Source organism: Myotis nattereri, assembly GCF_964212035.1.
Source record: "Myotis nattereri genome assembly, chromosome: 5".
NCBI lineage: Eukaryota > Metazoa > Chordata > Mammalia > Chiroptera > Vespertilionidae > Myotis > Myotis nattereri.
This window is the reverse complement of record NC_138080.1, coordinates 49,487,330-49,559,418: the sequence shown is the minus strand read 5'-3', so window position 1 is coordinate 49,559,418 and position 72,089 is coordinate 49,487,330. Positions and strand designations below refer to the sequence as shown.

The 72,089-nt window shown below is 38.6% G+C and overlaps 1 protein-coding gene across 1 annotated transcript; it reads right to left on the bottom strand.

The window, feature by feature from the left end:
• Positions 1-53,673: 53,673 nt before the first annotated feature.
• Positions 53,674-61,601, bottom strand: NPY5R (neuropeptide Y receptor Y5). The gene is made up of 2 exons (XM_081093210.1): positions 61,587-61,601; positions 53,674-55,337 (listed from the first exon to the last, which is right to left on the bottom strand). Exon 2 carries the CDS (start codon positions 55,326-55,328, stop codon positions 53,988-53,990), a length of 1,341 nt encoding a protein of 446 aa, XP_080949336.1. The 5' UTR covers positions 55,329-55,337; positions 61,587-61,601; the 3' UTR covers positions 53,674-53,987.
• Positions 61,602-72,089: the final 10,488 nt, after the last annotated feature.

The window sequence follows — 72,089 nt, the reverse complement described above, 5'->3', positions numbered from 1 at the left end:
TTTATTCCCCATGTCCCAAAGTACAGTTCTTTGCATAAAATAATTATTCTGTGAATGCTGATGCATCTATATATTTTGTTTTGTTTTGTTCAACTTTGAGAATCAAACAGGAAGAGTCTTTCACTTCTGAAAGATATTTTTCTCTGAACAGTGCAAGTCTCAGCACAGTAAAGCGCATCTTTCAAGGCCCTGCAATTTGTCATCATGACGCAAATGAGCTCCTCAGTGCCCTCAGACTTGCCAGACCTCTAACATAACGACAATGCTTAACCTTGAGGTCTTATGACAGCTCAAGTGCCTTAAATGTTCTCTCTCAAATACTCAATTATCTTACCTAAATTGCTTCATCTTTTCTAAATATATTGCTTATATGTCATTAAATGGTTTGGACAACATTATAAACATAATTGTTTTGTAATTTTTCTAGCTCAAACCATTTTTACAGTTATATTTTACTTTATTCTCCCTTCTAATGTACTATTTTACCCACATGAGGGGATCTGTAAAGGATATGTAGTTTAAGAACATAGTTATTAGAGGGACAGCTGTGAATCTGTCAGAGCATTGACATCTCACATTCATCCTCCCCTACTTGACTCCTCTGCCTTTTGTTCAGATTAAAGATTTTGTGTTTTTCATTCCCCAGCTTTTTTTCTTAACTTTTTATTTGGAAATAATTTAAATTACATAAAAGTTGCAAGGATAGTGCAAAGAACACCACTTAAATACACACACACACACACACACACACACACGCGAGAGAGAGAGAGAGAGAATATATATAAAATAAACGCATAATATGCTAATTAGACCAAATGTCCTTCCAGACGACCTTCTGGATGAAGCTAGGGCAGCGAGGGAAGCCCAGGTCCCAGGTGTCTGCTGGCGGCCGGAGGGAAACCCAGATCCCGGGTGCCAGGGGGAAGCCAGTGCCGGCAGCCGGGGGAAGGAAGGCCTACTCTTGCACAAATTTCGTGCATCCGGCCTCTAAAATATATATATACATTTCTCAGAATTTTTAAGAGTAATTTTCAGATATCATTGCCTTCCTTTACCTCAAAATGTTTCAGTGTGATTTGCTACAAATAAGATATTTTCTTACACAACCACAGGACAGTTTCCAACTTCGGTAAAGTTAATATTTACATAATACTATTATTTAATTTTCCATCCATATGCTCAAATCTTTATTTTGATTTGTGATTCTGTATATGTGTTATTAACATATATATATGACTATAGTAAATAAAATAATATATAATACAAGGTTTTAATTATTTTTCTATCATTTCCTACTAGTTTAGTGATTCCAAAATTGTTCCATGTATATTTGAAATTCTTCATAATTGGCAAAAAAAAACCAAAACAATGTGAGTTAATGGAAGGGACACAAGTCTGAGAGTCAAGAGAGTCAGTGGCAATCACTCAACTTTAAGAACTTCTTCAAAATCATTTGATTTCTTGATTTTGAGTCTGCTCTGTGAAATGAGGCATATCATGAAACCTCTTTGGTCTCTAGTTTCCTCTTAAGAACTTCTTTTGTAAGCCATAGTTTTGTGGGTGCTCTCCTGGCACTGTATGTCCAGCAATCCTCTAACTTAATTCTTTCCCACATACGGCAGATGAAGAAACAGGGTCAAAGAAGTCTGTTTGCATTCCAGAAGTCATACTGCCAAGAAATGTCAGAGCAAGCATCTGAACTCAGATTTGATTGCAAAATAATTGTTTTTAACTGCATATCAGTTCTAAACCATCCATGTCATTTTAGCACCAAAGTACTTCATCATCTGGTCCCACCATGACTATTAATTCCAACCCCAATTGTCTCCACTGATTCTCTCACTGCTCCCTTCAGTCTTCTCATCTTCCTACAACTACAGAGTTCTTTCCTACCACAGTAAGTTTACTCATGTTTTCCTGTCCTCACCTCTTTATCTACATCCACATCTCCATCTCATCTGCCTTCATGACCCATCTCTTGCTCTCCTGAATCCCATTCACATCTACAACCTTCAGCATCATTTTAGTACTTTATTATAGTTTAAAATGTCTCCATTAAAAAAATGTCCCCATTATTTCCAATGCATTGGGCATAACTTAATGGCAAGAATTATACTTTATAAGTCTTTTTTACCGTACTTTAATGCTGACCATAAAATAAAAGCTTAATTCCTACTGATTAAATTTCTTTTTTGAAATTGATATGCAAATTATTTGAAAACTTGGAAACATGACACAAATATGTCAATATAATTTCTGAATTTCAGTTCTCCCTTCTCTTTATCCAATAGGATTTTATGCAATGATTTGTTATTTTTCAGTTATCTTTCTAAAAGCATGGTTTTTATTGTTGACTGTAGACCAACAGTGAGTCAACATGTCTATAGGCTTTCAGGATAAGCTTCTCTCAATAGTAATGACCAATACTGCCCATTAAATACCTATAATAGGCTAGACATTATTACAGTTTAATTCTATAAAGCTTCAAAGAAATGAAAATTACTTCACTATTTTATATACTTCATCTAAAATCCCCAAACAACTTATCAGGACAGCTACTACTTATAGAAACAGAAGCCAAAAATCAAGGATACCAATGATTTGTGCAAGTCTACTCCAGGAAAGACAGATGTTATTATTGCAAGCCAGTAAAATCTTATTTCAAAGTCTCTGATATTTCATCCATGCCATATTTCCTCATCTTATTATGCAATGTAAAAACGATATTAGACAATATATAGCCAATGGGTGTGTTTTAGTGTATATAATCCTATATAATAAAAGCTTAATATGCTAAGTGTCTGACCGTTCATTCGACCATCTGACCAGTCTCTATGATGCACACTGACCACCAGGGGGCAGACCCTCCAACTGGTAGGTTAGCTTGCTGCTGGGGTCTGGCTGATCAGGACTGGGAGAGATGGCCTGGACATGCCCTCTCGCAATCCGGGACCCCTCGGGGGATGTTGGAGAGCCAGTTTTGGCCCCATCCTCAGAGGCCAGGCTGAGGGAACCTCTAGTATACATACAAAGTATAGAGAAAATCAGTATTTTACATTAAATATTTTTCTTCTTTTGCTGTATTTTCTATATTATTTCTATTAAAGATTTTTATGATATTTTAAATTGATGGTGGGAAATGGCTAGGTAGGAAAGAATGTAATCTAAACACATTCAAAGTCATACTCTCAGTAAAAGGCACCAGAGCCAACAAACTGCAGATAGATTTACTAATAATTATTTCTTGGAAACTTTCCAGTAATAACTCATCGTGGATCATGCTTGTGAGATAGGCACTGATTAAATTAACAAACCAGGAAGCCACATATCCTGGAAACTGAAGAAGATCAAGTATCATCTTAGAAACCATAATCTGTTCATGAGATACTGTTGTACTAACACATATGTCACTAACTGATAAGGAATTTGAAAAAGGCAGTGTGGAAAGTGGATATTAGTGTGTGACCAGGGAGAGGTGCCCTGGTTCTAGACTTATTCTAACTGGAAAATAGAGAAAATCAATTTATGAAAGTACCAAAGCTTGTCAAATGTGCCTTAGGAGCACCTTATCTTATGGGTTATAAAGTAAGTTCAATGGGCAACATTTTTCTATAAAACTTACTTTCCAGATTCACCAGGGAAAAACTAGTCTTTTCAGAAAATTGAATCATTATTAGGCTAGGATAATATTAGTTTCTTCTCCATTCGAAATTAATAAATTTAAGTAATGCTGTGGTCAGAAGATCTGAACATAGTAATGTGAGTCAGAAGGTTTGAGTAGGCACTTAAAATAGGTTTTGGAAAATGGGAGTATGGAGACCAGATCCTGACCCCTGGTGGTCACCTGGAGCAGGTTCTACTCTCACCCTCACACCAGAGATTAGACCCAAGTAAAGAACTGAGTAAAAAACAGTGGGGTTTTGAGTACATTTATCGTGTCTGTGAGCTAGAAAATGGTCTGACTCTAAAGGAAAAATCATATATATCTTTACATCTCTTCCCTTTATGTGAAAGACTAGAAAGCAGAGTCCTAAAAGTATATCTATATAATAAAAGCCTAAGCGACCGTTACTGCAGAACAACCAGAATGACCAGTTGCTATGATGCACACTGACCACCAGGGGGCAGACACTCAATGCGGGAGCTGCCCCCTGGTGGTCAGTGTGCTGGGGGAGTGCTGCTCAGCTAGAAGCCGGGTTCACTGCTGGTGAGTGCAGCTGCCATGGCGGGAGCCTCTCTTAACTCCATGGCAGCACTACCAAGAGGCAGCAGCAGGCACAGCAGGCCGGGATGAGTGCAAGCGGTGCGGGACCTGGCCCTGATTCAGGCTTCTCCCTGGCCGCTTGCCACTTGGTGCACTGCTACATCCCCTAAGGGATCCCGGACCGCGAGAGGGATGTCCAACTGCCGTCTTAGGCCCGATCCTGGTGCCATTCTCTGTAGAAGGCAGTCAGTCTGAACAACTCAGTGACTCAGGGAAGTGCAGGGAACTCAGGGTGAGCCTGCCTCCATGCTTGACTCACTCACTGGATGGTGTTCGCAGGACAGACCATGGTGGCCCAGCCCGTGCACGTGCACCAGCTGCTGAAGCTCAAGCAGCAGGCTGTGCAGCAGCAGAAGGCCATCCAGCCACAAGCCAGCAGGTGGACATCACCCGAGGGGTCCTGGACTGCGAAAGGGCTCAGGCTGAACTGAGGGACTCACCCCCAAGTGCCCAAATTTTGTGCACTGGGCCTCTAGTAGTTTTACAACTGAAGAAAGAGAAACGAAAGTTCTATGTTGATTTTGATGAAATGTTCTCTAAAAGCATTTGTTATCCTTGTTTAAATCAGATATGTACAGGATAGTTATACAATATATATTCATAAAATATTTCTTAAATTGTGATTAACAGATTTTCAAAAGAGTCTCCACTGACAAAGGAATTCTTTAACGGTGCCAATTCTTAATCTTCTCTGATGGATGGTTTGCTTCAGTTACTCACATACATCACTTTCATCTACAGATATCATAAAAATCCAGCTACATGTAGCTAACAGACTTTGGGTTTTAATTATGTTGAGACATATTTGGCTCATGACATTAGGGCTAAAACCTGATGGTTTCATAATGTTGTTACTCTGGGGGTAAACGAACATAAAAGATAATGTTCTCCTCAGCCAAACATAGATGAAGATAGAAATCTGCTTGCCAGTTATAATAGTTATAACTCATCAAAAATAAACCATTTGATTATGGAGTCTCCTGTTTAGGGGACTTTCTGAGAGGTTGTTTATAGATTTCCTGTGCTTTCCCTTTATTTATAGTTATGCTTGCTGCCTCCTTTAGTTCCTTATTTTACCTTGACAATTTATGTAATTCAATTTTATCTGGATTCTAGTTTAGGAAACCCTGGAAATTCAGATTTATACTAGAGTATGATAGATTCAAATCCGCTAACATTGACTCTCTAATACACCTAACCTCAAGAAAAATGCTAGAATAGTTTTACACTAAGTCAAATTCAGAACCAGATTTCTCAACTCTATTAAAAATGAATGGGATCCTCCTGATTCACGTTTTTAAAATATATTTTTATTGATTTCAGAGAGGAAGGGAGAGGGAGAGAGAGAGAGAACATCAATGATGAGAGAAAATAATTGATCGGCTGCCCCATACTGGAGGATCAAGTCCACAACCCAGGCATGTGCCCCGATTGGGAATTGAACTGTGACCTCCTGGTTCATAGGTCGACACTCAACCACTGAGCCATGCCATTTTGTTTTTAAGAGAAGAATGTGGAATGAAGACAAGACCACAATTTTGTCAGCGGTCACAGCTCTTTATAATTGCCATTTGATTTTAAAATCAGATGGACATTTGCTGTGTTATTAGAAGCAGTACCCATCTAATAACCACAGAATAAATTAATATTTTGAGAAAAGATCTTGCCAGAGATAAATGGCTCAAATCTTTTAGAAAAAAATTCCTCTGAAGAAATTCTTAGTTTCCCCTTTGATATTCTCATCACAATAAAGATGTAGTCTGCTAGAAAAGAACTTCACTGGTGGGGAAATAATCCTACTTAATAACACAAGCATTTTCTAATCACAATTTTTTTTAACTGATAAAAGATGTTAGTCCCATTTTTTTCATTTTCTGGATGGAGAATGAGAAAACCAGAAAGACAGAACAACTTTCTCCAGATTGCATAGTTTCTTCATGATAAAATCAGGATTACACATGCTGCAAAGAGCTGACTTTTTGCATACTAATAAATTTATTACAATAGAAGATGATAACTGTACTGCTTCCAGTGATCCGAATACTCTAATCCAATATCTATAATACCCAATTTTTAGCATTAACTTATCTGACACATGAAATAAGATATGAGAAATTTGAGCAAAATGATATAAATAATCCTACCTGATTACATCTGGAAAGTTGTTCTTACTCCTCCTTAGAGAATACTTTTCTAAAAATGATTTGAATATTCATGTCTGTCCAATAAGAGTGTCTGTTATCTGCATATTTCCCAATAAACATAGACAAGTATTTATTCAATTGTTCTCATTTTCACTATTTCTTGTTAACCAAAAAAATGTCATTACAAAATATCCTGTTTATGAAATGTTACAAGTTCCAGGACTACAGCATTTTGTACATTAGCCATATTTTTGGTGGATGTTTATTCATCACTTTACTGTTCTAAGTAAAAATGCCTCCAAATCATAATGTAAGATGATTCACTTACTCCCTGCCCATTGGGCATTGATTCATGTGCACTTTAGTTTCATATAATTGTCCTTTCTTGTCTCAAAATGTATCTGACCTATTAGTAATGAAGAACTTTATTGATGTACTTATGTGTGATTTGTTATTAACCAGTATTTGTCATGATCCAGTTAAAATTGGAGCAATGCATCCGATCTTGGAAGCATAAGGATGAATGTAGAGCTATGTTTCCTACCTATTTCAAAGGACACCCTCTCTCTTTATACTTTGTATTGCAGTTGACATACAGTATTATATTAGTTTAGGTTATAAAAGGATACCATTTCTCAGAGTAAATATGTGGTTAAATAAATGTCACTGAACTTTAAATTGTTAAAGGTAATTTTTTCTTAAAAAGACTCATGCATAAAATACTATATTTTACAAAGCAAGTAGGGGAGGTAGGTAGTGTATAAATATAGTTGAAACTCTAAAATTTGATAAGTGATAAACATACAGTTCACACTAAATAACATGAAGGCAAAAGGACTGAGAAACTAATTTTTTCATTGGGAAAATAAATGGGAATGTTAGAATGAGCAATCAAGTTCTGAGGAGAATTGCATTTTGTTTAAAGAGCTGTTGCATTAAAAGTTTCAATATAAAGTCCAGTAGAATTGTCCTTTAAACACTTGGAATTAGGTTATAAAACCCAGGTTAGAATTAGAGGTTAAAGATAAAGTTTCAAACCATAAAAACAAACATGGATGTGACAGCAGATGTGGTTTCCACTGAGGATATAGAAGAACCAAAGGTATTACTTTACAATTTTAACATTTTGAAAGATATTATTTTTTGGTTTTGAAGACAATCTTTCCATTATTTTAAAAAAATATATGTTCTTCTATGCTGGATTTAGAAGAGATGTTTTACAAAGCTAAGGACTTAAGGGTCCACTCTGACTTCGCAATATAGAGTTCTTTCAGTATTTTTTTGGGACATGAAGTTGTCTCTGAAGCAATAACACACAAATAACTGGCCAAATGATTGTGTTGAGTATTCTTCTCTCTGTGCTGGTAATAGTGGGGAACTAAAAGCACAAAAATTGAAGTCAAAGCCTGAGTCCAAATCCTGACTCCAGCAACTTAGGTTCTTAAAGCTTTGGATAAGTTATTTCACTCCCTGTGAGCCTTAGCTTTCATTGTAACAGGTGGATAATAACATCAACCTCAAAGCTGGTGTGAAGATTAAATTTATATTGTGGTAAGAAATTACTATTATGACAATTGTGCTTAACATGATCATTATCACTATTATTACCAAGTGACAAATTTGCTCATTTGGAATTGGGAGTAATGGTGTTAATTGAGCATTATAAAATACAATTAAGGTAATCAAATATAGGCCACTTGCCACATTTTTAAAAATATTTTTTATTAATTTCAGAGAAGAAGGGAGAAAGAGAGAGATAGAAACATCAGTGACAAGAGAGAATCATTGATTGGCTGCCTCCTGCACACCTCCCACCGGGGATCGAGCCCGAAGTCCAGACATGTGCCCTGGCAGGTATCGAACCCTGACCTCCTGGTTCATAGGTCCATGCTCAACCACTGAGTAACACCATCTGGGTGCCCGTTGCTACATTTTGACTGATCCATGTTAGTAAGAAAATAGAGAACTCCAAATAATGACAACACCCCTAAACTTCAAGAAAATGTCTGGATACAGTTTAAATAATCAATGTTTAAATTCCCAAAGCCCTTGCCCTAACTGGTTTGGCTCAGTGGATAGAGCATCAGCCTGCAGACTGAATGGTCCCAGGTTCGATTCTGGTTAAGGGCATGTACCTTGGTTGTGGGCACATCCCCAGTAGGGGGTGTGGAGGAGGCAGCTGATTGATGTTTCTCTCTCATCGATGTTTCTAACTCTCTATCCCTCTCCCTTCCTCTCTGTAAAAAATCAATAAAATATATTAAAATAAATAAATAAATAAATTCCCAAAGCCCTTAATTTAGGCATTTGTCAAATTAGTTTATGCTAAACAAAAGACACAAGTATAAAACACACTTTTTGTTATCTCTAATTTTTATGTAAGACCAAGTAATTTATAAAGATGCATCATTTCCTTTTTTGTAGCTTATAATTTAAGCTTCTAATTTCATCTCAATTTATGATTATGACTATATGAGACACACTTGCACATTTATCTCATACCAAGTCTGAGGTCAAAATTAGTTAGGCCTAGACTAGACTCTAGTTAGTATATGGTTCCTGAAGTTTGTAAAGTTTTCACATAATTTGGTGGTTTTTTTTTTTTAAATGTGAAGGAAAAGAATTCATAGTTTTGTATAAATCAAATTCTCAGAAAGTTCATGACTCATAAATTGTTAAGAACCATCACCATAGCCTGTGGTCGGCAAATTGCGGCTTGCGAGTCACATGCGACTCTTTGGCCCCTTGAGTGTGTCTCTTCCTAAGCCTTAGGAGTACCCTAATTAAGTTAATAACAATGTACCTACCTATATAGTTTAAGTTTAAAAAATTTGGCTCTCAAAAGAAATTTCAGTCATTGTACTGTTGATATTTGGCTCTGTTGACTAGTAGGCAGTCTGTATCCCAATAACTCTAGGGCAAAGCTGCAGTAACAAATAGACCCATAAAACTCAGTGGTTTAAACAACAAGAAGATGATGTCTTCCTTTTATAACAGCTCAAAGCAGGTATTAAAGTCAGCGTAGTGGCATTCCTTCATGTATTTACTCATTAACCAGGCTAACAGCTTCTGCCATTTTTGATAGGTTACATTCAAGGTCAGTTTGGGCATTGCCAGCCTAATCATTCAGAAGGGGAAAGAAGCATGGAGAATCATGCTTAAGGAGACTTAATTAGTCATCTTTGAATGTGACACATGCGACCTCCAATGATATACTATTGGGAAGAAGCCAGCTTATACAGACAAACCTGACTATAGGGAAATTGAGTCTTATTCTACGCCAAGAAAGCAGAGGACAATGGATTTCAAAGAACCTCTAGCAGCCTTTGCCACATTTTAAAATGGCAAAGCCAACACTTAGTTGAAATGGTTTCTGTATTCACAGGTTACTTTTGGGATATTTGTCAGAGGCATACAATTTGCTGTGCTTCAATTTCTGGACGTATCACCTCCTGATAAAAAACTGAGACACTATATCTTAAGACCTGATGTACTACCATTGGTAAATGTTGACAAGAATATAAGGGACAAAAAGGAACATATGTCTATTGTTTGAAAATTGAACCTAAGTGAAACCATTAACCCATGGCAATTTCATGTTCTCTTAGGTCACCATGGCAATGGAAATAAATCAGTTTTTCATGGGACAAAATATGTACTTCAAAAATATAATTTATATAGGGAATAATTTGTTTTTCATTTTCATGTTCATTTTTACAAAATGAATGCCCTCCTGATTTTAACCCCTTTTCTGCAGTGTTGCTACTCTTTTCAGTGAACGATATTGCAATTATATGCAATAAGTAGTGAGTGGGTCAAGTCATTTTACTGTTTACCCTTATGTTTGGTGAAAATTCATACAAAAGATCTCCATCCTTTTTTACTTGGTTAAATTTATATAGAGAAGCAAAATAAATTGATACATGAAAGAAAAATATGAATCCATTTAGGACAGAATTTTCTAGCTAATTCAGTGGCTATGGAGTTTGAACCTTGAATGTCACAGAAAATGGCCGTGGTTTTCCATTTTCAGGCGACGTTTCATATAAAAGCTCTGATAGCTTGTCACTCACTTTGCTTTTTTGCTACTCTCTAAACTCTGCCTGAGACTATACATTATTCTAAATCAGTTTTGCATGTTTAGTATCCACGGAACCTAGCAACTATCTGACATTTATTGAGAACCTAATAAGTATAATATATATTAGAAGTAGGTACTTTATGGGATACAAATAAGTACAAAATAAAACAGGATTCCTATTCTGAAGAAACCATCTACCATGAAGTCTAAACCACAAAAAGCTAATTAAAAATAAATTACAGGCCTGGCTATTGTGGCTCTATGGTTTGAGCATTGGCTTGTCACAGCAGGGTCACAAGTTGGAATCCTGGTCAAGGGCACATACCTGGGTTACAGGTTCATTCCCCAGCCCCTGTCAGTTGGGGAGAGGGCAGGAGGTAACCAATCGATGTCTCTCTCTCTCTGTCTAAAAAAGTAGATATTGTTTTAAGAAAGAAAAGATCACTGAGATGTGTAATAAAATGAAAAGATTTAGACTTTACATTGTTGATGTCACCCTTGCTAAGGGCATGTAAAGTGCAGTTTTGTTACGTACTAGTATATCCTGTTACTTATTAAATAATTCAATTTGATCACCACCATGTGTAAGTATTTAGTTAAATGCTGTGTAACAATGAATAAGACATAGTTCCTGACCCCAGGAAGCTTATAGCCTAGAAAGGTGACAAACAATAAGTTACATTCATGACCATCATAGTTTCAGAAATCTTTTTCTTATGATGAGGTCTTTTAAGATTTACTCCCTTAGCAACTTTCAAACATATGACACAGTATTATTAACTATAACCATTATACTGTACATGATACTCCCTAGACTTAATTTATTTATTTACTTTTAGATTCCACATATATAAGTGAGGTCATATGGTATTTGTCTTTGTCTGACTTATTCTACTTATCACAATGCCCTCAAGGTCCTTCCATGTTGTTGAGAAAGGCAAGATTTCTTTCTTTCTTTTTTTTGTTAGCTGAATAATATTCGTGTGTGTGTGTGTGTGTGTGTGTGTGTGTGTATCACATTTTCTTTATTCATTCATCCATTGATGGACACTTAAGTTGTTTCCATATCTTGACTATTGCAAATAATTCTGTAATGTACATGGGAGTTCACATATCTTTTTGAGTTAGTGCTTTTGTTTTTCTTTGGATAACTACCCAGAAGTAGAATTGCTAGGTCATATAGTAATTCTATTTTTAATTTATTGAGAAAACTTTATAGTGTTTTTCATAGTGGCTGCACCAATTTACATTCCCACTAACAGAACACAAGGGTTTCCTTTTCTCCACATCCTCACCAACACTAGTTATCTCTTGTCTTTTTTATGATAGACAAGAAATAGATTATTTCAAATTCATATTTTATTATTCATTTAATATATTGTATATTTTTATTAAACTTATTGGTTAATAAAATTATATAGGCCTCAGGTGTATATCTATAGTAATAAAAGCATAGTATGCTAATTAGACCAGACATCCTTCTGGACGACCTTCCGGATGAAGCCGGGGCTGCGAGGGAAGCCAGTGCCGGCAGATGGGGGAAGGAAGGCCTACCCTTGCATGAATATCGTGCATCAGGCCTCTAGTAATTCTATAATACACCATCTGCATATTGTATTGTGTGTTTGCCATCCCAAGTCAAGTCTCTTTCCATCACCATTTATCCCCCCTTTGTCCTTTTCTACCTTCTCTCATTCCCTTTCACTCTGGCAATCACCATCCCTGTTGTCTGTGTCTATGAGGGTGTTTTTAATTGCCTAATCCCTTTACTTTTTTCACCCAGTCCCCCAGCTCCCCTCCCCTCTGACGGCTGTCAATCTGTTCTCTGTATCTATGAGTTGTTTGTATTTTGTTTGTTAGTTTATTAGATTCCTTTAATCATGTTAGAATTTTCTTTTTAACTGTCAGTTGATTTCTTAAATGCTAGAGGATGTAAGCCATGTACATTCTGGCTCATGCCCAAAAACATGAAGCATTGTCCTAAGTAATTAAAATGGCAGTCCAGGTATCTAACCATAAGCCCAGTGTTTAGTGTGATAAAGACGTTAGTGCTCAGCTATATCTTGTTCTCTCCTTCTCTAGCACATGAGAGGAAACCATTTCCCAGTCTCTTTCACTATTTAGGCCATATCACTAATTCTGGCCAGTGAGATGTGAGAAAAACTAAAGTGAATTACTTTCAAGCTGAGCCTGTAAGTGTAGGTTTCTACCTTTAGCTTCTCTCTCCTTCAGCAGGGAGACCCCAGATGGCACGTGTTAAGATCCCAGAGTCATCATGAAATGGAAAGATACTAGATTCCTCAAACTCACTGCATAACATTGAAATAAGACCATTGGTTGTTTAAAGCTGCTGACATTTAAGACTTTTTAAAAATATTTTTTTATTGATTTCAGAGAGGATGGAGAAGGAGAGAGAGATAGAAACATCAGTGATGAGAGAGAAGCATTGATCGGCTGCCTCCTGCACACCCCCACACTTGGAATCAAGACTGCAACCTGGGCATATGCTCTGACCAGGAATTGAACTGTGACCTCCTGGGTCATGTCAATGTTCAACCTCTGAACCATGCCGTCTGGGCAAGATTTAAGATTTTTTGGCTACAGTAGCAGAGCCAAGCATGCATTATCTTGACTAATACATATTCAGTTGGTCCTCAGGTTAGGTCGGAGATCCGTTCCTATAGTGCCACGTAACACGATTTTCACCGTAATTTGGAACGCACCTACATAAGCACCTATGTCACTCACATGGAGCACATACACAGCAATAATGAAGTGAAACAGCAAAAGAAATTTAGAAGATAACAATTTCTGACTTTTACTTGTGGTAAATAAATAATAAAAAACATAAAGCACCTATTTACATACGTCGAAATGATGGAACTTTTTTTTCTTACAAATACTGTAAATGGGAGATGGTGACATAACCACAAAACAACATACATTGAGTCCGACATAACCTGAGGACTGCCTGTAGTCAGAAAATTAAACTCATCTATATATATATAAAAGCCTAAACAACTGAACGACCAGTTGATGGATTGCTATGACACTCATTGACCTTGAGGAGGCAGATTCTCAACACAGGAGCTGCCCCCTGGTGGTCAGTGTGCTCTCATAGCCAACCTTCTGCGTCTGACCAACTTCCCTCAATCCCTCCCTGCAGCTGGCCAACCTCCATGGTCCCTCCCTACTGGCTGGCCAGCCCCTCCATCATTCCCCTCCCCCTCCAGTTGGCCCCAATAGCTGGCCAGGCCGAGGGACCCCCCTCCCCTGTGCACGAATTCATGCACCAGGCCTCTAGCATGAAAATAATACCACATATTTACATTCCAGGGTAAAAAGTTGAATCAGGATTATTTCAACAACATTTGTTTTGTGCCTAATGTTAAACAGAACCTCCATGTACATAAAGATATATATCCACAGAGAACCAAGATGGCGGCATAGGTAAATGCCGGAGTTTGCTGCCTCGAACAACCACTTCAAAAATACAACTAAAAGACAGAAAGGACATCATCCAGAACCACAGGAAAACTGGCTGAGTGGAAGTTCTACAACTAGAAGGAAGGAGAAAAGCATACCGAGACTCAGAGGAAGCGCAGTGCGGAAAATACAAAGGTGGGGAGGTTCATGCAGAGCAGGCTGGTGGCTGAGGGCACGGTTGTCTTTTCCAATTGGGAGGGAGTCTCAGACTCTGAGCTCCAGGTCCCGGCAAATCTCTAGGGACCCAGACTCAAACGGGAGAAGCGGGACTGTCTGGCTTCGGTCGGAACTCGGAACTCGAAGGCAGCTTTCTCTCCGAGGTTTGCAGCGGTTGCTGGGACTCTGAGAGGCAGAGCCCCGGGGGACGGGACTGAGAGCAGCCGTAACTGCTCACTCCATCCGCCCTGTAGATCCCCTGGGACCCCCCCCAACCAAGCCCTGCACAGAGCCATTTGCCGGATAGCCTCAGGCAAAGGCTAGATTAGCACCTCCCTAGAGGACAGAAGTTCTCTCACTGCAGACACAGCTGATACTCACAGCCACTTGGCCTGGAGCTCAAATCTCCTCTAGTATTACCTACAACCATCAAGGCTTAACTACAACAAGACTGCGCACAAAGACCACTAGGGGGTGCACCAAGAAAACATAAAAAAATGTGGAGACAAAGAAACAGGATGAAAATGTCAGAAATGGAAGATACAGACCTCAAAACCACACTTTTAAGGTCTTTCAATAATTTTCTAGAAACTGCCGATAAATGTAGTGAGATCCTCAAGAAATCTAATGAGACCCTCGATGTTGTGATAAAGAACCAACTAGAAATTAAGCATACACTGACTGAAATAAAGAATATTATACAGACTCCCAACAGCAACCAGAGGAGCGCAAGAATCAAGTCAAAGATTTGAAATGCGAAGACGCAAAAAACACCCAACCGGAAAAGCAAAATGAAAAAAGAATCCGAAAATATGAAGATAGTGTAAGGAGCCTCTGGGACAGCTTCAAGCGTACCAACATCAGAATTATAGGGGTGCCAGAAGATGAGAGAGAGCAAGATATTGAAAACCTATTTGAAGAAATAATGACAGAAAACTTCTCCCACCTGGTGAAAGAAATAGACTTACAGGTCCAAGAAGCGCAGAGAACCCCAAACAAAAGGAATCCAAAGAGGACCACACCAAGACACATCATCATTAAAATGCCAAGAGCAAAAGACAAAGAGAGAATCTTAAAAGCAGCAAGAGAAACACAGTCAGTTACCTACAAGGGAATACCCATACGACTGTCAGCTGATTTCTCAACAGAAACCATGCAGGCCAGAAGGGAGTGGCAAGAAATATTCAAAGTGATGAATACCAAGAACCTACAACCACGATTACTTTATCCAGCAAAGCTATCATTCAGAATTGAAGGTCAGATAAAGAGCTTCACAGATAAGGAAAAGCTAAAGGAGTTCATCACCACAAAACCAGTATTATATGAAATGCTGAAAGGTATCCTTTAAGAAGAGGAAGAAGAAAAAGGTAAAGATACAAATTATGAACAACAAACATGCATCTATCAACAAGTGAATAAATAATCTGATGAACAGAATAAACTGGTGATTATAATAGAATCAGGGACATAGAAAGGGAATGGACTGACTATTCTTGAGGGGGAAAAGGGTGTGGGAGATGCGGGAAGAGACTGGACAAAACTCGTGCACCTATGGATGAGGACAGTGGGTGGGGAGTGAGGGCGGAGGGTGGGGTGGGAACTGGGAGGAGGGGAGTTATGGGGGGAAAAAAGAGGAACAAATGTAATAATCTGAACAATAAAGATTTAATTAAAAAAAAAGATATATATCCACAACAAACTTTAAGTTAGGTATTACTAATCCCATTTTTTATAGATGAGGAAACTATGATGTAGTGAGGTTCTGAATGGCTCATATTTATACAACTAAAAAGAGCCAGAATCGTACTTTGAAGCCAACCTCACTCTCTTCATTTACTCCACCTCGCCATCGTGTACTGAGCAAAGGCATCATACGTTCTATCTATCCCTTTTTACTTCTAAGAATTTTTTAGACAGGTAATTTGGTATCTGATTTCTTTTGCATAAGAGACTCTGAGCATATTGCTGTCATACCGTATATTATTTTTACAGGCTTAAAAATTTTCATCCTTCTGTATGAAGTAGTTATTCAACTCATTTTTTTGCATGCCACAATTTTTCATTTCATGCAATTCCAATATTTTGTGAAACTAAGTCCCCAAATTGCATCGCTCAACTTCTTCCAGCATGACAGTATATGTAGCACAGAGCTGCATGGTGCTCCCTTCATGGTGGTTCATCACTCACTGTACAGCAAGCATGTCAAACTCAAAGGCTAACACTGGCCAAATAAACAAGGTTTAAGTTTATGTGGGCTGCAAAAAAACAAAAGCTTCAATTTTCATAGAAATATAGGTTTATTTTGATAGAGACATGCTGAATACAAAGGGCTGAAATAAATGAGTAATCAATCATTTACATAAAATAATAGAACATTTTAATAAAAATTAATATTTTTTCTTGAACATTAACTTGTCAGACATTGAATAACTGCACAAATTAATAGGCATAACACAAATAAACCTATTTTTTTTTGTTCTCCGAAAGCAAAATATTTCCTGTTGTGCACTCCAAACAAGTCAGTGCAAAACTAATGATGTGGCCATCAGCTGCTAAAATATCCACTGCTAGTATTAGTGGAGAGAAATGTGCACCTGCGCGTAAGGCGCATAAGGGGAATGAATGCAACAAGATTATAGTAATCAGTCATTAGTGAGCATTGTAGATCGTTATTAATAATTGTGTATAACAGGATATTGTAAAAATTAAATTATGAAACTTTTATTAAAATGTTTCTTACATACCGTTATATTGGCTGGGCTGCAAAAATATTCATGGTGGGCTGCATGTGGCCCATGGGCTGTGGGTTTGACATGCTTGCTGTACATCCATCTCAGGAAGCAGACATTAGGGAATTAAAATCTGGGTGCTTATTGTGGGGCTCTTTCTTTGTAGGGCTGCTGCAGGTTGGTAGTGTTCCTCCACTAAAGGCTCCGCTTAGTAGGTAGTGCTGCTCACAACACACGCTCAATTTTCTGCTCCCTGTCCATGCACCTTCAAGCCTGGATGTGATAGCCGTTTTTGCTATTGCAAGCACTGGAACACTGCATTATCCCTAACTGATTTCTCTAAATTTTGTTCATGTCTTCATAAAAAAAAAAACAAAAAACATTTATTGAAATATCTTCTTTTTTAAAAAATATATTTTATTGATTTTTTTACAGAGAGGAAGGGCGAGGGGATAGAGAGTTAGAAAAATCAATGAGAGAGAAACATCGATCAGCTGCCTCTTGCACACCTCCTACTGGGGATGTGCCTGCAACCAAGGTACATGCCCTTGGCCGGAATCGAACCTGTGACCCTTCAGTCTGTAGGCCGATGCTCTACCCACTGAGCCAAACCGGTTAGGGCTGAAATATCTTCTTGTGCCTTGTGCTAATCCACCATCTTTTTCCTTCCAGGAATCTGACTGATTCAATAATGCAATAGTTATATAATTTAAATACCTATTAAAATGATTGAACATTATTGTAATACTTGACAAGCAGAATTCCAAATATTGCATTCTAGTTATTCCTAAACTATTTTCCTTGATGCTCTAAAGTTCCATAATCTACTAAATGTTGTTTTTAAAATGGGGAATGTCTTTTAAAGATACACCCATTAATATTTCACAGAAGGCTATTAGCATACCTAAAAAAAAGAATTTGCACAAAAAGTCTCTAAATAATTTTATAATGTTAGGTATAAAATATCTCTCCCTCTTTTGGTTAGTTTTGTAAGTTTGCTGGAGCATAGTTCTTTTTTTTTAAAAAAAAAAAAAAGAAGGAAAAGAATACCGTATTTAATAGAAAAATAAGGGCAACAAAACAATTAAATGTCAAGATTTTAACACTGACTATTAATATTAAATTAGTTTCCCAAGCTTTGTTGCTCAGGCTTCATTCTTTAAATAATTTAATTTAGAATGACATGATCAATAGCTGTTTTATTTTGTTTTAATCATTTATTAATAGTTATTAGATTAACTATTAATTGATATTAATAGTTAGTGGTCGACCTCCCAGTAGAACAACCACCCTAGGGGACAATTTGCATATTAGGCTTTTATTATATAGAATAGGTCTAAACTTAAGCTTCTCCGCTTCTATACTGGATATACCTGTCTCAGACAATGTATTTTTCCCCTCTTTCACTAAATTTGTTTAATCAATCAGTCTGATGCATCCTTTTTCTGGCCTATTTATGTTTACTTTATGGATCCTTCTTTTCTACTAAATTTTAAACAGAAGCCTAAATGTAACTCATTTCCAACTCTCCTTAATTAACTTCCAGCTGACCTTTCCACTTAGCAGATAAATTCAGTCTTGTCAGTGTAAAACATGTACTTATGCTAATTCAATATTCTTCTGAATTAGGCCAGATCCATCTTTAATGAAATTTGATGTTAAGACTATTTTGTGTGTAGAAGTATCACTGTGGTCTCCACACACATACCGTATATTAATTTTTAAACTCAGTAGCAAAGTTTGATATTACTTTGCCAGCTTCATTGCTTAAACTGAATTGAAGAGCTGGAATAAGCTCTTTGGAAATTGGCTGTGAATTTTAATTTCTAGCTTTCACCAAATCAGTATTTCCTTGGAAGTTTTTAATAAGCTTACTTTAAAAATTGCCCAACCTGATTTTTCTCTATTTTTTTCTTTTCTCTCTCTCTCTCTCTCTCTCTCTCTCTCTCTCTCTCTCTCTCTCTCTCGATCAGTGACTCTCTTCTCACCAGATTATTATTATATTGTCAAGGAATAAAAACTTAAAAAAAGGTCTTATTGTTGATTTTGTGATTATATAACTGTACTAGACTTAGGAGAGCAATTCACTTCAAGATTAATAATTTTATTAGAGAGTAGGTCCCATTAGAATTTTCTCAAGATTGTATTCAGAAATATAAATATGTCAAGAAAGGGTAGAATTAATTAGTATATCCTTTCCAGAAGTTAGGATAAAACTTATTTTTTCATTCAACATTATATTATGGTCCAGGCATTCGCCCTCCGCACCGCCCCCCGCCCCCCCAACTCACCCCAATGATTATAGAACCAGCTGTTTGGATCTGAAGTGCATGCTGTCACTTTTTTCCTTCCCAATCATTCACTTGAAACTTTTAAGTTCTGAAATCCAGAATGTGAAAAAAAATTAATGGGTAAAGGTAATTTTGATCTCACCACATTGGTAGACTTTTCACCTTTGTAATTACATTAACCTAGGATATCTCTTTCTTCTTACTATATTCTTAACTAATTTAAAAGTGAGACACTAATTGAAAAGTGCTGAACCTCATTTGCGAAGTTTCAGTCCTCGATTTGGGCCTCTCCTAAAATCAGACTGCCATCTACTTAGAGAGAATTCGTTTTAAAGGGGGTCACTCTGGTCTTGAACCTAATTATGTGCTTTCATGTGATGAAACCATCAGGAAATGTTATATCATCACGAAATAATATTCAGTAACAATAAACATTGTCAAACACGTTTTTGAAACTTCATCTCCTTCCACCTGTTTGTTGTAACTTGTGGGCATTCTCAAGGTTCATGGATATGCCTGTCATTACTAATAATTCGCAACGTAATATCTGATTCAAAAGTTCTTAGATTTGAGGCAGCGTCAATCTAAGAAAACCAGAAGGAGTAGCAGCTGTAGCTGGCTATTGTTGAATGCTGACACCTCAAATACAATGAGGGCATCAATAGATAAGACTGACTTTATTGCTTACTGCAAGAAACAACACCAGCCCTACAGAGCATTACCAGTGTCTTGGGCTGGGAAAAGTCTATTCGTTTGTAGGGTAACAGTGTCCCACAGGCTGAGAGGCTTAAACAATAGAAACTTATTATCTTGCAGTTCTGGAGACTGGATTCTGAGATCAAGGTGTCAGCAGGGTTGGTTCCCTCTGGAAGCTGTAGGGACAATCTGCTGCCTCCCTCCCCTAGTTTCTGCTGGTTTGCTGGTGCTCTGGGAGGAAGCACACCCATGTTGGACTAGAGCCCACCAGAATGAACTCATTCAAACTGATTGCCTCTGGGAAGTTCCTATCTCTAACTGTAGTTAAATTCTGAGGCCCTGGGGGTTCAAAATTCAACATATGAACTGGGGGTGGGGAGGTAGGGAGACACAATTCAATCCCTAACAAAAAATAAGGTCAAAATTTATCGATAATTTGGAAGTTTCACTTAAGGCTAGTGTTTCAATGTAGGAGACTAGATTGGTGTTGGGTAGGGTCATACAACAGTCTAGGATTGGAAGAAAGATCAAGGCATGCATATTGAGGTGTAATAATGACATTCTCCATTGAAGAGTTGATGGGTCCTAAAGGAAGTTCTTGTCAAGTACAATCAAACAGGTTGGTTGGACAGAACCTCCAGGGAAAATATAATGTCGATAAAGGCAGTGAAATAGCAAAGTCATGTTACTGTAGGTGTTTGTGGGACAGTAGTTTCAGTCCTCAGTGTCCACCAGTGATGATCTTGGTTCTCACTCTGAAGATTAAACTTTTAGGGAAACAACCACCTCACCAAAAAGGAAATTTATCTATTTGTTTATTTTTACTATTTTGCTTGTAAAAATGCTTACATAAGCAGTACATAGGATTCAAAAATAAATATAAAAATTAATTCTAGAACAAGATTATGTCTATTTTGCTCCCAAAGGATTAATATGAAATCCATTTCCATTAGAGTACAGACAATAAAAAATTCCAAAAAAAAATCACTTTTAGAGCTTCTACAGACTACTTTTTCTGAATGATTAACAGAGGATTCCAGCTGTGTTTGTTAATCCCTATTAACCAAAAACCTCGAATTGCCATGTTGCCATATGCTAAACTCTGAAGCAAACTGCTTTCATGTGTCTCTATTCTCTGCTCAAATGATTAAATGGAAAAGAGAAAATGTAAATTTTCAGTGCTGGACTTAAATCAGCACTTCCCAAAATATGTTTCACTACTATAGTCAGTTTGAATATTTTTTTCAAAAATCCTCAGTGACTCTTCACAGTTGGGAGTTCTGTTCTGTGGAACACTAGCATCATTAGGATATTAACAAGTAGTTGGTAAAGTGTTCTCAAAATTCAAATAAATTTAGAGAAAATTAGATCAAGCAAACAGACAAATTTCTTGACTGCAAGATATTTCATACATTTTAATATGCTACTGTTAATGTATTAACTTTTGCATTTATTGATTATTATTAATATTTAGCATAGTTTATTATTTAGAATATATTATTGTGAATTTTTAAAGCAGAATATAGTATACAGTCTCCATAACTTTTCCCTTCCTCCCCACTTTTTAAAATAGAACATCCTATATGGGTTGACATTTAAGAGAATGAACATGGTAGCTTAGTTTAATATGCCCACTAACCACTACTTTTCTACCCTGTTTTGAACTGAAATATGTAACCCCTTGTATTCCCAATGCATCCATTAATTCAATTCAAATCTTAGATTAAAAATTAGATTAACCAGTATTCTTCTGAAAGGGCACAAAGCCCATCTTTAATACCAAATGGAATAATTCGATACAAATTTCTCTTATCAGTCAGCCACATGCATCTTTTCAAATGTCCACTGATGAAATATTCATTACTTATTGTCCTGACTGTGCTCAAGACTCAAGTTTTATAAGGACTTGGGATCTTCTGAGACATTTTCTCTTGTTGGAAAATATAATTAAAAACAAAATCTCCTCTCCATCCAGAAAACCTTTGCATAATAAAGGTAGAAGAGAAAGAAAACAACCTTATTAGTGAATAAACATTAAACTAGAATGTAACACATATCACAGACAATCAGTTAAAGGACTACAAAGATAGAAAGAACTGTCACCCTTTTAAACAGCAGAGCAGATGCAACCCATTGCATACATATTCCCAAATAATAACTAGTCTTCAATTATCTGAAATTCACATGGTTAACTGTGGTGACCATCTGGGTCAGCTAATTGTCTTTATCCAACAAAAACTTTGGTTATGACAGGAGGTACTTGTGCAACTGGGAGCAAGGAGCCTGCTGAAGTGAGGATCCTTGATTACATTTTAAAGAGACGTTTGTTTTCTAGATCCTTAAGAAAGAGGTTTCTGGGTCATAGAGCTGACAAGAGGCTTTTTATCTTTAAAATGTTTTATTATACGAAAGTACAATACGATGACTGTCGTTAACAATGCTGTATGATATGTAAGAAAGTTGTTGAGAAAGTAGACCTTAACGGCTCTCCTCACAAGGAGAATTTGTTATTCTTTCTATTGTATCTATATGAGATGATGGACATTAACCAAACCGAATGTGGTAATCATTTCACAATAGATGTAAATCGAACCATCATGCTGTACACCTTAAACTTACACAGTGATGATGCCAATTATTTGTCAATAAAACTGAAATAAATAAATATTTACATTCATTTCAAAGGGACAGAGAAAGAACTCATAATTACAGGTTTTCTAAAGGAAATGCTTTAGGAGAGAGGGGAAATCCATTCCCATATTTTCAAAAGGTAGAATTAAGCCTCTTGTTTTAAATTTGAAACAAGATGTGGATGACCTCTATAATTATACACACACACACACACACACACTGAGTGGCCAGATTATTATGACTGGCCAGATTATTATGACCACCCCATCAGTACTTCGTTGGGCCACCTTTTGCCTTCAATACTGTGGCGATTCTTCTTGGCATTGACTCCACGAGATGTTGAAAGATGATGTGAGGAATCTGACACCATGCCTGATGAATAGCACTGTGAGATTTGATGGTTGTGGAACCAACTGCCTGATGGCTCTTTTAACTTTGTCCCACAAATGCTCAATTGGATTGAGATATGGTGATTGTGGGGGCCACCTAAGCAAGGTAAAGTCTCCCTCATGTTCTTGAAACCACTCCTGCACAATACGAGCACCGTGGCATGGCACATGGTCTTGTTGGAAGAAGCCATCTCCTTTGGGATACACCATCAACATGATAGGATGAACCTGATCAGCAACGATACTTAGGTATGTTGTGCTATTCAGACGTTTATAATGACCTGGCCCTCTAGCAACTTCAGCCCGAAATTATAGCTAATTTGCCTACAAACGTCAGGTGGTCATAATAATCTGGTCACTCAGTATATATATGGTCTTTTTTATTGGTTATTTTTTTGGTGTTATATAAAGAATATGGCTGCACACAATTTACAATGGCTAACATTTGGAAACAACCTAAGTGTCCATCAGCAGATGAGTGGATTAGAAAACTGTGGTACATCTACACAATGGAATTCTACGCTGCTACAGAAAAAGAAGGAATTCTAACCATTTGCAATAGCATGGATGGAACTAGAGAGCATTATGCTAAGCGAAATAAGCCAGTCAGAGAATGATAAATATAAGATCTCACTCATTTGTGGAATATAATAAACAACATAAACTGATGAACAAAAATAGAACCAGAGACATAGAAGCATCGAACAGACTGTACAACCTATGAGGGAAGGCAGCAGGGCAGGGGGGTGGGGTGAGGGGGGATGAGGGGGTAAGAGATCAACCAAAGGACTTGTATGCATGCATATGAGCAAAAACCAATGGACACAGACAGTAGGGGGATGAGAGCTTGTGCTTGGGGGAGGGGGTGGTGAGGAGGAAGTCAATGGGGGGAAAGGGAGATTCATGTAATACTTTAAACAATAAAGAATTTTTTAAAAAGAATATGGCTGCACATTCTTCTGAAGTATTTTTAAGTTTAGAAAGCAGCTTTTGTTGCTCTATAATGGAAGCACAATCATGACCTCAGTTTGTCTACTACCTTTACATTTTCAAAGCACTTTTATGCTGATTATTTTAAATAATCTTCCTATTACTGCTCAGAAACAGATTATAAAATACTTTTTTAAACCTTAGGGTTAAAAATAAAAATACAGAATACAATGATATAAATGGAACAGAGATCATAAAATATTGGTGACAGCACGACGCCTGGAAAGAGTGTGAGAGATGTGGGAGTAGCTTCAATGCCCAAAGAGAAACTCTGTATTGGCATTTGAAACTCATTTGATAGAAAAAAGAGGAACCCCTTGCATTTTGGGATTGTTTGAGAGGGAATAGGACTTAACCTAGTGGGAAGAGCATAGGCCTTAGAACGCAGTGAATCTGAGTTTTAATTCCACATTTACCCTTCCTGGCTCCTGCTTGCCTTGGAAAGCCTGGAACCTGCAGAGAATTATAACATGAAGACAAAGATACCTATCTCACAGGGTGATTGTGAGAACCAAATGAGATGTATGAACAAAGGGTCTGACAGCCCGACTCAGAGTAAGTCCTCAGTGAAGGCTATTCCTTTCATTCTTTTTAAGAATTCTAATTAGTGGCAAAAGCAGAACTAGACTTTGGATCTCCTCATTGCTCCTGTGCTCCAAGGTCCTTCATCTAGTCCAAGCTATTGTACTGTTGTTCATGTAGTATAACATATTATACTATAATATAAAAGGAGTTGCAAAATTTAATCAACCTAAACAAAGGTTTTAGTTACTTTTTTTTAACTTACTTTTTAATTGAACTTAGTTTTCACTTACAAAATTAGCAGCCTTATTCAGATACATATTTCCACCAAATTTTTGACAGATTTTTTCTTCCACTGCTGTTTAATAGTTTAATCTAAGATGTTTTCTAGTCTTTTTAAAAAAATATATTTTATTGATTTTTTTTCAACTATTTCATTAATTTAATTTCTAGTTAAATTATCATGGAAGGAAAAATAAGGGAGATGTACAGAATTTGTGCTGCTGTGAGGACATATTGACAAATGACTGAGCACATCACCCCGTGCCTCTCCAGGTCATGGCAATGGTCTCCGGGCTCTGTGTAGTTGGCAGTGCTAGGAAAAGGCCGGATGAAGTACTGGAGGGACACGTCCTCGTGGAGCAGGTCAAAGTGCACCATCTTGTGACTCACGATATTGCAGATGCCCCTTGTTTATATTTTATTGACTTTTTACAGAGAGTAAGGGAGAGAGATAGAGAGTTAGAAACATCGATGAGAGAGAAACATTGATCAGCTGCCTCCTGCACATCTCCTACTGGGGATGTGCCCACAACCCAGGTACATGCCCTTGACCGGAATCGAACCAGGGACCTTTCAGTCTGCAGGCCGACGCTCTATCCACTGAGCCAAACCGGTTTCGGCTAGTCTTCAGTTCTGAAGAATATAAGTGTTAAAGGATTATGTAATAAACAAAATGAACTAACAAGCAAAACAGAGACAGAATATAAATGTTAAAGGATTATATAGTGAACAAAATGAACTAACAAGCAAAACAGAGACAGACTCATAGATAGAGAACAGGCTGACAGCTGTGGAGTGGGGAGTTTGAAGGCTGGGTAGGGGGCATGGAAGGATTGAGCAAAGAAGGGGCAAAAAAGAAAAGAAAAGAAAAGAGAAAAAAACTCAGGGACACAGACAACAGTATAGTGATTGCTAGAAGGTGGAGTGAGCAAGGTGGAGGCGGGCATAAGGGGGATAAATGGTGATGGACAGAGACTTGACTTGGAGTGGTGAACACACAATACAGTGTACAGATGAGGTGTTGTGGAATTGTGCAACTGAAACCTATATGGTTTTTTTAAAATATATTTTATTGATTTTTACAGAGAGGAAGGGAGAGGGATAGAAAGTCAGAAAGATTGATGAGAGAGAAACATCGGTCAGCTGCCTCCTGCACACACCATATTGGGGATGTGCCCAAAACCAAGGTACATGCCCTTGACTGGAATCAAACCTGAGACCCTTCAGTCCCCAGGCCGATGCTCTATCCACTGAGCCAAACCAGTTAGGGCACCTATATAGTTTTATTAAACAGTGTCACCCCAATAAATTCAATAAAAAGGAAAAGTACAAATTATGTAAAGTAGAGCGCATTTATTTGGATTCATGTTTTATTGCTTATGATGTAGAGTAAGGATATCCTATCTGATAAAGAGGGAATATGCTAATTGACCCTCACACTGTCTTAAAGATGTCAGCACCCACAGCCAATAAGGAGGGAATATACTAATTGATTGCCCTCAATGATGGTGGTGCCCACAGCCAATAAGGAGGGAATATGCTAATTCACTGCCTCGCCCTCAAAGATGGTGGCACCCACAGCCAATAAGGCAGGAATATGCTAATTGACTGCCCCACCCTCAAAGATGGCAGTGCCCACAGCCAATAAGGAGGGAATATGCTAATTGACTGCCTTGCCCTCAAAGATAGTCGTGCCCACAGCCACAAGATGGCAGCGCCCAGTCCCGGAGTCCCACTCTGCGCATCTGCCTCCAGAGTTCCCCCAGTGCCCTCAGTCCCCCCAGCCACCTAGGGCCGCCCGAGGCTCAGGTAACCAGGGCTGGCCAAGGCTTGCGCTGCCAGCAGTGGCAACAGCAGAGGTGTGATGGGGACATCACCTTACCTGATCGCCAGGTCACCTCCTGCCCCTGAGGGCTTCTGGACTGTGAGAGGGGGCAAGCCAGGCTGAGGGACCCCCCCTCCAGTGCATGAATTTTCATGCACCGGGCCTCTAGTTTACTATAAAAAAGGATTTTACTCTATATTATATAAGAGTAAACCTGAGTGAGGTCTTGTGCCCTTTCCAGCTGCTGAATAGAAGGCTGATTTTATTATCTTTTCCCTGGTGATTCGGTGCTTTGCTGAACCGATACAGAATTTTTTATCCACTTACATAACCATCAACTGCCACAACTCATTTCCAGGCGTCTCAAACTAGAACTGAACCACAAAACTCATTAGTTAGATGTGAACTCTGTCATCAAATGGCAATTGGAAATTGTGTGGTATGTAATCTTTTTCAAGGCATACATCCAAATACACATTCAAAATCAAGCAAATAAATCTACTGTTTCAGTAAAACAGTAACCAGAGATACAAGTCTGAAAATGTCAGAAAAAGAATCATGTGAATATCTTTTAGCTGGAGAAAAGAAATACAGTTGCTTTTGCTTCATTTTACGAAGGGTAAACCAAAAAAAGTAAATGAAAGGACATTACAGTTTCTCTTTTTAAAATAAATTTTTAGAGAGAGAGGACGGGAGAGGGATAGAGAGATAGAAACATGAGAGAGGAACATCATTGATGTGCTGCCTCCTGGGTCCAATCAGAACTGAATATATATACTCAGGAGCTGAGGAATTGTTGGACACGTAATTTAAACTACATACATCTTTCCAAATTTCAGGCACTTTCTGTCATGTCTACCAAAATGATGAGATGGCCCAATGAAACTACCTTTGCAGAAGGGCTGAGAAACATTGTTCGTGCTTAGTCATTGAGGAGGAATATAAGTTCTGTGCTTGATGACTGGTACTTAAACCTTCTGGTCCAACCCCACATGCATTATGGGTCTTGTGAAGAGAGCAGGATAGAATATGAACAGGCAGTCTCTGTTTTGCACAGTAGTGTGGGACCATAAAGAAACCTTCAAGCTGAGACCAGGCAAAGAATTCTTAAAAATTAACGGTAGAAGTTATTCTGTGATCTTAAAAAAAAAATTGTTAAATGATTACAAAGAATTTTTTTCTATTGGTTATAAATGTGTAGGGAAATGACACATAGTAAAACAAATATTTATTTATTTACTTACACTCCACTGCAAAACATTAGACACACTGAGAGTAAACATGGCTTATTTCTTTGGAAAAACTTATTAAGGCTAGTCTGAAAAGTGCTTGCTGTCTTCTCGTTGTATAACTTCCTGTATAATGACACAAAGTAAGCATCTTTTCTATGCCTTTGCAAGTGTTTGTATCTTTTTTAAATTTAAATTTTATTTATCAGTTGCCGTTTACATTCAGTATTCTTTTGTATGGGTTCCAGGTGTACAGCGTAGTGGTTAGACACTCATATACTTTACCAAGTGTTCTCCCTGATATTCCCAGTATCCCCCGGCACCATACATAGTTATTATGATATTGTTGCTATATTCCCTGTGCTGTACTTCACATCCCTGTGCCTATCTTACTTCTTTCTAAATTTGGATCATCTCCCAACATGTTATCGTAGTGCTTTCCCCATCATGAAACACCTCTGAGAGATTCTTGAATGCGGAGTTTACTGTTGGTGTCATGTCCCCTGGGAATTTTCCTCACGACCACGCTCCTCATTTATGTTGATGAGTCCACCTTAGCAGGTCCCCCTGGCTACAGATCCAGAGTCTCTAAACAGCAGCAGTACCAGCATTCTCATTATTAGCTATTTCTTCTCCAACCCTATTTAGGTTTGATTTGAATTTCACTTCCAGCCTTATCATTTTTGTTTCTTTGCTGTTCTTGCATCTTTATTGGCCAATTTCCTCCTTCAAGTATCCACTTTCGTAAAGTGTTGGAGGGGTTTATCACCAGGAGACAAGGAGGCAATGCAGCCACAGGCGCTGCTGCCTGGGCACCAAGCGAATGGCAGGCTGTGGGAGCAGTGATGTGATTGATCACTAATGATGATGCACATCTGTTATTTACACAGTGATCCGTGGACTGAGGAGCCAGCAGTGAAGTCTGTATTTCATGCAATTATTCAAAGTTAATAAACCATGGTAATTAATTTGAGCTGTGCTGTTGGGGAACTAGGGTTATTTAACTAAACCATAACTGAAATTCATGAGTAACAGAACCACGAAAAGAGATCTTTGCTAGTACCGAAATAGCTGCTTAATTTGTATAATACATTGTGGCCCAAGCAACACTACTTTGGGACCTTTCTAACAAAGAGAAATGCAAAAAGAAAGAAGAAGGTTTTTCTTTGCATCTAGTTGTTAAGATCCAGCACCTCAAGTGCTCAAGGCCTCTAGCAGGGAGACTCACTATGGCCAGCAAAGCAGAGTTGCTGCGTGCGTGACTGGTCAGAATAAAAAGCTCTAGGGGAGCAGGAACCAGGCCAGTCTTATACTCTGTACCCTAGTCACCTGGCACAATGTGTTCCTCACAGACATTAAATAAATGTTTGTTGATAGAATGAATTCATTGATAAGTATCAGTATGGCTAAAATTTTAATAAAAAGACTGAAGCCTAACATTTTATATTTCATAAAATGATATAACATAGATTGGAAACATTTTTTAAAGCTTCAAGACAAAGATTTAAGGTTAAAATAAATGGTCAAGTAGCGTTCAAGAGTCCCTCTGACTCAAGAGGGAGGTTATCCATTCAGGATCGCATATTTAGAGCTTTATTGCAAGACGTACTGTTCTTTCCTTTCCACAGAACTCTCAGTCCCAGAGAAGAAAATGTACCGAGGCCACCATAACACCTCCTCTCTCTCTTTAAGTTGGGAATTTCCTTATCTCTTTTGAGAAATGTAAAAAAAGAAAAAAAGCAGATTATATACAGAAAGTAGGAGGCAGGCAAAATTGAGGAAAAGACATAGACCCTCAAGCGCGGCCAGCATGAAAGCATCATACCGATCTCAGCATTTTCACCATTCCCTTAGTGTGAGGAGCTCTAAACCAGTGTTAGCCCCACTCTATACTGTTTGATAGTCAATTGTGCCGAGTGAATTACACTTTATATCGCAATAGGGTTCTCATTCCATGAATACATAGATGGGGAGAAGTCCAAAGGGCTAGTGCAGCCAATACTGTGTGGTTTCAAATGGGCAGAGTACGAAAATATCACTTTTTGCAGAATGCTGCTTTAATAAGATTTCTTTCTGCCTGGAAAAATTAAACATCACATTACAAAGATTGGTGATATTGAAAAAAATTAATCTAAATTTGAAATCATGTTTGTTTTAAAACTCCCATATTCTGGTATTATTTTATGAAAAATGTTATGTTTGATTGTCATTAAATGTTCTCTGCTTCTGCTCATTAATGCTGTTGAGTGGAAAACATGTAACATTCTTTTTTTAAGAGAATATACATTTATTTCTTTTAATTAGCATTTCTTTATGACAAAATTAATAAGTTTTAGAAGTTTTGTCTATACAGTTACTTTCTCTATTATCTCTAAGAATAAGAATCATATAACATTTTGATTGAGAGAAATAATTACTATTGAAATAGAATGCATATAAGAATTTATAGTTTCTTGCAGAAAACTTATTCACACTTTTGACCAAAATTCCATTATGCAATTACAAATTATGTTTCCAAAAACAAATTACAAAGCAAAATACTTTTCTTTCTTTTTTTAAATTTTTTTATTGATTAAGTTATTACATATGTGTCCTTATCCCCACGTTACCCCCTACGCGCCCCACCCCCCCCCACCACCACCACCACCACTCATGCCCTCAACCCCCTGGTTTCTGTGTCCATTGGTTAGGCCTATATGCTTGCATATAAGTCCTTTGGTTTATCTCTCCCCCTTACCCCCACCCTCCCCTACCTTCCCTCTGAGGTTTGACAGTCTGATCAATGCTTCTCTGTCTCTGGATCTGTTTTTGATCATCAGTTTATGTTGTTCATTATATTCCATAAATGAGTGAGATCATGTGGTATTTATCTTTCTCTGACTGGTTTATTTCACTTAGCATAATGCTCTCCAGGTCCATCCATGCTGTTGCAAATGGTAAGAACTCCTTCTTTTTTACCGCAGCGTAGTATTCCATTGTGTAGATGTACCACAGTTTTCTAATCCACTCATCTGCTGATGGGCACTTAGGCTGTTTCCAAATCTTAGCTATGGTGAATTGTGCTGCTATGAACATACAGGTGCATATATCCTTTCTAATTGGTGTTTCTAGTTTCTTGGGATATATTCCTAGAAAATGGGATCACTGGGTCAAATGGGAGTTGCATTTTTATTTTTTTGAGGAAACTCCATACTGTTCTCCACAGTGGCTGCACCAGTCTGCATTCCCACCAGCAGTGCACAAAGGTTCCTTTTTCTCTACATCCTCACCAGCACTTGTTGTTTGTTGACTTGTTGATGATGGCCATTCTGACAGGTGTGAGATGGTACCACATTGTCATTTTGATTTGCATCTCTCAGATGATTAGTGACTTTGAGCATGTTTTCATATGTCTTTTGGCCTTTCTTCTGCCTTCTTTCGAAAAGTATCTATTTAGGTCCGTTGCCTATTTTTTGATTGGATTGTTTATCTTCCTTTTGTTAAGTTGTATGAGTTCCCTGTAAATGTTGGAGATTAAACCCTTATTGGTGATAACATTTGCAAATATGTTCTCCAATGCAGTGGGCTTTCTTGTTGTTTTGTTGATGGTTTCCTTAGCTGTGCAGAAGCTTTTTATTTTGATGTAGTCCCATTTGTTTATTTTCTCTTTAGTTTCCATTGCCCTTGGAGCAGTATCAGTGAAGAAATTCCTTCGGCATATGTCTGAGATTTTGCTGCCTGTGGATTCCTCTAGTATTTTTATGGTTTTCTGTCTTATGTTTAAGCCCTTTATCCATTTGAGTTTATTTTTGTGTATGGTGTAAGTTGGTGGTCTAGTTACATTTTTTTTGCATGTATCTGTCCAATTTTCCCAACACCATTTATTGAAGAGGCTGTCTTGACTCCATTGTATGTTGTTGCCTCCTTTGTTGAATATTAATTGAGCATAGTGGTTTGGATCGATTTCTGGGTTCTCTCTTCTATTCCATTGATCTGTATGTCTGTTCTTGTGCCAGCATGTAACACTATTACGGTAGGTGCTGTCACTGGGTTATAATGAAGGCACAGCCTCACTCCTCCTGGTGGCAGCACATCTCAGTTACAGGCAAAGGATGAAGTGCTTGTTGTTGCAAACTCAAGTTCATAACATAAAAGGAATGTCATGGAAAACCCTGCCCAGTGGGCATGGCACCAGTTTATTATTTACTTTATCTTAGAATTATGCCATAAAAGAGAAGAAAAAATATTTTTATGGTCCCAAACACTATCTTTATGCAATGTTTATCTCCTGAACTCACATTCCTAGGTTCTATTACTATCTAATAACACAAAACTATTTCATAGCTTTTAAAATTCCTAGCTTTACATGCAAACTTTTGAGAATTTAAAGATTAATGTACTTGGGGTGCGGGGGTAGGAAACAAAGCTATTCTTTGGTTGCAATAAACACTTCACGTTTCCAAAAATCATACTTTTTATATTTAAATTCAGTGAAAGAGAAATAAAGCACACAGCATTTTTTCATTCAAATGAAGCCTCTACATTTAAAACCAAGTATATCTATTCTTTTAGGCCAATTTTATAAAATATCATAAAACTTCTTTGTCCAGAGAAAAAGATCAGTTTTAATGTGACAGGGTAAAATGCCAAAGTTATATTTGTTTATTAGAAATACTGCTATTTTTGGTGTGTTAATAAAAATGGTGACTAGAGGATACCAGTTGATGAATTGTTAAAAATTTAGAATAACTTCAAATAAAGCTTAAGTCTCCTAGCAGCCAGTATAATTTATTATATGGAACCAAAATAAGGCAACCAGAGGAAAACGTGCGAGTACAACAGCAAAGCATGTCATATATGTGTGGCCTTTTGAGAAAGAGCAACAATATTTAGCCTAATGGTGAGTCAATAGCCATCAGAATAGTTTATGGTTGAGAAAAACAAAAAACAACTGTCTACCAGAATAAGCAAATATTAGTTTTAAAATGATTTTATCGCCTCCAAAGAGGAAAGCACTGTCAACTGTACCTCCTTCTTCACAGTCATCCACACAGTTACCGCTTTAATCATTGTCGGTGGCGTCATTCTATAATCAAAAGACATGCTGAAGGTTTACCAAAAGGATTTATGTGTTAGTGATTTGCATTAAACAAATCATGCTGCTTGCTAAATGCCTATACTTATGCCTTTTCACACATCATCCACTTATTATTCAGGAAAAATATGATGCAGTGAATCACAGCAGATCTCTATCAAAATGCCAATTCAATCAACACCATGGAGCTATTATTCATGAACCTTTCTATCATTCTTATTTTTTTTCCTGATTTCAATTTTTTTTTTCTAGGATAAAATGAATACTACCAGGTGGCATATGAATTTGCCTCAAAGCTATCATCATTACTAAGTGTAAGAGAACACTATTAAGAACACTGTTATTTGATGATTTCTTATTATTTGGACTACAGACTATAAGGGAAAGCTTGAAAACCTTAGCTATATATTTTTTTCTCTGTGACTCTATGTTCTGTATATATCTATTCCAAAGTGTAAGGCACAACTACTTCTGTTTAAGAGCACCACTACTAACCCAAGTGTCCATATATTTCTTGCTCAAGCCTTCTTGTCCATCCCAGCGGCAGAGGCGATCTGACCCAGAAATGGTGAGAGAAACTGCCTCCTGCAGAGCCTGGAAATGAATTGGTTCAATTTCATCTGATTCATGGCATTTTCAAAAATATATATACAAAACAAAATACATACATATGGCTAATTAAAAGTAAAAATATTCCAATAGCACAGGAGGGTAACACATGAAAGAAAAGGTTCTTCTCTAAGGCTACTAGTATTTTCAGTCTTTCTAACCATTTGGGAGTCCTTCCAGAAACTTCTCCAGGCATACATGGATTTATCTCTATGTATGTATGAGAGGTCATTTCTTCCCATTGGTTCAAGCCTGTATTTGTTTCCTATTGTTGTTGCAACAAATTACCAAAGACATCGTGGATTAAAGCAATAAAAATTCATTACCTTGTAAGTTTTGAGGTCAGAAATCTAGGGTTGATTGACAAGGCTATGCTCCCTCTGGAAGCTCAGGGGAGAAACCATTTCCTTATCTTTTCCAGTTTCTACAGGCTGCTTGCATTCCTTGCTTAGGGGCCCTGTATCCCTTTGACTTCTGCTTCTGTTGTCACAACCTCTCACTCTGACCCATTTGCCTCCTCCTCCTAAGGATCCTATGATCAAACTAGGCCCGAGCACTCGGCTCACCTAGATAATACAAGATAATCTCCCCATCTCAGGATCCTTAACATTCTCACATCTGCAAAGTCCCTGTTGCCATGTAAAGTAATTTATTCATAGGCTTCAGAAATAGTTCAGAGACATCTTTGGAGGGTCCTTAAGCTGCCTACAATAATGTTTCTTAGTAATGTTTAAGTTGTTTTCATTCAGGGCCTGTATTTCTCTTATTTTACTTATTCCTAATTATGTTATCTTTTTTTTTTTGTTCTTGTTGCTGCTAATTATAATTTATACTTAGATTCTCATCTAACATGTGTTTTTGGTACCTGAGAAAATATGACTTTTTCAACAACAGAGCTCTCTAAAGATCCTCAATTAAACGTACAAAATGAACTGTCTGCCCTGAAACCTCTTCAAATCCAAAGATGTATTTCCTGGAAATATCTACCACTCCATCTTCATGTTACTACAGCAGCACTAATTGGTTACTTCCTCCTGTTTCAAATGCTTTTTTGTTCTTGTCCTCAAAATACCATCCTCTCAAGGTTTTCCTCCTTCACTAACTGCTCCTCCTTTGTCTCCTTTGCTGTTTTGGCGACATCCCCTCTGCATGTGTATGTACAGTTCTCACATTGCTGATCGTCTATAGATGCATGTAGTCAGCTTCTGGATAATTTCCAGCCTTTAGGCTTTATGTGCCCAGAAAAGTCCTAAATTTATGAATTCAACCTCTCCCTTCGTTCCAGACTTGAAAATTCAGCTGCTTTTCTTGGTGTCCCTACATGAATGTGTAATTGGCATTTCAGACTTCAATGTCCAGTGCAAAGTTTTTAAATTTCTACCCAGTACTTCTACCAATAATCCTCCCACCCCCAACCTTCCCCATCTCAATAAACGATTCAGTTAATCACACACACACACACACACACACACACACACACACCACAAACATATCTGACTCCTCTTCCTCTCTTACATCCTCATCCAACTCAGCATCAAATACTGACAGCTCTATTTCTGAAAAGTATCCAGCCAGTGTCTCTCCACTTTTCATCACCGCTATTATTAACATTCCAGTCTAACACACCATTTTCAAGCATCACTACAATATCTTCCTTTTGCTTTCACTCCTTCTGTGGTCTTTCTCTAATGTTTAACAGGTCATATCACCTGTTCGCCAAAAAACTCTGGTCTCGAGTCTCACTCAGACTAAAAATTCCCCACTGTTTGGCATTTGAGTTTGATTGGTATATTGTCTTTAAGAAGATGAATAGCCACTCCCTGATTAGGTACAGGACACGTGGTGTTCTTGGATGGGGGAACTTTCTAGACAGTAAAAGAAGTATTCTATGAAGAGGTTTAGGGTGTAAACAAATGATCTGTCAGCATAGTGTAAATGACAGATCAGGGAAGATACTACGAGCATGTGCTTGGACTGTGTCCAGCAATGTCGAAAATGTGAAACTTGGTGGGAGTAGCTACTTCTGAGGCTCCATGGGAATTTCTGGTGTCAGAAAAGACCAGAGCTCCACAGATTAAGGTTCAAACTGACAGGATCAAAGCAGGGGCATGCCAAAGGAATGTCCTGGGAACCAGACCAGCATATTCATCGCATTGGAATCAGAGAGGACCCAAGAGAGTAGGCAAAAATCAAGGGACAGAATTGGTGCCACTTGGTTCCGCTCCCCTTTTTGGTCTGTTAATTCTACAATCAATGTCAGCTGTTGGAAGTTCTGAGTTTCATTGTATTTAAAGGGGTAATTTCACTTCAAAAATCAATTTTTATTATTTCTTTTTCTGGAACGCATGTCATATTCATCACTCTTCTAAATCTCTTTTTCCATATCAATTTTCTTTGCAGCTTTTACATTTTAAAAGTAATTTGTTAATGAAACCTCCAATCAATAGAAAAACATACACACACAATAGGACTTCTTCCACTTTGATGTTTTTCAAAATAGCTATGTGGCCTGAGTACTTTATAAGTCCATAATGTTCTGTCCCATGTACAAGTGTATATTTTGGTCAGTTTGTAGGCTTTTAAGCCATTAGTATATTAGGGCAGTTCAATTTCTCATGACTCATATTCTCAAAAAGGTCGATGACTGTCTTTAACCTTGTCTCCTAGACAGTAAGCTGAGCAGAGTGACTGCTATGGTGTCTTACATCAGCAAAAAGATTTTGCCCTGGAAAACTTACTGTCTGGAAGACAACATTAAAAACATTCACATGGAAATATTTCATAATACCATATTTATGCAGAGATCATTTCACTTGTATCCTATTCTTAACTATCTTAATTATAATTGTAAAATAAATGTATTCTAGAGAAGCAACCAGCAAAATGATCTGTATAATAATGCCTTAGGACTGATGTACAAAACATTTTTACCTCCATTTTGTCTTTGATATCCAGAAGAAGACTGTATGCTAGACCCTGATCATTATGCTGTTTAGAAAAACAAAGAGAGAGATAGAAATCAACAATGTTTAGGAGCTTGCTACTAAGTATCAGCAATAGAACTGGAGCCCAGACTTTCTGATTCTTAGTCCATTTTTTTTTAGACTTTATAATGCATTGGCTACTAGTTGCTTAGCCAGAAAGATACATGAGAAGATATAATTTAGGATATAAACGCTATTATTGCATTGCAACGATTACGGTATCCATATTTGTACCCAATGAAGATTCCTTTTCAGTTCATGCCCAATAAGAAAATTATTCTTGATGCCAAATTTTGACAAAATGGAGGGGAGAATAAAGTGTGTTCTAATGGCAGCCATACAGAAAGAACAGAGAGCAGGAGGGCATCTGGCCAAAGAACAGGAAGCACTCAGAGAAAACCCACCAGTCACAGCAGCTTGCAAATGGAGAGCTCACGTGTAAAGCTGGCAAGAGGTGTTCCGCAGCGCGTAGTGGAGAAAATGGAAGCCTCACAGACAATGCAACTGGTAATGACTCTGTACTTTAAATGAACTTTGTGTCGTTGTAGACATAGAAACTAGTTCTTTTCTACAGGGAGTTAAACAAGCTTTCTCCTAAAAGTAAATGACATTCAAACACAGACAGATGTGGGAAAAGAACAGCAGAGAACACGCATAAGACTCAGCGGAGTTAAGCAACAAAGGAAACGTAGGTACGAGATGGCATCAGAAGCAATTATCATGCCATCGTTTGGTTAAGGGTTTTCTCAAATTCCCAGGGAAATGGAAATCAGCATCTCATTGTAATTATACAGCCTTTGGAGTGATTTCTACGTGTATCTAATTATATGTTTGCAATTGGAAGACTCTTCCCCAGAGGATGAACTCTCTCTTTAGTATTGTATGTGTGGGTTGTGCCCTGCACACCTATAGGGGGCGCCGTTCATAGACAAGGTTGTGAATCATCTTGCTTAACTACATTTCAGCTTCTCTTGTGAATGTAAGACTTACATCCACTGCTCATACTAACTATATGTGTATGTGGTATGTGTATCTTCTTATCCTGTTTCAGCTCAGTTATCATTTCAGAAAGACTTTCTTTCACTACTTGATTTAATATTCCATCCAACCTTAGCCAAGCTCCACTTTCTTACCCAATGACATTGCCTTCAAAGCGCTGTCCACCACCTGAGATTATCCTGTTCATTTATTCATGTTCATTTTCATTTTCCTGCTTCACAAGAGCGCACATCTTCTCTGCAAATAAGCCATAGGTACAGAGAAACATCTGGCACATAATGGTGCTCAACAAATATTTGTCAGATAAGATATATGAATATGATATCTCGTTATGTTTTGAAGATTAAACGAGATAATGAAAGTAACATATCTGGCACAAAGTGTCTGGAACTTACTAAGTAATTTTTCATTTCCTTGGGTTTTTTGTTTCTTCATTTATTTATTTGTGTTCCAACATTCTAATCACTGCTTTACCTGCAAGCTCGAATCCTTTGTCCTCTTTTGCTTCATCACGCTTGCTGGTTAAATCCAGCTCTTCATGTACTCCCTGCTGCACCCACACACACATCTGACCGATGCTAGAGAAAATTACACCACCTTGCTGCATGGGGTCTCTTTAGAGTCATGACTGTTAAACTCAAGTGGAGCTCTGGTTCATTTTCTCTCCCACTCTTTCTAAATGATTTTTTCATTTCTCCTCGCTCCTGAAATCACCACCATATCTTTCCCCTTCTGCCTCTCAGTCAATAACCTTGTTCTATTGAGAAAATAAAAGCAATCAGAAGAATTCCACAAATGTTGCTAAAACATGTGCCTATCTATCTCCATCTGGGTGGGAACATGCTTCTGGGTATGGGGTCAGTACTCATACAGGGACCCACACTCACCAGAGTCCTGCTCTTTGGGGTTAATGCTTTGTGATCCTTGTCTTAAGATACAAGTCTGAATTCTTCTACCTTTGAATTTGTAAGTGAAGTCCAAAAGAAAAAGGACCATGCTTCAAGAGATTGGAACCTGGGTCTTGCTTCATATCACCTCCTTACCGCCTACAATGGGTTCCTGGTTACTGAGTTCCTGCCCCGAGCCACTCTTTCCCACTCCTGCACTCTTATTATCTTCCCCACTACTGCTGCCATCCTCCACTAGGGTTACAAGTTGCTTTGGGTCAGCAATCTGCATTTCCCTGTCAGCCTCCACCCCATGCAGAACACCTGTGCACCAGTGCAGTGTGGGCCAGGGCTAGGCACACACCTGTAGGATCTTGGGCAGAGCAAGGCAATGGCTGGTTTGGCAGCTCCACAACTCATTCTGAAGGCGAATAGGTGGGAGGCCTTCAGCCCTTTTTTGATCCCAGATCTGAACTCATCTCGGGGAGATTGCCATATCTTGGGGATCAACCATAGGGAAGTTTATTTTATGGGTCAACTTGGCTGGGCCATGGTGCACTCAGACATTATTGTGTTTCTCTCTGTGTGTGTTCTGAGGTGAGATTTACATTTGAATTGGTGAACTTTGAGTAAGTCAGTTGTCTTCCATAATGTGGATGGGCCTCTTTTTATAAAAGCCTCAATAAAACAGAAAGACTTTCTCTGAGCAAGAGGAAATTCGGCCAGCAGATGGCGTTTGGATTTTGTGCTAGTCCAGCTTCACCAGAGAGAGAGAATGACTAGAATATATAAAGATGTGTAAGAGATTTATTATGAAAATTGGCTCATGTGACTATGAAGGCTGAGAAGTCCCATGATACGCTGTCTGTAAATTGGCGAACCACGAAAACTGGTCGAATTCTGAAGGTCTGGGAACCAGGGGGCTGCTGGTGTATGGCCTGGAGTCTGAAGGCCCAAGGATGAGCTCTGATGTTCAGTGTCTGAGGGCAGGAGAAGATGCACATCCCAGCTCAAGAAGAGAGATCCTCCGGGTGTTAAATGCTCCCCACCCACACTGGTGAGGGTTATCTTGTTTACACAGGTGATTGACTCAAATTCCAATCTCTTTTGGAGTCACCTATACACACACACACACACACACACACACACACACACACACACACAGAAATAATGCTTTACCAGCTACCTAAGTACCCCTTAGACCAGTCAAATTGACATGAAAATAATCATCACAGACTTGAACTGCAATATCGGCTCTTTCTGGATCTTCAGCCTCCTGGTTGGACTACTCTACGGATTTTCGATTTGCCAGTCTTCGTGCACACATAAGCCTATTCCTTAAAATAGTTTTCTTTGTATTTTATAGATACACCTACACATAAACATTCAATTGGTCCTGTTTCTCTGGAGAACCCTAATATACTGATCCATCATGGGTTGGAGAGCCAGCTCCTGGAAAGGAGAGATTGACTATGCCCTTGGACAGGACTCTGAATTTTCATTTTTCACTTGGGCCACCAATGATGTAACCAGCCATGATCTGTCACATACATTCTCTGTCTTCTTTTTGTTCCTATAAATGAGTTTTCATATCAAGGTAACCCCTCCACTTATGCACCAGACCCCATTTTTTCTTCTCTGCTCAAGGACACTGCTTCAACAATTCTTTCCACTTTATCTTGTGTGATTTCCATCCTCCTACTGAATCATATCCACCATCAGGCCAATTTTCTCTCATCTTTGAAAACAATCCTGTTCAGATTCCATAACCCCCTGTGGTCATGCCTGATTTCTCCACTATCCTTTAGACCAACGATTCTCAATAGAATAGTTTATACTAGCTGCTCCAATTCTTCCCTTAATCTAGAATTAACTCACTGGCATTGAGATTTATTTGGTTACTCTACCGGCCTCCACAGTACTACATGTATGAGGTTCCTACAGCAACTCTCACTGCCCAGTGCTGCTGATCATCTCTTCCAGCTTTAACAGGCCTGCTGACTTTTTGCACATGCTTTCCCAAGGCAGTCAGAGGGAGCGAGCAAAAACAGAGAGTGCACCATTACACTGAATAGCCTACAACCACCATCTGTGCAGGGAGCACATTGACAAAGATGCAACAAATACAATCTTCAGCCAAGCTGATAGCATACCTCATGCACATATCTTATTTGGCAACTTTTCTGAAGCAGTATAGAATGCCATTTCTTCATTTTCTTTATTTCCCATGTTCAAGGAGAAATGAGTCCTATATCTGAAATAAAGAGCAACCTATCGGGGTCTCTATTCAGCTGGCATTTCAGTGTTTTCTAAACAGAATACCCTGTTAAATGAATTTATCTTTCCATTGACACAAATGCAGTGAACAGCAGGAAATAATCTCCTACCAGAATAACTAATATTTGCTCTTTTGTCTTTAAAGGTAATGTTGGTTTTCAAGGTAATGTTGGTTTTCTTTCTTTTTTTTTCCTGTGTGCTCAGAGACCAAAAGCTATAATTGATTTGGACAGGAGGCCTTTCAATGAGTGTTTTATAATAAGACATTTATTCTGAGGAGCCACCTGCCCAAAATATTCAGGTCTCAGAGTTCATATTTATCATTTCATTTATACTGGAGAATAGAGGCAACAAGAGTACAAAGAAGCTGACAAGCCAAGATATAAGCAGGGTTAACACATGAAAATCTACAGGAGAACATGAAAGAAAATGAGGCAAGAAGTGATCCAGCAACATAAAACCCAGAGAACAAATATGCACATGGCCTCAGAGGGCAAATAAATATTTGATAACAATCAGTTATAAAAGCATCTATCTGTAGTTGGAAAATTCATGTTCCTTTCTTTCCCATCTCTCTGTATCTGAAGACTTTCCCTCTTTCTAATTATGTTTCTTTTAATTTGATGAGTTAACATCTTAGTCTCAACATTCTATGACACTCTCTATATACATAAACATTTTTCTTTTATTTTAGATTCTCAGCATGATTGAACAGAAGGTACAAAGATTTCCCATATCATCCCTACCCTTACACATGCATAGCCTCCCTCATTATCAACACCTCCCACCATAGTGCTACATTTGTTATGACTGATGAACCTACACTGACACATCCTTATCACTCAAAGTCCATAGTTTACATTAGGGTTCACTCATGGTGTTGTATATTCTATGTGTTTTGACAAATGTATAATGACATATATCCAACATTATAGCATCATGCAGAATAGTTTCACTGTCCTAAACACCCTCTGTATTGTCTATTCATCTTCCTTCCCCAACCTATGGCAACCATTGACCTTTTTACTGTCTTCATACTTTGGCCTTTTCCAGTATGTCATATTATTGGAAACATAATAAACTTTTTCAGATTGGCATATTGCACTTAGTGATATGCACTTAAGGCTCCTCCATATCTCTCTAGATCACTTATTTTTGTGTGCTAAATAATATTTCATTGTCTGGATGTATCACAGTTTATTTCTTTATTCACAGACTGAAGGACATCTTGGTTGCTTCCAAATTTCCTGTTATGAGTAAAGCTGCTATAAACATCTCCGTGCAAGTTTTTGTGTGAACCTAAATTCTCAACTCATTGGGTAAATACCAAGGAGTGTGATTGCTGAATCATATGGTAAGAGTATATTTAATTTTGCAAGAACCTGACAAGCTTTCTTCCAGAGTGGCTGTACCATGTTGCATTCCCACCAGCAATGAATGAACGTAACTGTTGCTCCACATCCTTGCCAGCATCTGGTGTTCGTAATCCTTTGAATTTTGGCCAGTTTAATAAGTGTGTGTGGTTCACTCTTTATATTTTTATAATTTACTTCCCTGGTATTCCGCTTGTATCTCTTGGGAACGAAAATTTTAATTGCTCAGGTTTGATCTCTATTTTTTTCTTTTGTATTTGGCTGCCCCCTTTTTTCTCTCCAAATATAACTCTTTCAGCCCACACACAAGAGAAAAAAAGAAAGAAAGAAAAGGAAAAGAACCAAAGAAAGAAACTCTGACATTCATACATTGACAAGGATGTAAAAACACCCCTCTACCTAAGGATGAGGCATATCTCACGTACAAGTGTTATAATTGATTCAGCAACTTGTCTGAAGTACTTTCAAAGGCAAAGGGTGAACGGGATCTAAGCTATCACTTAACAATTGCTTACTTTTTAAAACTGAATTTACTGGGGTGATACTGGTTAACAAAATTAAACGGGTTTTGTAACCAGAAACGTCAGCGTTCATGCTACCAAAACCATTAAGTAGAGACAAGGATTGAATCTTCATGGGTGCTTTATTCAGATGGCCAGTGATCTGAGAAGACAGCAGCTTATGTATCCTAAAAAGATCATCTTACCTCTCATCACAAGCTGACCCTTATTAGAAGGAGAAGGAAAGTGTAGGTAAAGGGTTTGGAATCCAGGAGAAAGTAGGTATGGGATTTGGAATTCAGGCAAAAAAGGTTAATCAGATAAAAGCTGCCGCCCATTGATTTTTCCGAACATCCCTTCATCTGCTGACCAGTGATTCTCTATCTGCATCCTGGGCATCGGACATTATCTCCCTGGTGCACGATGCCTCAGATTCTGTCCTGGTCAACTGCAGTTCTCCTGGGGTACAAAGGTCAAATTGCTTGCGGGCCTCCTGAAATCAGGGCAGGGCCAGTCATACATTCCAGTCCCTGGAAGGATAGCTTTCTACATGCATTAATTACCAAGCCTATTAACTATATAACTAAAGCCAAATTTTTTTTTAACTTCTCGAGTTCCCCATCAGCTTTAGTTGCACAATTCTATACCATCTGTAACCTGTACACTGTACAATTACTTACTTTTTAAACAGAGAGTAAGGATATGTTGGTGCTGAGATGCTTTTTCAGTGTAAACTCCTGCGAGAAATGTAACTTGTGTTTATCAGCTTTAAAAACAGCAGCTTATCAGGTACTTAGGTAATGTTGTTCAGACATAAACATATGTATCTGTATATACATTACCCTGATAGTAAAACCAAACAAGGTCACTCCTAGAAAGAAAATTACAGGCCAGTATACATGATAAACATACGTGCAAACATTGCACGATAGTCCAAACCACTATCTTTGTTCTCAGTGACTCCCAACCTGATACGTCGGGAGAGTTCGTCTCAGCACTCTGATTCAGACAAGACAGAAACCAGTCCCTTGAGCAGCCTCCTGAAAAATCCAAATGTTGGATTTATGGTCTAGTTCAGCTGTGGGCAAACTACGGCCCGCTGGCCGGATCCGGCCCGTTTGAAATGAATAAAACTAAAAAAAAAAAAAAAAAAAAAAAGGCCGTACCCTTTTATGTAATGATGTTTACTTTGAATTTATATTAGTTCACACAAACACTCCATCCATGCTTTTGTTCCGGCCCTCCGGTCCAGTTTAAGAACCCACTGTGGCCCTCAAGTCAAAAAGTTTGCCCACCCCTCCTTTCCTTCTCTCCCCAGGGAGAAGCTGGGAGATAGGGGTCTCTCCCAATCTTATGGCTCTGTGCCAAGGGGAGAGATTTTGGAAACAAGGTGTGTCTGGTTTCCCTACCAACTATGATGTGGCAGTTTTCACACTCACCTGGGATACAGGAACCTCTCCACTGATTTCTGGCCTTTTCACAAAGGAAATATGTGCATGGAAGGTCATTGAATTGGTAGATTTGTCCATAAGAAGTCCAGGGCTTCTTAGTCTGAAATCTTGCTGATGTTAACTTCTCTTAAAAAATTAACCTTAACAGTCCCCTGCTTGGATAGTCTGACTATTTGCACTTTTGAAATTATATACACCTTTCCATGACTATCCTATAGCTGATTTTGTGCACATTTCTGTTTCTTTCCTTACTAGAAAAAACTATTGGAATAAAATTTCTGGATCAAAAAGAATAAACTGCTTAAGGCTTTTGAAAGGTATTTCCAAATTATATTCTTGAAAGGTTGCATGGATTCATAGTTCTCTGAGCAGTATGTAAGAGTTATCAGACAATATGTAAAACATCACTTAATAACACCATTTAGGAATTAATAGGGTTAGATATAGGAAAGACATCAACATATGGGAGAAAAGAAAATTGAATTGAAGGGCAAGTGAGCAAGGACAGAAAGGGAGTCCTAAACCTCATATCGATAGGACATGGAATTGGCCTTTAGATTGTAGAGAACAGATTGTCTGCTGCCTACTAATTTATTGTGTACTTGAATTCTCGTGCAAACTTTTTTCTGAACATTCCTACCTTATAACATTTCAATAATCAAAATGCAGTTTTCTTGGAAGCAAGGACATGAACACTCAATCTTAAATTTTTACTCTTAATAAACCTAACTCTGAGTCTCCCATACTCCCCCTTTCTAATCTATTCCATTAGTACTGAAGCCATTGAGATAAGATGGTGGTTAAGAGTCCATTTAGCTTTTGGCCAAAAGTAATTTGCTATTGGAATTCAGTGTAGATTCTACTATAACATAATCCTTTCCTTAGTGTAGGGAAAATTGGACAATTATTTGGGGATGATTTATAAAGAAAACCACCAAATAGCCGGTGCCTGCTAGCTTTTCAATAATACATCTGTCACAAACCCAAAATGTCTCTTTCATCTCCCTGAAATTTTCTTTGTTTGTTTTTCTGTTTCCTTCTCTTGGACCAGGCTGAAATCCTATGGGAAAGAGAAAACTAAAACACTAATAGGAATAATGTACAAAGTTGAGAAATGTTTCTGTCACTTCATTAATAGCTCTATTCAGTCTTCTTAATTTTTGTATGTGTTTGGCACAGAAGCAAGTACACATTTTTGGCTCCAACCTTGATCTGGAAATTGCAGAAGAAGGATAAAGGAAAAAGGCAATACTCCTTGATTGGAAACCCTTCACTGATGGGAAAACTCACACATGCCTGGGACACAATACCAGCATAGGAGAGAGAACTTAGTGTCTTTGAATTATTTGTATGACTGTGTATAGCCACCTCATGTGAGCTCTGGTTTTCTTAACAGTGAACAAAGAGACAATGTGTATACACTGAGATTGCAATATCATTCCATTTGTAACTTCTGTCTAGGTAATACTGATAGGTTTTGAAGTTCTCAAGCTGTGTCCCTATTCATATTCAGCCTGAACACTGTAAGAGTTCTGATTTTGGCCAAACACCACTTATATGAAAAGATGGTTCATGCTAACCTAGTAGTTACTCTTCTGAGAATAATCAGATGACCTTGCCATCATGCATAGTCCTTTGGGAAACACTGCTTACATTGTTCTTTAATACCTGGCAATGTACACTTTTCAGGACATGACCAATAGAGGCAAAGTTGGACAAAGTCAGTATTTTTATTTAGGATGAGAAGATGCCAGGGGTGTGTGTGTGTGTGTGTGTGTGTGTGTGTGTGTGTGTGTGTGTGTGTGTTTAAAGACAATATAGGTTAGAACAAAGAGAGAATAATGACCTTGAACTCAGACAACTGAGCTTAAAATCCTGGCTCTGCCAGTAGCAAGTCGTTGACATGTGTAAGTAATTCAGTTTTTTTGATTGTTTTTGTTTTTTGTTAAATTGATTTCAGAGAGGAAAGGAGAGGGAGAGAGAGATAGAAACATCTATGATAAGACAGAATCATTGATTAGCTGCCTCTTGCATGCCCCTTACTGGGGATTGAGCCTGAAACCCCGGCATGTGCCCTTGACTGGAATCAAACCCAGGACCCTTCAGTCCACAGGCCTACACTCTATCCACTGAGCCAAACAGGCTAGGGAAGTAATTCAGCTTTATAAGCCTCAGTTTCCTCACCTCTCAAATGAGGATAACACCACATTAGGTTGTTGAAACAATTAATGGGAAATTACAAATGTTAAAATTTTGAGTTCATCTTAACTCTTTCCTTTTCTTCAGATTTCTGATTAATCTTATTATACTGGTAAGAAAAAACTATGACACATCACCAGTGAGAAACTTAAATCAGATCATCCAGATGGTTAGGTAGGTCCCAAAAAATCTGTATCTTCCTCATCCCAGTCTATTTCTATGTCCTCTAGGACATATTGTTTGTTTTAAGGGCCAATAGACTCTTTTTTCAGTCATTCTTAAGAGTAAGTTTTCTTCCAATTTACTGGTAAAAAGACTGCATTTAATGTCACAGCGTGAAAGAGGAAGAAGTCTTTTGTTGTTCTCTCAGATACTGAATCTAGCTGTTTCTTAGGAAAATAATTCATTGTATCCTAATGGGTAAATGGCATTCATGTGCTCTACTCCTATTCAGGAAATGAAAGTCCCAGATCATTAAGTAAGAGGCAGGTAAGCTGACTGGAGTCCAGACAATATGATTGCCAGCAGGTCAAAGATTATTAAGGGAAGAAAATGCAGGGGATTTCAAATATCTGAACAGTCATAGTCATGGCCTTGTTGCGTTTTTGTGAGAATACCCATGTAGCCAGTTGTGAACAGCTTTTGGTAGAAAAGTCCAAGTAGTATTTCTGATATGACAAATACGTGAGATCTTGTTTCTATATATGAACTTAAAAACAAAACAAAAAAACACACAAAAATACATTTTGAGAAGAAAAGCTTATCAATGAGAAGTTAATTCATAGGGTAAAGGTGAATGTACAAAGACTATGGCAAATTCTAGGAATTTTTTGTCTTATACATGTCCTCGGTTCATTGTGTGCATCTGTTTAATTCTGACATTTAGAAGTTTGGAGTTGCAGCATCAATCTTTAGTAGTGGTGGTGGTGGAGGTAATAAGGGTGGTGATGGCAATAGAGTACCGTTCTACACTTGCTGGCTCAGGCACTCTATCAGGAGCTTCTCATACCTACTCTGGCTCACTTACTCTTTACAATGTCTAACAGCAGAAATAGGACAATAGATGGAGAAGACATTCAGTGCAGGCTTCTCTGTGCTAAGTCTCTTACATAAACAATCTCCTTTCGTTTTCATCTGAATTGTATAAAGTTAGTGTCATTTTCTACTTTATCCATGTGGGAACTTATTTTCAGATGTGTTAAGCAACTTACTGGAGGTGTGAATGTATTCTGTGTATGTACATAGCTTAAAATTAGTGCAACTAAGATTTAAGGATCCATGAGATGACACAGGCTGAGCTGCCGGGAGCCGACCCATGCTTGCTGTTTCAAGGGATCTGGCATATATGGCATACTGTTCTTAATATGTTTGCTCACCTTCTAGGCACTATGTGTTTTAACCAAGGTCTCTGAGAAAGGTTGTTTCCCCAGGCAGGGATTTTCCCCTTAAGTTAGGGAGGGAATAAAACCTCTTAACTAAGTGCCAGGTGGGAAATTAATCACTTTAACTACGAACAATCATGCTTAAGCTACATAATCTTTACTCCCTGGAATGGAGATAAGAAACGCCCTAACCTTTGGAATAGAGATTGATAGGATTGGAATCAACTGGTATAAATACAGATGTAACAAGACAGCAAAAGACAGAGAGAGAGACAGAAATTGGCACAGAACCTACACAGAACGTTCTCTAGAGACAGAAGAACTTCGCTGGAGAGAACATGGCAAAAGATCCTGGACAGAAACTGGCCTCAGAACCTAGAGACAGAACCTAGCGAGAGAACATGGCAAAAGATCCTGGACTGAACCTGACTACAGAAATTGGCAAGAGAACCTGACTAGAACCTGGCTGGAGATCCTAAGCAGAACCTCTCTGGAGATCGAGACCAGAACTTGGCTGGAGATCCTGGACAGAACCTGGCTGGAGAACCTAGCGAGGGAACATGGCTACAGAACCTGGCTGGAGAACCTGGAGAACCTGGCTGGAGAACCTAGCAAGAGACCATGGACACAGAACCTGGCTGGAGATCCTAAACAGAACTTCGCTGGAGATCCTGAACAGAACTTGGCTGGAGATCCTGGCTAGAGATCCTGGCTAGGCTGCTGATCAACTGAACGCTGTCTCTGTGTCATTCCTTCTTCGCCGACTCCATCCACACCTTTGGGGACCCCTGGACCCGCTGGGGTTGGACCCCGGCACTGAGCCTGTTTTTTTTATCGTCAAATTGCATTATTCAGATTTTTTATTATTGTCTTCGCTATACTTTTATATGGGGCCAATTCAATGTACCAAGTATTATACTAGACATTTTATTGTGTGATACTGATTGACATATTTGTCTATATTATGCTCTTATTCCTATTTAATAGATGAAGATACTGAGGTTCAGAGAAATGGGTCTTATAGGTGAAAGTTACACATCAATTGAATGACAATGGTGAGATACTGATCCAGGCCTGTATTTTTGTTCAAAGTCCATGGTCTTTCCACTAAACCTGACTGCCAAGTCGACCAGGTGAAAAACACACACACACACTCACACACATTAATGGTGACTATCCTTTTTTAGGTATACAGATATCTAGTAGATAGTTAAAATAAGTATTAGATTAATCTCTAAGACTAATGAGGTAGCCATACTAATTGTGAAATCACTAAGCTGCACTGACAAAGATAAAAATACCAAAATTTGGACACTGATATTATACTTTGTTGCCACTATTCACTAAAACCCCTGGCTAAATATGTTTGAAATACCCCTCAAATTTCACCTTGTAAATTCAGGTGAAGTAAATAAGACATAAAATGTATTTTATCGTGATATGTTGGGCATCAGTATGCAGTGTTACAGGAGTAACATGACAAGTCTTCATTTACTCATCTAATTTGATGTTTTGTACACCAAGCATAGATTTTTGCATAGAAATAAATATGAATACCTATCCCCTGAAATTGGCAACAAGACAAGGGTGCTTACAACCACCAAATCTATTAACATTATACTGAAGAACTTAACCAGTGTGAAAAGTAAAGGACAATAAACCAAATGTATGAGCATGGGAAAGGAAGAAATAAAACTATTAATTTTGAAGACAACATGGTACTCTCTGCAGAAAATCCAAAATAACCCACACATAAAACAGAATTTGTAAGCAAAATTAGTATGTTTGTTGGTTAGAAAGCCAATAAAGGCATTGGTTTATTTCTGGGTTCTCTATTCTGTTCTATTGATCTATATGTCCGTTTTTATGCCAGAATCATGCTGGTTGATTACTATGGCCTTGTAGTATAGTTTGATATCAGATAGTGTGATTCTCCAACTTTGTTCTTTTTTCTTAAGATTGCTGTGGCTATTCAGGGTCTTTTGTGGTTCCATATAAATTCTTGGAACATTTTTTCTAGTTCTGTGAAATATGCTATTGGTATCTTGATAGGAATTGCATTAAATCTATAAATTGCTTTGGGTAATATCAACACTTTAATGATGTTAATTCTTCCTATCCATGAGCACAGTATATGCTTCCACTTATTTGTATCATCTATTTCTTTCTTCAGTGTCCTATAATTTTTGAAGTACAGGTTTTTTTACATTCTTGATTAAATGTATTCCTACGTATTTTTTAATGCAATTGTAAATGGGATTGCTTAGTTTCCCTTTCTGATAGTTCATTATTGTGTATAAAGAATGCAACTAATTTCTGGATATTTATTTTGTATCCTGCTACTTTTCAGAATTCATTCATCAGACCTAGTAGGGGTTTTTTGGTGGAATCTTTAGGGTTCTCTATACAGTACACAGTATCATGTCATCTGCAAATAATGACAGTTTTACTTCTTACTTTCCAATTTGGATGCCTTTTATTTCTGTGGCTAGGACTTCCAGTACTATGTTGAATAAGGATTGTGAAAGTGGAAATCCCTGTCTTGTTCCTGATCTTAGGGGAAATGCTTTTAATTTTTCCCCAATTTAGTATAATGTTTGCTGTGCATTTGTCATATATGGTACTTTATTACTTATGTTCCCTCTATTCCCATTTTACTGAGCATTTTTATCATAAATGGGTGCTGGATTAATTTTCTTTAAAAAGCATTGTAAAGCCTTTCTCTGTCCACTTGATTTGTAAGTCTTTTTAAAACCTCAAAAAGTCTCTTGCCAATTTTACAACCCAGGAAATTTTTTCTTAAGGGCCGTCGAGTCCTGTCTTTTGAATTAAAAATATCAAGGTTTCACCTGATCTCCCTGTCTCTGTGGGAGCTTACCCTGGATCCTGCTTGGCGGAGAGGAATATGGCATTTTATTTTCTGTTGAATAAGGATAATTATCTAACACAGATGTCAAGCCAATTCCAAGTGAACTTAGGATGAACTATCTAGAGCAGCGGTCGGCAAACTGCGGCTCAGCAAACTGCGGCTTGCGAGCCACATGTGGCTCTTTGGCCCCTTGAGTGTGGCTCTTCCACAAAATACCGACTTCTGCGCATGGGCCACGAAGTTTCAATCACACTGTTATGTGCGTGCCCGCATGTGGTATTTTGTGGAAGAGCCACACTCAAGGGGCCAAACAGCCGCATGTGGCTCGCGAGCCGCAGTTTGCCGACCACGGAAAAGTAAATGGTTCTAGGAAGTCCTCCTACAGCAGCCCTAGGAAATGAATGCATCTATGTATATACTATAGTATTACTATGCAATACCCTTTTATAGTTCTTATTACTGTTGTTTGCCCATCACCTGCCACTGACTCATTGCCACCAAGAAGGCAAACATCAAAGGAGCAGGGATCTTTTTCATTGGTGTAACCCAAGTACCTAGAAGAGTTCCTGGTACACAGTAGGTATTCAATAGATATCTGAATAAAATAACCCTCATATACATTGTTCATCATGTAATTGTTCTAGTTGCTTTTTGTACAGTTCCCAGATTTTTCTTTTCACTTAGTGCTTTATTATCTACAGTAATAGGCAACACAGCTAGCAGGAATGATTTAACCATTAAAACACAATTTCACATCTCTTCCTGAATTAAATATTTTAAAATAATTGTTCAAAGTAATGATGTTAACTGTTTAAAATTTCATCTCCATTTATTTCCCCTAGCCATGCTTTGTGACAGTACTATGGAAAAAGAAATCAAATCAGACACCAGGAGAGAATAGAAAAAAAAAGTTAGATAATCAGCTCTTGAGCAATGGGAATTTGATTGAACATAAATTGTTTAGCTCACTAAGCAAGTCTCCATGGAAGAAATTATTACTCATAATAGTCATCTAAATCCATTAATCCCCTTCTTAATGATTTCTATCCACCAACCCATTCAAACTTCTCAGTTTTCAATTATTAAGAATATTTAGTCATTTCTGGTTAGGGAAGATAAATTGCTTCCTCTGCATTCAATAATTGAAGAGACTCAAATTAATTTATCCAACTTAAGTAAACTCATCTATCAGTAATCATAAAATCTGTGAGGTTTGAGTTATTGTATGTTTGCTCATGTAAGTTACTGTAACAGTATAAAATACCTATGTATTTATATTTGCCCTATCTGTGAGTGCCCCGTCCCCCTTAGCCACTAAGGTGAAACCTCGCAATTGATCGCCCCAGTGAAAGTGGACATGCCTATTGCTTTTAAATAAGAGGTAGCTCTTCAGCTTAGACTTCAGTGTTTTGGGTCAGGGTGAGACAATAGTCTTACATCTAAGCCTTGAAAGGGGACGGCTTTAAATCACAAGAGCTTTGTTTTCCAAAAGCAAACCTGGATGTTCAAAACATGGTTTTACTGTAAGCTATAGGGCAGAGGAAAATGAAGACATTGTCAGTAGGGGACATTCTTAGTAGGCAGGGAGAAGCAGAAAACCTTCAAACAAATAGGACTGGGGGCGGGGTGTGAAGCAAACGGGAACCAAAGTTCCTTCACTTTTTCTACCTGCCATCACAAAAAAACTTGGGGCGGATACTCATGTAGCACCAGATGGATTGGAGGGGAGCTAAAAGCAGAGGCTTGCACATGGCCTCATATTTAAAAATTTAGAAAGGGTCTGGAAAGCAGAATGCTTTTACAGCAACACGAGGTGAACATGCAGCAGATGTGGCAGCTTATAGTATTTGGACCAAGAAAGCCGTGCTGTCTCTCTCAGTTCCTGGTGACCTATATGAGGAGTAGAATGTCCTAAGTTCCTGCTCAGTTCTTGGTGATGAGTTTAAAGTTCCTTGAATAATCCCCAGACTTGGCCGGGGCAAGACCCCCATAGGACAGCCCAGGCTTAGGAAAGAATGGAGAACGTGGCCAAGACTCAGTGACCCCACAGTGAGAGATTATATCTGAATGTTAGCAGGGGAGGGGGGCTCTGGGGCTGGACTCTCAGGCCCTGACTTGCTGAGAACAGACCATACACAACACAGCATGGGCAGAGGCTGATGTACGTGGAGACCAGGCAGGATGACTACTGGACTGGACTGGAGGTCAGCAGGAACCAGCGGGAGGTACCGAGTGGACCAGCTTTCCCTCTGTGGAGACATCAACTAGGGTGGAAGGAGGAGGGGGCCAAAGAAAGCCAATATAGAGACGTTGGACTTGCAGTTGATTAAACAACTATCAGACTTACCGATTATTTGCAAATTAAGTTTGTTTTGTTGTTTTCCCCTTAAGAACAGGAATCAAAGAGGGAATGGTTATAGGAACTGAAGACAGCAATCTGAGCCATATGTGCAAATATTCAACTATTTTCAGGGAGTCAATTAAAAAAACCCACCCACAAAACAGGCAAAAAAAAATTCAATTGAAAAGCTTGACCTCAATTAGTAAGATAGTATATTAGACCTCAGTATTGAATCAGCATAAATTATATTAATCAATCTATATCTTGCCCCGCAAAAAAAATTAACTTTTTTCCCTGTGGACACTAAGTATTCTTTAAAAGTATTCAATACTTGGAAGTACAGATGCCATTTATACTTCACATTTTAGAATATAAAAGATGTATATGAAAACAATCTTCACTTGAAAGTGTTAATGCTATAGTATAAGTCTAGAAAAAATTAAAATCCATTTCTATTTGGTAAATTAATTGTGTATTACTAGGACAATGGAGATAAGCTGACAATATGAGCAATTATCAATAATAGGAGATAAACACATTCTTATAAGAGTTCTAAAACTGTCCCCAATGTCTGCAGTTGTAATCCTGACTTGGGCATGCATCTGTCATTTATTTATGATTTGTTGGGCATACTAAACATTTTCTGTATATTCACAAACTAAACATTAAGAAGCCAATGAAATAGCCCTAGCCGATTTGGCTCAGTGGATAGAGTGTTGGCCTTCGGACTGAAGGGTCCCAGGTTCAACTGTGGTCAAGGGCACATGCCAGGGTTGTGGGCTCAATCCCCAGGAGGGGCGGTGCAGGAGGCAGCTGACCAATGATTCTCTCTCATCATTGATGTTTCTCTCTCTTTTCCTCTCTGAAATCAATAAAAATGTTTTTTAAAAAAGAAGCCGATAAAATGGAAATGAAGATCAAGAGATAAAAGATATCCCTCACATTTTTAATTAAATGTTCCTCAGGAAAAAATTTTTTTTATAATTTGAAACAAAAAATACTGAGTTGGTAGATACAATTTTTATTTTAAACAAAAAAATACAATGCACTTATTTATAAGGAAAGGGAAAAGAAAGGTAATATAACTACTTTTTAAGATGAAATCACAGATTAGACTGACACTGACATTATACAACTACATGAATTCATTGTACTGTAACACAAAATTATCTTTCATATATGTACTATGAACTGACATTCAAGTTCAGAACTCATACATAATTTAAATTTATAAATTAATAAAATTTGTTTATTATATACACAAAGTTATCATGAATGTATTTTAGATTATCCTAACATTTGTTCTTTCTTTGGGAAACAATGAGAATTATGACATATGAAGACAGTGTATCAGGGACAGCAACTCAGCTTTGATTCCATTATTAAGAAATCCATATAGAATCGGATTAAGACAACAAGACATCATGCCTAACAAATGACAAATGCAATACACCAACTTGAAATGCCTATTTGAAATAAGGTTATCATTAAAATCAGTTACCACATGGAAAAGATGGAGTGGCATCCAACTAACAGCAAACACCAATATCAATATGGTCAGTCTGTAGAAAACACTTCGAGATCTCTTTTTTATTCTCATGATAGAACGATTTACTCGCAAGTCATGAGCCTCTGAGTTTTCTTCAGGTTTCATCTCAAAGCAGATGGGGACTCCTGGTATGGACTTATTAGATGAAAAGAGCTGAGTTTTCACAGAGCCGAAGTTTTCTGGAAGTGTGCTTGAGTGATTGTCTTGAGGAGATCTTGCTGGAACAGGTAACACACATACCTTCTTCTTGCTGTATCTTCTTCTGTGTTTTCTGATGAATGAATAACTCCATTTATGGCTGCTGGAGAGTTTCACCTGGGGTCCACTCTTTTTGGATGGATGAAGAGTTAAGTTGATCATCTCATTTTCTTCTAATTTGTTTTCTTTGTTGGACAATCCACAGCTTATACTCCTGCAGACACTGGTATGACTTATAGTTAGGCAAACTAAGGGCAGAATATACTGTACTAGCAACAAGGAGATAGTAAAAGCAATTCTGTATGAATCAGAAGGCCACGATTCAACACATAAATACTTGCTGCTCAGCAATGCTGAGCCAAAAGTTTCCTGAAGTTCCACAAAACTGTGAAACACTGGAAGGGGAGAACAAATCGCAAAACCTAGTGTCCAGACAGTAGCTACCAGGAAGTAGCCATGGTTTGCTGTTAGATTATTAGATATAGGATGCTTTATCATATGATACCTGACAATGGCAATTGATATTAAAATTAAAGTTGAAACCAGAACTGACACACATTGAAGGAAAGGCATAATATGACACATGACTTTGCCAAACATCCACTGATCCAGCAAGACAGAGGTCAGTGTGAAAGGTGAGCAGAACAGCACAATCAAAATATCAGAGAAGGCCAGATTTCCTATGAGGAAGTTTACTGTAGTGTTCTGATTACGCTTTCTCATGAGAGCCATTAAAATAAGCAGATTCCCCATGAAACCAAGAAGACTTACAAGTGTATAGAGTCCAATCAGAAAATACTGAAAGTCATCTACACTGCTCTTATAGTCATCCCAGACGGGGAAATCGGAATTCCGAGGGGCAGCAGTATTGTTCTCTGTGGCAAGTGTCTGGTTATAATAATCCTGGAGCTCTAAATCCATAGTATAGTCCTGCTTGGAATAAAAAGACATTAGTTAGCAACTTGAAAAAAAATTACATGACTACTATAAATTAATCCACTGAGAGGGAAGTACATTTTACAATTTGCTCCCATTATCTTATGAACCTCTTAAGGATGTTTAGTGAGGTCTTCAATTGGTTCCAAGTGCGGTGCAAATTTCAGCCAACAACAATTACAGTAAGTTTAAGTCTATAGTCACTTCTATGGGATATTAACTTGTGTTAAAATAACAAACTTGGTTTTTAAAATTAACGTAGGAAATAATGTAAGGCAAGGAAAAGGCAGATGTAGATAAGAACTTCAGATACTCAATTTGCAGTAGCTCAGTAATATTCTTCTCCAGTCAAGGTACCTAATACCTGGTGTAGTCATATAACCTACCTTAAACATTCCTTCCTTTCCTACTTGAATCAAGACCAAACTTAAAGAGACCTATCCTAGAGTATTCATTTGTCTACTCAACTGAATGTGCTCTCCTCTTCCCAACCCACATAATGCTCTGTTTATAACTGTCTGATGCTACATGTCACAATCTGGTTTGCATTGCAATGATAATGCAAACCATCTACCTTGTTTATTTTTAAGCAATAGAAAAGCAGAAACTGTCCCTTACCTAGGTATCTACCATAATACACGGCACAGGAACTTCACCACTGCAGATGTTAAATAAATATTTATGAGAAAATACAAAATTCAAATAAAAACCTAGCATCCTAAATATGATCTAGTTCGTAAACTGTTAAAGCTTCTTGAGTGCAGAAACACTCTGTACCTACATGTATACAGTAGACACTCAATAAATGTTTATCAAGTTGTACTGTTGACTATGTGAGCACAATGCTGGATGGCAAAAACATTCCATGATCAATTCTCAGTCCTTGAGATATGCCAGTTTCTCATGAATTAACACAGCCACTGACCAGTGTTGCTGGTGTTTTTAAAAACAAAATTTACCTGTTAGAAATTGAAAATAGATTTTATCTTTTTAAAATATATATATATATATAATTGATTTTTTACAGAGAGGAGGGGAGAGGAATAGAAAGTTAGAAACATTGATGAGACAGGAACATCGATCAGCTGCCTCCTTCACACTCTGTGCCCGCAACCAAGGTACATGCCCTTGACCGGAATCGAACCTGGGACCCTTGAGTCTGCAGACCCACGCTCTATCCACTGAGCCAAACCAGTCAGGGCTAGATTTTATCTTTAAAGAGATTCAATAAGTTCATATTGTTTAAGGAAAATATTATATATTAAAGTCAAATGTAGCAGTTATACTAACATAACACCTCATTTTTTTATTTGAAAGGAAACTAAGATTATATTATTAATATCACAATGGTATTACTTATTTACTGTTGTATACTAGATTTGACAGTACTTCCTGATGAAGCACAAAACTGTATATAACTTTAAAATTAAAAGGAACTCCTCCTCCACTTTAAAAAAAGTAAGTACTCTTATTTAATAAAAATTTCCCACCCAAGACAGCAATAGTTCATTCTGAAGAATATACATGTTATATAGACCTTGATATATATGTGTCTTAGAAAGCAATATATATATTTATCTACTTATTGCCAGATCTAAGTTGGATAATTATACTTAAAATTATAAAGATACATAGATATTTAAATTAACAGTAAGCACTATTATCTTCAACTTATAGGTCTTGGTCCAATACATTTCCAAACAGGAAATCCTATTGTGTACATACATTCATTATAAATAACTTTAACTTTAGTTTTACATACAGCAAGTTTCAAATAGGCACCATTGTGCTATGAGAAAGATTGAAACTAAGTTTTTCACATCTACAACCGATTCTATGTTGACTGAATTACTCTCTGGTAGCTAATCACATCCCTTTAAAGATAAATTAATTCAAAAACCCAGGATCTTACTCATTTATTCTTAGATCCTAGTCAGTAATTTACATTGATATTACCTCAAGTGAGAAAGTATAACTGGTATAAAAGTGGCTCGTAAGGCCTACTGAATCATCTTATTCATCACATTACTAGACTACGGCCTCCCTGCAGCTACCTGGATAGTAATGATGCTTAATAGAGGATGCTAAGTATATTTGTTACTAATCATTTCAGAATAGTTTCATTTCCCCAGGTTTAAAATATCAGAAATGAATCATCCTGGCAATACTGGAAAATTCAGGTTAGAGTATGACTCTGTGTGTGTGTGTGTGAGTGTGTGTGTGTGAGTGTGTATGTGTGTGTGCACATGTGTATGCATGGATATATATAGAAAAGATCAAACTTAAGAGTGATATATATATATCTCACTGAAATTAGTCAAGTTTTCAGATGATCCCAAAATGAAATGAGAAGATACCTACATGGACAAATGTGATAGTTTAACACTTTAAAATTTTAAATTAGATACCTTGATTGATAAAGGCTATCACATAAGCAACATAAATCAAAATTAGCAAAACATATTTACAACATGTTTTTATTTAAATGAAAAAGAAGTACATCAGATTGTATAGTTTGTCCCTAAATCTTTTCTATTTTAAATATCCTATATAATAAAAGTCCAACAGTGGAACAACCAGAACAACTGGTCGACCAGTCGCTATGACACACACTGACCACCAGGGGGCAGATGCTCAATGCAGGACTTCCCCCTGATGGTCAGTGCGCTCCCACAGTGGGAGCTCCGCTCAGCTGACCGGGATGAGTGGCGCTCCCACAGCAAGCGATCCCCATAGGTCATGCCCCCCACCAGTGCATGAATCCCATGCACTGGGCCTCTAGTATTCACATAAAAAATATTGAATTCATTCAATTATAAAATTACAGCTTTTTTTTAGTAAGCAGAAGAAGGAAATGCCATCCTGAGGATTTAATGAACATAGGAAAAACTGAGGATATCAACACTTTTTGCATCCCTAAAAGACACTAATCTATATATAATTTAAAGAGGAGGTCCCTTTGGTTAATGAATAGGTAAGAAAGGTTAGTTGTTCCTTTCTTTAATCATTCAACTAGCATTAATTGAACAACTAATAAAAAACAACTAATACAAGGTACTATTTGAGGAATATTTGATGAGGGATTAATTAAAGTTTACACAGCGAGTAATTGCAGATTGCAAGTATCTGAGATATAAAGGGCCCTAAATAGATGATTGGTGAATGAATGAGTGAGTGAGTGACACTCTCCTAACTGCCAGTGACCTACTGTTTTCACTACAGCATGGCCACTTGCACTGTTCCCAAATATAATGGATACTTATCTATAGATAGATTAATAAATTATCATTTTTTCTTATGTTTCTATCTCTCCCAACATTCATTAACTCACTTTGTTTTGGTGTGATATGCAAACAATCTTCTCCTGCTCTTTCTCTAACCCCACTCCTCCTACACACAAACATACACACATAAAATACCTGATATGCTCTGCCCTAAATAAGCATTCTGTGGATTTTTGCTCCAATGAAGGACTTCTCACAACTAAGTAATGGATGTTGCAAATGAGGGGATGCTAAGCAGTTTCTTTAAAAGTGCCTCATTACAGCCAGGGGGTATTTTAAGCATTAGGGAAATTGAAAATCTAAGGTAGAGGAACTGTTGGCAATAAGAATGGCACCAGGTGTAAGATGGGTGGGGTCAGATCTGACCTGGGTTCAGCAATCTGGGTACTTGAGTTCTGGCTAGGAAAGAATTCAGAGCCAAGACTCAAACTATAAGAGAACATTCCTTTTAAAAGTCACAGAGGTAGAAGAAGTGAGCTGTAGAAGAAAAGGGCTCAGGACACAAGTTCCAGAGGCAAAAGAGGGCCCCTTGGAGCTTTGGGAGAGAGAAGGGTAACGTATAAGGGAAGAGGAGGGGGAAAGGTGAGGGCCTACACACCCTGGAGGGGGCGTGCTGGGTCCTCTGTCCTAATGGCTTTTAAGGGTGGAGATTTTAGGGGAGGTCCCAGGGGAGGGTCTCAATAGAATATTCATTAGCTTTCTAGGTGTGTCCTTTCAGGATCACTCTCCACTGACTGGTAGGTGCCAGGGCAAGGGGTCATTAATCAATGCACCTGCTTCTGAGGTCAGCCCTTGGGTCACTTGTCTGGTTTTGCTTTTTCTGGGCCTGGAGCTGAAACACAACTGAGGCCTCGATGTATTTGATGTGAGTCAGAGCCTCATTGTCCTGGGGGCTTAGTACTTAAGGGCTATTCTCTGCCCCCCTTGTTCACCCCCACAATGGGGGGGGGGGGGGGGTCCTAAACTGAATGACTAGCAACAAGCCAGGGGAGGAGTGGTCTGGAGAGGGACAGATGGACCAGCCATCACCTAGGGGAGGAAAGGTTACCCTGAGGAGGAGGTCCCTGTTTTCCCAGTTGCTATGCACCAGGGGCTTTCTGCCCCGGTGACTTTCTGTACGTGAACTCTGGTCCTTTTCCTCTGCATGTCTGTCTAACTGCCTACCACACGACCACTTTAAAATGAAAGAAAAAAAAGCACAAAGAATTTCTTTCGTTAAACTTACCACTTCGCTTCCGTTTTCCTGAAAAGTGCAATAAGCAAACTTATAATGGAAAAGCCAGTCTGTAGAATAATTCTCCGGTTTCAACAAGTGTTAGAATGAACGTGATAGAGTTTTATACAACATAAATATTTTATGCAAAATAAAAGTAAGGTTCCTAGAGAAAATGTGAAATATAACCAAAGAGAAAATGTTTTCAAAATGAAATGTTATTTGAAAAGAAATCTGATATTGACTGTGGGAAATCACTATGGTGGCTAAATAATGTGTAAATAGAGAGATACTGTTCTTCTCTTTTACATCTAATTTTATCTCCCACCACCTGAATTACCAGGCTGAACATCAAACCTGAATCATCTGAGTAAAATGTGGAAAAAATAAATTCTTTATCAAATTGTGGCAATTTTTAAAAAGCAGTGTCTTAGGAAAGACTTATTGCAATTTTTAAATAAAAAATTTGAACTATAGCTGTCAACAAGACAAATGAAATCTTCTGAGTAGACTTTAAGTATGTTAAGTAGATAGTTCTCAGAAAGAATAATAGGAGGGACTGCAGGGAGCTCAAAGGATATTAAGAGGCTTAGCTTGTACATTTAAATAATGCTTATTAGGATCATTTCCTGCCTAATGAAAATGCACATCTTTCTTCTCACAAAGGGTGCCATTCACACAAAAGGATAAAGTAAATGTAAATGTCCCCTCTAACAATGATAAAATATCAGCTCTGGCTTATTTTGCTGTGATCCTGAAACAATGGCGAGATTCCAGGTTCTCAAATCTCCCCGCGATTTATTTTTAAAGCCAGAATCTGGCAAAAAATAAAATAAAAAAAAAAATCTTGAATTGGAAGGATAAATTCGGCTCTGCTTGCTGCTCCGCTGACAAACAGGCAGGCACGCGCCACCCGCTCCCCTCTATTCCAACAGCAGAGTTTCTCTACCCTTGAGAAACCTAACATTTAAAATGCACTCGGGCTGCACCATCCTGCTTAAGAGTGCTCCAGGCTATTTCCCTGGCCTCAGGCAAAGTCTCCTGGCTTCGCTCCAACATGATGAATGGGTCCGTTTCTTTCCATGATAAGCTAAAGGTCGGTACATTTGGGGATAAAAATGCCCTGTGTCTGTCATCCGAGGTGTATGGATGGATGTTATTGATGGCATTTGTCCTAGGAGGCCCCCTTGCAAACCCGAGCGCAAACCTGGGGGCGCAGCTGCCTCGGGTGGCGGGCCAGCTTCGGGAGGCGCGGCGGCCGGCCGCCCCGAGCGGGGCGGGGTGGATGGCGGCTCGGGCTGAACACCGGCCGGGGACACCGTTCCCACCACGGACGCTAGTGGGGCAGCGGCGGCAGCCGGCTAGCCGCGCCGAGGGCGAGAGCTTTGTCCTCCCCGATGCCCCCGCCCCTACTCCTTCCCGCCCCGGCTCCCGCACGGATCCCACGCGCGCTCCTCCGGGGTCTGGCTCGTGCCTTTCCCACGCGGGTGAGTACCTGCCCCGCACGAAAGAATGCTGCCCCGTCCTGCCCCCGCTCGCCTTTCCCGCCCAGCAAGCACCTGCTCCGCCACCCAAACCCCGACTGTTCCTGCTCCGCCGCCTGGGGCTTCCCCACCCCGCCTTCTAAGGAGCCCAGACGTCGCCCTAGGACCCGGGATCGGGAGCGGCTCCCGGAGCCCCGCGGGACTCGCCCTTCCCCGCAGGCCACCCCCGCGGAAGAGGCAGCGGGAGAGGCTGAAGCCGTACCTCGGGGTGCCCCGGCCGCTGTGGGCGCCTCGCCTCCCGGGAACTCAGCAGACCGCGGTGGCTCCTGAGCGCGGGCGCGGCGGCAGCTGGAGGAGACCTGGAGGTGGCGGTGGGGAGGAAGGAGTGGGGAGCGCGGGGGGGGGGGGGATTAGAGGTGCCTCGGGAACACGTGACGGTTCCGGCGACCCCCAAGACCCTGCTCCAGGGCGCCTGCTCCACACCGGCCTCTCCCGAAGCCAGGGCGGGGCATCCCACCCCCTACCTTGCTGTTTGGGTCCCCCCCCCCCGCGTCCCCGGGAGAAGCTGCTGGCACCCCGTTACCCTGGCCTCTGGTTCCCCGCCGAGGACAAGTTAACTTGCTGAGCAGGAAGATTTCTGCCCGTTCTGACCCAGGCCGGTGAAGTGAACTCGGGAGAGCCTTGAGCTGATCTGGGGGTGCGGTGGTCTAAGAGCTTCGGCTCCCCGAGCAAAAGCTGCAAGGCCCCAGGTTTTCTTTTTGTTTGGAAAAATAAAAATAAGACCAAAACAGAACGTTGCTCTATCTTGCACCTTTGTGGAATGAGGAAGGGAAAAGTCTAGGTAGGGAGGCTGACCTGAATGAGTATGGCACACAAAGGAGTCAGGGTGCTGCGCCACGCAGAATTGGACAAGGAATAACCCCCAGTCCCCAGGAGTAGCAGTGTGGGTGTGGGCAAGCCTGGAGCTGGTGAGTGAGTGACCTGGAACCCACACTCTTCCAGATTGTACTCAGTGACCAAAAGACAACGAAGGGGTAAAAGGTGTTGCCATAAATTTAAAAAGACAAAGAAGAAAATAAAACTTGGCCTCCTGTTTCTCCTCAATGTGATTTCCATCCCCAATGTTTCAAATTTGTATTGTGCAGGTTTTACTTATTTTTAGTCATGAGGTGTGTGTGTGTGTGTGTGTGTGTGTGTGTGTGTGAGAGAGAGAGAGAGAGAGAGAGAGCGCTGTCTTTGACTACAGCCTGCCCAAGAAAGGATGTATTTATTGTATACTTTAAAACGGAAAACAATTAGTGACAGTCACAGCACTGTGTGTCTGCTGATGAGTGCATCCACGTGGATTGACACTGTGAACTGGAGAGGCCTGTATCCTTTGGGAGCAATGAGACTTGTAAACCTAATTTCTGGGGGCAGCAAACTTTGTTACCCAGAAAGCAGGCAAAAATTCTTCTGTTCTTTTTTTTGGTGAATTTTAGCATACTCAGGTGATCTGTATAGGTTGTTGTATCAGATAGCATTTAAATACTTCAAGTCAACCCAGTTCCATTCTTTTCCTTTTTGTTTCTGGAATACTAGTATATTTCCCCCCAAATGTTAACACAGTAGGCAGCCTGAGCAGGGGATTCTGCAGTGGGGGAGGGAGGGGAGGGATGGAAGTGTCAAGGGTGATCAGTGAGAAAACAAAGCTTGGTTCTTAGACTTTCTTAACTCCAACATCTGAACAGTTAATGTACTACACATTGACACATAACTTTCCATCCTTCCATTCCTTCCTTGCACAGTTATAATACACTAGAGGCCCAGTGCACGAATTCATGCACCGGAGGGGTCCGGCCGGCCCAGCCCCAATCAGGCGGATTGAGGCTGGACCTGTCCGGAGGAGGAGACAGCCGGAGGTTGGCCACTGGGCCCCACCCCCGATTGGGGGGGCCATTAAGGGTCAGTGGCTGGGGGAGGGGCCTTGGGAGGTTGGCCAGCCAGCCCCACCCCTGATTGGTGTGTGTGTGTGGGGGGGCGATTGGGGATGGAGCTGGCTGGGGGGAGGGACTGTGGGCCGATCAGGGTGGTGGGGGCCCATGGGGCAGGGCCTGCCTGGGGGAGGGGCTACAGGAGGTTGGCTGGTTGGCCCCACCCCCTATTGGGGTACAGGGGACAATCAGGGGCAGGGCCAGCTGTGGGGGGAGTGGCTGTGGGCCGATCAGGGTGGGAGAGGCCAATCAGGGGCAGGTCAGGTGGGGGGAGGGGCTGAGGGAGGTTGGCCAGCTGGCCCCAACCCCAGATGGGGCTGGTTTGCTGGCTGCAGTAGGCTTCATAGCGACCAGTCATTCCAGTCATTACAGCATTCCAGTTGTTACAGCATCTGGTTGATGGCTTTTTATATATATGGATACCCATTTTAAATACACATTAGCTTAAAAACAACTTTCAAAGGAACCCCATTGTGACTACTTTCTAAAAAACTTGTCTATGCTGTAAGCTTTTGTATATTAAAAATAAAGATAACTTTTATTTTTTCTTTTCCACAAATTTTCTTGTACTTTTAATGATATGAACCTTTAGGTTGAAGAAACTGTTTTTACATGTCATTGAGATGAAGAGTTTGATTAACCCACCATTTTCCTTCTCATCACATACACATGCAAGTCTCAAAAGAGGAGTCAGAATTTCTTCTTTAACTACATTCGATTTACAAAGAGTAAACAAATTATTATTAAGCATCCTCTTGGGGGAAGAAGAAATTGTCAATTTAAAAATTCCAACAGCATGCTACAAAAAGAGGAAGATATGAAGATATATATTTTTTCATCTTCCAATTTTCCAGGAAGGACTCAAGACTGAGCATCATCATTCTTTGTAGAACATAATCCCTTGCTCCTGTTTTATGGAGTAACATTCAAGCAGGGAGCATGCTACCCGGAAACAGAAATAGTAATGTCCACCTCTCCAGTGTTTTTCTTATTCTGTAATTATAAAATGCTCATTTGGGAAATTAAGTTGGATTTTATGTGTGTTACAAATTTAAACTGGCTGTTTCCCTGTAGTCATGGTTTTATATCAGTTATGAAAGGCAGCTTATCTATAAAGGTGAAAGTTAAAATCACTGGGGACTCCTAAGACAAATTATTGAATAATAAAACATTCTCCAGACAATGCCTGGATAACATTTCTCTGAGGAACATAACATGTCTGTTGTTTTTTTCAAAGTTATTGCTGCATTTTAATAACAGCTACCATTTGTGGAGGATGGTTACTAAGTGTTTTGTTATAATCTCAAATGATATATGATCTTATTAGTTACAGGATAGTATGGGTAAATAAAGTAGAGAAAATAGTATGATTATATTTGATGTATTTTTTCCTGTGATAATCTTTTTATATTCATTAAGAGTAACATTTCCTTATCCGCTGTTTCTATCATGGTAAAGTTAAATCCTTAATTCTTAAAAGATGTAGAAAGAGCCATTTCTGCATGTTATCAAAAATACTTTATGATGCTCATTGCTTCATTGATATCTTTGGATTAGTAATACTTTGTCATATAATCAATATATAAAGCTTAAAACAATGAACTAACTTATAATTGTGAAGTAAATACAATATTTTTAAGGAACAATAGCTATTTTTTAATAAAAGATAAAGCAAACCCAAGTTATTTGCATGCATAAAGTCATTTTCCCAGGTAATTCAATGATAGTTTTGAGGTCCTCAGGAAGCACTATAAACATTTCATTGCTTTCTTCTAATAAGCACTGTGATGCTTAAGCAAAACTTTATCTTTCCTTTTGATGCACTAATGATTGCATCATTAAATATAAAAGAGTGACTGATTTCCAGAGAGAATGTGCAGTTCTTTTTTTAAAGTAAGTTTTCCATGTCAAAAAATATATACACAAATATGTGACACACACATATTTTATTATATACTAGAGGCTTGGTGCATGAAATTTTTGCACTGGTGTGGGGAGGTTCTCTCAGGTCGGCCTGTGCCCTCTCGCAGTCTGGGACCCCTCGGGGGATGTGTGCCTGCCAGCTTAGGCCCGCTCCCCCTGGTAGTCATACATCCCTCTCGCAGTCCAGGACCCCTCACTCCTTACCGCCCACCTGCTTGCTGCTCCTTACCACTTGGCTCGCTGCTCCTTAGTGCTGCCACGCAGGCTGGAGAGGCTCCCACCACCGCCACAGTGCTCACCAGCAGTGAGCCTGGCTTCTGGCTGAGCAGCGCTCCCCCTGTGGGAGCTCACTGACCACCAGGGAGCAGCTCCTGCATTGAGCATCTGCCCCCTGGTAGTCAGTGTGTCATAGCGACCAGTCGTTCCACTGTTAGGTCTATTTGCATATTAACCTTTATTATATAGGATTATATATATGTTATATTATATTATATATATTTGTGATTATATATATATAGTTATACAATCATATACATATTTGTATAAGGGACACTTGTCAGAACATCTGAATTGCAGCCAGGTGTTATTGCAAGTTAATGGTGTGACTTTAGTCAAGAACCTGATGTTTTTAGATTTCACTTTCTTGGACTAAAAATCAAATGCTTTCACTAGCAGATCTGGAGCCTCCTTTGAGCAATGAATATCCATGACTTTATGCCATTAACAAGCATGCATTATAGGCATATGTGTGGAATATAACCTTTTTCAATCTTCAGAAAAATTTAATAGTCATAGAATTGTTTGTCTCCCCTTCATATTTGGAAAAAGAAGAAGAAAGAAATACTCTTGTTTTCAATTAATACTAGCACATTCTTTTAAATACAGCTGTAACTATATAATATTTGGTTCCTTCCTTTAAAAGTTGTGGATATCTTACAGATCAACAAATCATTCTATAGCTGGTTATATTATTTTTAAAATTTCAGCACAAAATATATAGAAAAAGAGAACATGGGTTCCTTTGGAAAAATAACATTCTATCATGTAAATCCACATTTAGGCTGTATATTTTCTTTTGTGGATCAAAACTCCTAACAAAAAGTAGTATTGTTGGGAAGTATAGCCCCAATATGGTGGGTGTATTTTTTAAATAAAATTTTATATCCTAGCTAATTTTTCATGGTTAATTTTTTAAAAATCTAGTTGTAAATCTAATTATAGCTCTTAAGTGGAAATGAAAGAGAAAGTTTATTTATTTTTGTTTTGGTATGTTGTTTTGAATAGTCTTTTTTAAAAATATATTTTATTGATTTTTACAGAGATGAAGGGAGAGGGATAGAGAGTTAGAAACATCGATGAGAAACATCAATCAGCTGCCTCGGGCACATCCCCAGTAGGTACATGCCCTTGACTGGAATTGAACCTGGGACCCTTCAGTCTGCAGGCCGATGCTCTATCCACTGAGCCAAACTAGTTAGGGCTTGAATAGTCTTTAAAAAGAATATTTAGAGAACTGTTCAAAGCATAAACCCAGAATCAAAAGTTGAGATAGTTGAATAATATGCTCTTCAAAAGTGCATCTGTTTCCATGTTCTTACTCTTATTATTCTCACAGGTAATTCAGCTTTAAAAGTATATTATTCATCAGATAGACATTTTCTTTCCTAGATATTTACATTTTCAAAGGCGGTATGGTCCATTATTTGAGCTTAAACCTAATGGGGAAAGCAAAATCAACACATAAGAAAATCCAAAAATATAAGAAGAATCATCAAGAAAAATACAGTAGTAAGCCTATATGTGTATAAAATGTATACATGTATACCAGTATTATGTGTATATATAAGAATAGCAATAGTCCACCATAGCTAAAATGCCAAAGACATTTTTTAAATGTTTGAGATGAACAACTAGTCTTGACTTGTGATGATCATAATTTATATAATCCTACTTTATTTCTTGTTTTTAAATCCTTCAACAACACTTTTTCAGTATCCTATGATATGCCCAACATTGTTCTAGGCTTTACATTTTAAAGGGTGAAAATAGCAGTCACTGCCTTCCAGGGATCACAGTGTAGTTGTAGGACTCTGTAAATAAATAATAAATCGCAATATAGTGTGATAGATGATGTGTTAGAAATATTCTTAGAGTGCTGTAGGAATAAAAATAAGACAAACTCAGCTTATGGGGGTTTTGAGGAGATGGCAAGATATAAAAGAGGGTTTCATAGTTAAGAAGATACTTGAGCTAAATTTTGAGGAATTGGTGAGAGTTAAACCAGCAGATGGAGGGGGTGGGCAAGTAAGAAGTGAGAAAACGGCTTAAACATGAGAGTGTAACATCTAGAGAAGTGCACATAGTTCAGTGTGACTGAAATGTGTGGGAAGTGGCAGAGGATGATGCTGAAAATATTGGTGAAAAGGGACATTGAATTGCACTTGAAGGATCTGGAGAGCAACTAGATGATATAAGCTGGGGAAGGATATGACTGGATTGCTGTGAAAGCAGCTAGTGGTAGAGAGGTCATTTAGTAGAGAAATAAGTAGAGCTTGATGGGTGTGAAAGAACACAATTGAGAGGTATTTAAGGGGTGAAATGAATGAGAAGCTGTACCCAATTGAATCTGAGAGTGAGAGAGGGAAATGCTGGGGACAATTCTAAGATTGGGGCTTGTGGGATACAGATCATGACAGTGACTACGATCCAGTCCACTAGCTGAGAAACACATTTCCAAGGAAATGGGAGGAGATCTGTACTTTAGATCGAGATTTAGGGTTAGGAGCATACCAGCATGTAATTGATGGCAGAGGGTATGATTATAAATTAAGAATGGGGAAAAAAGGAGAAGATTAAGAATGAAATCTCCAGTAAATCTGGGCAATTCAGGTCAATCAAAGAAGGGACAAGACCACAAAAGGCAGTAACACACAGCTTTATTTAGGTGGTCTTGGATGGGGTTGCATGACAGGGAAAGCCTCTCCCGGCAAAAGACCTTCCAGAGACTACAGTGTGGGGCTACCACCCAGAAGGGGGATAGGACAGGGAACTCAGGGAGGAGAAGGGGAAAATAGAGAGGAGGCTTAGGAGTCTAGGTCGGCAAGGTGGGTCGATTTGGCTCAGAGAGCTCAAAGGGCAGCAGTAGATTGGAGTCTTGATGGCTACAGGGTTTGTCTTATCTCTGGGTACGGAAGTAGGCAGGCTAAACATATATTTGTTTGGACTACATTTAAAGCAATTAGATGTGTGAGAATTTGAGTTTGGTGCTGTCTGGCTTTGGGCTAATAATCCTAGCCTGCTGTGAAGGAGTAAAGAATATGGGGACCATTTTAGGCTACTACACAGGTGCCACCTCTGACCCAATTATATAACAGGATCATAGGGAGAAAAACACCTAAGAGGCTGATGGAGATATCTGATCCTGGGGGAGAAAATTGAGGAACAGCCAGTAAGGAAAGAGAAAAGCCTATAGTGTAGAGTTAGTGATGTCAAAGGAAAAGAAGATTCCAGGAGGATAGGATGGTCAAGAGAGTGAAATGTAACATAAAGAACATGTGGAATAAGACTCAGTTGTGTCTATTGGCTTCAGCCATTGATGTCTGAGGCAGACACAGTTTCAGGTGGGCCACCTTTGAGGAGCCAATGAGAGGACAATAAACATACCCTATTCTTGGAGAAGCTACCAGGCAAGAGAAGGCAGCCAGAAAAGCTATGACATGAGTGAGGGAATTACAATGGAAAAAAGTGAACAATTTTGTTTTTGTTTTTATTTTAGTGTTAAGCCAAGAAAATGGAATCCTATATAATAAAAGGCTAATATGCAATTGTCCCCTCAACCAGGAGTTCAACCAAGAGGGAGGGGCTGTCAACCACCTGCAGCCCCTCCCCCCAGTTGGACCGGTCTGATTGGCCCTATCAGGGCTGGCCAGCCGGATCCCACCCATGCATGAATTCATACACCAGGCCTGTAGTTATTGAATAAACAGGTGGTATAGTTATGTTACTGTTGTTTAACAAGCCTCCCCAAATCCCAAAAATCTAGTAGAATGAAAACAACATGGATTTTATGCTCACGACTGAGATGGAGAGCCCAATGATGATGGTTTGTCTCTGTCCTATGATGTTTGGAGTGCCAGCTGGGAAAACTCTGTGGGTTAAAGTGACTCAAAGTCCGGGGCCTGAAACAGCTGTGCTGGAGGATCTGCTGCCCAATTGAGGGATGTAAAAGTTAGGGAGTAAATATACCCTATGGCTTACTAGTATACTCACTTTGGAAGGAAGGGAGGAATCCACTGAGACTGAAGGTATGGGGTAGGAGGCTGGAAGAGAGTGGTAACCATTTGAAATATCTTGTAAGGGAGAAATTGGGAGTCACCCAAGTGCAAGAATTTCAAGGTAATATTTGAGGCTCAAGTCAGGGTTTGAAATTATAGTTGTAATAATCTGTGCAACTTCCCCTACATGCTATGCTAGCAGCTAAGTAGTCTCCTGGGTTGAGAAGAGTCAGATTAAGCCAGAGCCCATTCTTGGATATTTATCCTCTTCCTAGATTTATATGTATCTCGGGAAAGAAAAGCAACAGCTAGACCTTAAACAAAGGAATGAAGAGAGGATAACTTACCTAAGCAAAGGGATACCTGGGAACACTTCATACCACCTCTGTGCCTATTAGCGATCTTATTTAGGGCACATAAGGAATATTTTTGCTATCTTTGGGAGAAATTGCCCTATCTCAGGAAGTGCTGCATTGTGAAGGGGCCTGGTACCAATCTCAAGCCTGAGAATTCAGAGGTGGGAGTGGGTTGGGGAGTGGGAGTGAGGCAAGATGAACAGTGAGAGATGCTTGGCACAGATGGTGGAAGGTTCAGTGGTAGCATTCATACTTTCCCTTTTTAGCAGCCAATCCTACTGCACATCTCTTTGGAAAGAGATATGAAGGAAATAGTAATAATTATAACTTAAAAACAACAACAATAGTGAAAATGCCAAACGTCTTTTCATTAGGCATGCAACAGATACAAAATGCTACACTTTTGTAAAATAGCATTATACTTTTGTTGAATGTCCAAAGGGTGTCTGGCAAGATGAGATCTGCAGGGAAATGTTTGGATGTTTACTAAATAATTTTTAATATCCCAGTCCTCTAGAATCTTTTTCTGACAGTTTTAAAACAAATGCTCTAAATTTATAGCCTATGTAACCAAATGAGAACTTTTGTTCAAGTGCATTCCTATTTACAATCAAGAACAAATCCATAAATAGCAGCTGGTGTCTTCTACACTAGTAAGTTAATTGAATTGTTTGTCTATGTACTTGTACACTACCATTTTAACTACATTGTTATTTCTTTCTGCTAGTTAATTCTCTCAAAAAGACAATTGAGTAAAGTGATTGTATACACTATATGTACAAAGCAATTTGGTGAAAGTCTTTACTGACTACATTTCAAAGATTCTAAGATGAGGATTATTTATTTAACATTTTAATACTCTACCTTTGAGATTAATTTACAATTAAATGTATGTTATTGCTGTACTGGAAGCATTCTTTTTCTTTCTTAGTGGTCCATAAAATAACATTGCAACTTATATTTCATAGGATTAAACTTTCAAAGAAATGCAGTAGGGAAGTCACAGAAAGAAAGGAAAACTGGCACATAATTAATTCATAGAATGTGAACTGACTCATCAATATGCTGCATAGTAAGTTCTACCCCAGTGGAATTTCTCCCTTATCAATATCATCTATATTCTAGTTTCCCAGTTACATATCCAGTTACATACCTATTGAGATTTTTCTGAATGATAATTTATTATGATTTTCCCATTCCAAGCCCTAATAGCATTTCAGGAACCTTAACCTTCCCAGCAGAACTTACCAGGTGATCAATAGAGCAATTGCAATGAATAAATTTTTATACCAAGTATAGTGACACACCTTTATCTAGACAATTAGTGAGTCATGGAATTTAAAAGTTAAGCCCATTTGTAAAAGATAAAACTAAGATCTACACAGATTCAACGAGTAGATTCTATCCCTCTGTTTAAATGACAGAACAAGATGATTGCCCAAGAGGACATGAGAATAGGTCATTAATTATCCTAGTCATGGTTTATAAGGTCAGGCTGTCATGAAATTTCAGAAGGAAACACACACACAAAAAAATGCAAACAATTCTCTCTCCCTAGCAAAGGTTTTTATTTGGTTTAATTCCTAAATAGAAAGTTATATGACTGACCACTTAAGAGGAGGAAAAGAAATTATCTTTATTTAATATATATCTTCTCTTCAACACATCTGTTGACATGTATCTTCTGAGGAACTCAGACTATTTTATTTTAAACTTTCCAAGATTATATTATAAGAATATCTTACATTATATTTGATGATTTTACTATGCTTTATTTTACTATTTTACACGTTGGAAAGAATACTTACTAAATTATATATTCCTAGAGAATTAAATGATTTTGCTGTTGCTGAGGAGCATTTCAAAACTTCGGTTTGTACCATTAAATTTGACATAGAAAAAGTCCTTGAGACCAATAATCTTTCAAAGATGGGTATTTGATATGACTATCTCAAGAATGCAGCTGTATAAATTTGCCTTTGGGGGACACTTTATAAAAATTAAGTTTATAAGGTGACAAAGTACATTCTTACAGACATGCTTTTATTAGTATTCGGGGGGGGGGGAAGGAATGTGTCCAAATTAGGGTCTCAAATCCAAAATACTTGCTGATAAAGCAAAAATGTTTAATAAAACGTGTTCTTCATAGAGAATTAAATTATTTCATTTGTAATTCTTGCAATAGGCTAAAATTCGCCAATTTGATGATCAACACCTTGGGATAAACTTGCTTCTAAGA

Bases quoted from the DNA above. Each gene is read 5' to 3' on its own strand.
- NPY5R (XM_081093210.1), bottom strand. From the start codon at position 55,328: ATGGATTTAGAGCTCCAGGATTATTATAACCAGACACTTGCCACAGAG.